This window comes from Notamacropus eugenii, chromosome 2, assembly GCF_028372415.1.
Source record: "Notamacropus eugenii isolate mMacEug1 chromosome 2, mMacEug1.pri_v2, whole genome shotgun sequence".
Classification (NCBI taxonomy): domain Eukaryota; kingdom Metazoa; phylum Chordata; class Mammalia; order Diprotodontia; family Macropodidae; genus Notamacropus; species Notamacropus eugenii.
This window is the reverse complement of record NC_092873.1, coordinates 416046008-416097207: the sequence shown is the minus strand read 5'-3', so window position 1 is coordinate 416097207 and position 51200 is coordinate 416046008. Positions and strand designations below refer to the sequence as shown.

The window sequence follows — 51200 nt, the reverse complement described above, 5'->3', positions numbered from 1 at the left end:
CCTGGCTAATTGTTCCTACTCAGTTTTAAGAATGCCCTTTGAAGATATGTAGTTTTCTCTAATGCTATCAGCTCCATTCTAATGTGTCCTCTCCAATATCAATCACTAGTTACTCTTAGTATCTCTTTTATATTGTTGATTGATCCAGTGATTAGTGCCCCAGGATCATTTAGCCAATTAATATCAATTAGCTTTTTACGAAGGGCTATATCTTCTCTTAATGGAAAGATGTAGCAAGAACAGAAGTACAAACCATTCCCTACTCAATGGAGGCACACTCTCCCCTCCATCACCTCAGTCCCTGGAGACAGTGGGCTCATATGGAAAGTAACTGCTATAAGCATTCACCCTACCAAGATGTTTTCTAAATGTGGCATAGCAAATGTACAAAGCTGATCCAGAAAATGCCATATCTAACAAGTTGCTGTATTGTTCTCGAACCTGCTTGTCAATCAGTGTTGAGGGAGGCATCACCCATTCTGCAGCTTTTGTATTACCTGCTATCCAGCATGTAGCAGGTCAGACTCTACCTGTTTGTTAGCATATACTAGAAACCGAGGAGAAACTGAGACATAATGACTCACCCCTTTTTTGCAGACTTGGAGGTATCCAAATTGTCTACCTCCTGACAAAAGTTATCAACAAGAGTTGATTCCATCTTGAATCCCTTCCTGATCTCTGGTCCATCAGTGTGTTTCTTCCTTGATGCATTTTTAAAAAAATAAATGTTTTAATTCTCCTTTTCCTGAGTTTTGCATCATTAATCAGGGCAAAACCTGAAACAAAGATTTTTCCTTTTAACAGCTCAGTTGAGTATTGTAAGTGTTTCTTTGGGTCTTCAGTGGTGCTTTCACTGGATGTGACCTTTAAAATTTTATGAGATCACAACTTAGTCCATTCTATCTTCGATACTCTATCATCTAAGAGCAGGAGACAATAGACAAGACAGAGTCATAAGCATCAACACGGTCATGTACTCAGGGGTTCCATGGCAGTGTCTTCCCTATGGACATAAAACCTTCAGGTTTCCTTTCCCTTACCTCTTCTGGAAGTTACATGTTAATTTCTTAAGGTCCACTTCCTTCCCCAAACAATCTTGCCTGTGGACTATTATAGATCTTCCACAATGGACTCCCAGTCTAACATTATTTTGGGTTTGATAATTTATGGGAAACTAATATTTTCTTCCCTGAATAAGACCTTTAGTCTTAGACAGCCCATACAAAAGGAGTACCTTTTGAGAATCATCTCAAGATTCATCTTCTGTCTGAAACCTTATCTCCACAGCTGCTAGTGCCCCACACTCCCATTAACTTCTGTTTATTTTTCATGCATTTTGTATGTATTTTTTGTATATTCATGTTATCTTGCCCAGCAAATGTAAGTTCTTTGAGGGTAGGTACAATCTCACTTTTGTCTTTGTATCACCAGCATCTAATGCAATGCCTGGTACAAAGTAGGCATTTAATACAGATGACTCCCACAAATCTATATACACAGCTTCAGAGTCTCCCCCTTGAGTTGGAGTTCAACATCAGAAATTGCTTAGTGAATATTTGAAATTGGCAGTATCAGAGATATCTCAAATTCAACATGTCCAAAAATAGATGCTATCATCTTTCTCCCCAAACTTAATCCTCTTCCAAACTCCTTTCCTATTTCTATCAGAAGGCACCACCATTCTTCTGTCAGGTTTTTCTGACTCCAAGATACATGTGCTCTCTCTCTCTGTCTGTCTGTCTGTCTCTGTCTCTGTCTATCATTATTATATGTTAAAGGACATTGAATTCATAGTCTAAGAATATGAGTTCAGATTCAAACTCTATTACTAATGGCCAGGGAAACAAGGGATTTTAAGAAAGTCACAGATCCTCTAAACTTCAGCTTCCTCATCTCTTAAATGAGAAAGATGCACTAGATCAAGTATTCTTAACCTATGATCACAAACTTTTTAAAAAAAAAACTATTTTGATAACTGTCTTTCAATATAATTGATTTCTTTGTCATCCTATGTTTTGTTTTCTACATATTAAAATACCATTATAAATAAAAGAAAAGAAAAAAAAGAAAACATCAAAAGGAGGAAATAAGCTTCATTAGACTGCCAAAGCAGTCCATGACAAAAACAATAAGAATCCATATTCACTCAAGGGGCGTTACCTCCTTCTAAGTGAGTACCTGAAAAGATCAAGGTCTCCCCTTGCATCCTGGGTCATCTCTAGTCATCCTGATGAATATCTGGTCACTGGATCCAGATGGCTCAGGAGGAGAAGTGAGGCTGGTGACCTTGCACAGCTCTCCCTCACTCAAAACAAAGTCATGCCATCATTTCTCTGTTGTCATGGTCTTCTTCAAAAACGAAGGACAAACACAACACAATAAGAACCTCTCAACTTTTTTTCCCAGTCATGTTTGACTGTTCATGACACCATTTTGGGTTGTTGTTGTTGTTGTTTTGTCAAAGATATTGGCATAGTTTGTTATTTCCTTCTCTAGTTCATTTGACAGATGAGGAAACTGAGGCAAACAGGGTTAAGTAACCTGTCCATGGTCACACAGATTGTGTCTGAGGCCAGATTTGAACTCATGAAGATGAATTATCCTGACCTCAGCCCTGGTGCTCTATTTATTATGGTGCCACCTCACTTCCCACCTCTCAACCAGGTAATCTCTTTTCTCTAAGTTTTCAAGTTTCTAAATCTTTTGAACTTATGATTAGAATTTTATTTCCAAAAAATTTTTGGTTAGTCAAGTCCTTCTACTCCACCATTTTTCTAGTCTTCTAAGGTCATAATTTTGCTCCTCTCTTCAACTCTTTCCTCTCTTTCACCCCATATATCCAATAACTTTCCAAATCTTGCTATTTCTACTTCCACAATATCTCTCAAATCTAACTTCATTTCTATATAGATAGAGGAGGAAACAAGCATTTATATATCGCTACTGTGTGCCAGATAGTGTCACAACAACACTGAGAAGTAGGTGCTGTCATTAGCCTCATTTTACAGTTGAGAAAACTGAGGCAAACAGAGATTGAGTGACTTACCCAGGGTCACATGGCTAGTGTCAGAGGATAGATTTGATAGATTCTGACTCTAGGATCAGCACTCTATCCAACACAACTAGCTGCCTCCATACTACCACTTTAGTTCAGGTATTTGTCTTGGCTTACCTGAAGTATTACAATAGCCTCCTAATTGTTCTTCAAATCTCTCCTCTTTCTAGTTTATCTAGTTTATCTTTCACACTGCTACCAAGGTGATTTTCCCTAAGTGCAGATCTGACCATGTCACTGCCCTGTGCAATAAACCATAGAAATGCTTTGATATTAGTGCCATCAGCATCAAATATAAGGTCCTTTCTTACTTTTAAAGTCCTTCACATGACTCCAACTAATTTTTTTCAATCTCAGTACATATTATCTCCTCCTCTGCCCTCCTGCCTCTTGCACACACACGCGTGCACACACACACACACACACACACACGAGTCCAAACTGGCTTTCTCTCTGTTCCTTACAAATACTATTCCATCTCTTATCTGCATGCTTTTATACTGACTTTCCCCCATGTGTGAAATGCACTCTCTCCTCGCATCAGTCTCAAAAAATTCCCATCTTCCTTCAAGATACAGCTCAACAACCACCTGTTGGGGACCCTTCAGCCTCAAGGCCAAATGTGGCCCTGTAGGTCCTCACATGTGTCCCTTTGTCTGAATCCAAACTTCACAGAACAAATCCCCTTAAAAAAAGGATTTGTTCTGTAAAACCTGGACTCACTCAAAAGGCTGCACTTGAGGACCACACATAGCCTTGAGACTATGAGTTCCCCATCTCTTCCCTTAAATACTGTCCATCTAAAGAATATCATCAAATTTGAGCTAAATTTTAATCACTTTGTCCTTTCTTTGAGGGGGAAGAGGAAGGCCAAGTTCCAAATCCATTGCTTGACCTTTTCTCCTCACCAAATACCTGTTCCACAATTAACACACATAGCAAAGAGTAAAGACACCAATTTATCCAAATTATAGCAAAACAGAAATCAGAAAAGATATGAATAGGGGAACATATACCAGATAATACAGTATGAAGGAGCTCTCTCATGGGGAGCTAGGTCACTCAGTTCAACCAAGAAAGAGTGCTCTGGATCTCACCCAAGGGTAAGACTCCCCAAAGTCTCTAAAGTAGGAGACTAGGAATAAGAACATGAGGGAGACTACCTGCTCCTCTCCTGTCTTCCCAGAGTCTCTTGAAGGAATGTTGGCCTTTCCTGTCTTCTCTCTCAAATCTGGAAGACTCTTGAAGAAAACTCTGACTTGAAGAGTCCCCAAAGGAGACTCAGAAGGAAAGGACTCAAAAGGGACTCTCACTGGGTGACTCCAGAAAGGGAAGTACCTGAGAAGTGAAGCTCTAGCCTTTCATGAACTCTGCTCCATCCTTTGCTAAGGGCTAGGCCTTCATCTCTACCAAAAAGGAAAGAGTTGGGATGGGGTTGCAATTATATAGTAAATACATGTTTAATTCATGTATCCAATAAAAATAAAAATTTTGTTTCAAATTTACTTTTATTTTTAAAAAGTGATCAAGAGGTGACTCCGAGTTCTCCAAAGCTACGCCAGGTGTGTACAATCTCTGGAAAGTGCTACCAAGGAAAGATTTCAAGCATGAAGCCTGATAGCTAGGGTTTCTTTAGGTGGTGGCAAAGTTTCTCTTTGCTCCCTACTTCCCAGCTCCATGATCTTCTGTGTCTACAAATGCCTCTCAGTTTTAGTGGATTCCTTTGCTCTCTGTTCTTCATCCCTCCTTTTTTCTCACTTCAATAAGGTGATGACAAAGTTCTTAGGGGTTTTTTGAAATATGGTATCTAGGCTCCTTTTTGTAGTTGTTCTTGGCTCTCAGATATTCTAAGTATTGTTAAATTATCTCTTCTTAATCTCTTTTCCAACTCAACTGGTTTTCCTATTATTTAACATTTTCTCCCCTTTTCCCAGTTTTTTTGACTTTGTTTGATTGTTTCTTGCTGAGTCACAGAGACATTTGCTTCTTCTTGACCTATTTTAACATTTAAGGAGTTTTTTCTTCAGTGAAGTTTTGTATTTTTTTTTACTATTTAGTCAATTCTGATTTTTAAGGAATTATCTTCAGCATTTTTTATGCCTCTTTCACCATTTGGCCAATTTTAATTTTAAGGATTTTTTCAATAGTTTTTAAAATTAATTTTATTTATTTTCAGTGTTCTACAATCACTACCATATAACTTAGATTATTATAGTCTGTATATAGTCTATATAATATTGGAATTAACTGTTCTTTTAATGTTTGATAGAATTCACTTGTAAATCCATCTGGTCCTGGAGATTTTTTCCTAGGGAGTTCATCGATGGCTTGTTCAATTTCTTTTTCTAAGATGGGGTTGCTTAAGTATTCACCTTTCTCTTTTGTTAATCTGGGCTATTTATATTTTTTAAAATACTTGTCCATCTCATTTAGATTGTCAAGTTTATGGGCATAAAATTGAGCAAAGTAATTTCTAACTATTGTTTCAATTTCCTCCTCATTGGAGGTAAGTTCATCCCTTTCATTTTTGATACTGGTAATTTGTTTTTTTCAATATTTTTGAAGCCTCTTTTTATTAAGTTGTTACTTTTCTTTTCATGTTTTTTATAGCTCTCATTTCTTTCCTAATTTCTTTTCTCTACCATTTGTGTGTTTTTTTAAAAAATTATCTTGTTGCCTTTTAAAAATGCTTTCTTTAGGTCTTTTAGAATTCTTATTGGGCTTGTGTCAAATATAATTTTCTTTGAGACTTTTCTGTTAAATATTTTTAAGTAATTGTCTTCATCTGAGTCTGTATCTTGAGCTTCCTTGTCAGCATAGATTTTATTGTTAGGTTCTTCTTTTGCTTATTTGCTCACTTTTTCCAGCCTAATTCTTGACTTTGGATTTTATGATAGAGTTGGGCTCTGTTCACCTCTGGGGAAAGAGGAATGACTGGCATGGGTTTCTGTCTTTATATACTTTTTCTGTTTTCACAGATCAGTCTGGGGTCCTATAAGCTTTCATTGCTGGTGGGGGATCTGGAAAGATGTCTGGCTACTGACCTCCTCATCTCTGCTCTGTTCTTTACATAGGTAGGGTCCCTGCTCCCTCATGACCACAACCACTTTTCTATCCCCTAGAACCATGATCTGGAACATGATAATGGGCTACAGAGTTGCTAGGTGGCATGCATTTCTGCTCCCAGTGCCAGTACAGAGTCCCCTTGGACCAAGGGTTCATTCCCCTTCCCATCCTTGGGTGCTGGACTGCTCCCTGTTGCTGTTACTGCTGCAAAGTCCAGTGCCTCTTGCGCTGATGTACTGTACTGCTGGTCAGCCTCCACCTCTGTGTCCGTAGATCTCTTTCTCTCTCTTTCTAAGCTGCCCTAGGCTGGAAAAAAAATGACTCACTGTGACTTTTCTTGGTTCTGCCACTCAGAATTCAGGTTGATCTTTTTTCTAGATCATTGTGAAAGAGGTTTTTGGGGAATGAGGTCAAAGTTGCTATTTCTCACTCCACCATCTTAACTCTGTTCTCCCTTTTCCATATTTGTAAGCTTTAAATAGCTTACACACATATTTTACAGTCTTTGCTGACCAACAATTTTTTATAGTATATCTAAATTGAAAGTAACAGATCCAGAACAAAAGCAAGTATGCAGAGCTAATCAGAAAATTGAAAAGTGGCCTTATCAGGAAGTAGAAGAGTTCCTTCAGTTAGTCTAATCCCTTTAGTGAGCTTTCACTACTTTGGAGCTATAGGTCTCTGGCTCTGTTCTTTCAGATCTCACTGCTCGAGGTCAATTCAAGTATTCTGATAGCTTTCTCATAGTTTATCTTTTAGTATATCAATCACTTCCATGTTAGCCATAGAGTTCATTCTTCCTTGTGGTCCCTCCACTTTAGTCTCTTTCCCACTTGCAAGGCAAGATTGTCTCTTCCCCAAATGTCACTATGACCTGGAAAGCAGGCTAAAAAAGTATATATTCTCCCCATCCCAACTAAAGTGTAGCAGATAGTGGGTAAGGACTATAAATCTCTCCCCTTCCTGTCCTCCCTCCACATACACACGTATACCTTCCTATGTACCATCGAAGTTGACATACTGGTATATTAGTGATCCAGGATTTGCCAAGGCTAGACCAGTAATGCTTAAACTCTGTCAGGTCACACCAAGTTGGAAGGATCTCAATATAGGCCTGGCACTGAACTATTTATCTGAGGACCAACCTGGCTAAACTTGGAGGAGTTCTTCAGCAGAGGTTGGCCAGGTGATGAATTTTATTGGACACAGCAATTCATTAAACCATCCACTAATGGATAGAAGGGTTTTTTTGTGGACCGAGATGCACACTGATGATATCACTAATATTTTAAACTATTTAAGGTTTTTTGGAAAGGAGAAAATCAGGTATTATGGAAAAGAAGATATCAATGAAATTTAGTTAGATGTCCAAGATGTCCTTTAGAGAAGAGATTTGGAAACGCCAATATAGATATGCCAAAGTTCCCTTTTTTCAAGATCAAGAAACCTGAAATATTAGTAAAAATTATAAGGGATTGATACTGAGTGAACAATACGCTGGAGGGAGTATAATAGCCTCCTCCCTTCCCTTTATTATTTTCACTGGGGAATATAACATTGTTAAACAAAATCCTGAGATTTCCTTGTGGAAACTTTAAGTGTAGTACATAGTGGTGAGAATGAGGTGGAAAATGGTTAGGCTGAGCTGAATCTAGTATTGACAGAAGTAGGAGAATGTCCTCAGAGCATGCTGGGATCTTCAATCTGATTAGGTTATTCACTCAATCATTGAATTCACCACACTGGATATTAGACTAGTTTTTTTCTCTGACAATACACAGCGAATTATCAGTTTGAAAATGTACAGATCTTTCAACTTCACTTTGAACATGTGTTACTGAACATAGGGATGATTTCACTCGGAGCAAAAACAGTTGAGACTGGAAGATGGTAGTGGTGGCATGGAAGACAGTCCAATCATAGGTGTCTGGTATTGGGTAATAGGGCCTGTGAGTATCAGCCTGGTTAGTAGCTATTCTATATAGTAGCATGAGCTGATGAAGGACCATAAGAAGTCCTGAGACTGATGATCACAGGGAGGAGGCAGGTCCCTTAGATACTGGCTTTCTGGGACAAAGCTCCATTTATCCTGTGCTATTCACAGAATTACTTCTGTTTCACTAGATAAAAGTTTGCCAGAATTACTATATTGTACCATAGGATTATAAACTCCTAGAGAGTATTCTATCTGTTTAAAAAAATTCTCAGTGCCCAGAACAGGGCCTTGCACTTAGTACACTGTTAATACATGTCTTTTGGATTGAATGTAAACTCTTGGATACCCTATCTGGTTTTTAAAAGTATCTAATGAAGAATGATTCTGTACTGGCAGATGAGGAAACAGCTGCTTGTCACAATCAATTTTAGATACTCCTCCTCCCCTCCCTAACCTCTCCCCCACAATTTTCACAAAAGGAAAAGTCAACTTTCAGCACCTTCTAGAAAAGGGTGCTGTTGAAGGATGTTTTAGAAACATCCAGCAGATGTCGCTGGAGAATCAGATTCCATCATAGACATCCTCTTTCTCAGTCTTCAGCTGGATGAAGAGGGACAGATGAGATGGGCAGACCCCTGCTGTCGGTTCCAGAGAAGTGCAAACCTGACCCCATTCCCAGACTTAATGGGGCCAGGGGCCCCTTTGGGAATCTAACAAACTCCCCCTAACAAGCTTCGTTATTGCTAAGCTCTGAGCTGCGTAGGGGGTGCAGCCAGTGTGGCCAGAGGCTAAGCAAGAGGAGAGGATTAGAGGTTTTACAAAGTACATAAAGATTTATTCTGATCTGAAGGCAATGTAACTGCCCACTGCCCCAGGGAGAAGAGGCAGGAACTTAGAAAAACCCCTCTGTCACAGGTTCAGGAGTACCTGGATGTGACCTCACTGCCTCCAGATTCTCCTGGTCTCATATCCCAATGATTCTGGTTTCTTTGCTTTCTGTTGTCTCTGAGTCTTCATTACTTTTCGCTTTCACAAGGTAGCTGCTACCGCTTTCCCTCCACATTGTTTCCTTCCATTTCAACTTTTGCCACTCTGGTTTATCCAGCTCCCTGATCTCTTCCCTTTTTGGCAAATTTTCCTGATCCTCCTCAACCACTAGAATAGATTTCAGGACAACCCAGATCTCATTTTGGGAAACTTGTATGGAAAAAGGAAAGAAGGAAGGAAGAAAAGAAGGGAGAGAGGAGGGAGGGAGGAAGAAAGGAAAGAAGAAAAGGGAGGGGGAAAGAAGGAGGGAGGAAGGAAAAGAAGAGAAGGAAGAGAGAGGAAAAAGGAAGGAAGGAAAGAAGGGAGGAATTTTCTTTCTCCTTATCATTGCTCCTCCTCCCTGGGAATTACTTTTACTTTCCTACTCCTAAACATTGATCTCTCTTTCTAATAGAAAATTTTCAGCAATAATATCCTCGTCTTAACATTCAGCTTGGTGTTTCAACAGGTGACACTTACTAGAGGAAAAACCTCAGACTCTCAAGAAATCAAGCAACATCCAATTTAACCAGGTAAATCCTCTGGATGCTAGGGGAAAACTAGGATTAAGTCATAAGAATGAGACCTCACAGGAATTCAATGGAAATTTTTATAAATGACTTTGGGGATGAAACTAACACCCGCCATGCAACCTGCATCAAAACTACCATTCCCTCTGTTTGTTCCTTTGGAGAATATGATTTGACAGACAATATATCTAAATCTGTGAGATAACAAGCTTTTTGCTATAGTTTTCTATAGTAGTTTCTCTTGATGTCCCAACTTCTTTCTTGGACTCAGAAGGTCTAATTTAAGGGCAAAAAGAGTTTACTTTGCTTTCACTTTTCCACACTCCTAATGACAAGCTGAAGGAGAAAGGAATGAGATCTGATGTCTTCTCACTACGATCCCAGTTTCTGCCTCTGTAGGTTGAATTCCTAGCAATTTTCCAAAGAGTTAGTAAATGGTGGAACAGGTAGTGTCCTGTTCAGAAAGACCTGAGTTCAGATTTGACCTTAGAAGCTTACCAGCTGTGTGACCTTGGGAAAGTCACTGAACCTCTCTATATCTCAGTTTCCTTATATGTAAAATGAGAATAATAATAGCACTTACCTTCCTGGATTGTTGTAAGGATAAAATGAGATAATATTTATAAAATGATTTGCTGTTGTTGTTGTTGAGTTGTGTCTGACTTCGTGATCCCATTTGGAGTTCTCTTGACAAAGACACTGGAGTGGTTTGACATTTCCTTCTCCAGCTCATTTTACAGATGAGGCAAGGGAGGCAAACAGGGTTAAGTGACTTGCCTAGGGTCACTTCACCGCCTAGCTGCTCCTGTAAAATGATTAGCAAACTTTAAAGTGTTAGATAAATGCTAGCTATTATTATTATTAATTAGGCAATTTAAATACTATCTCCTTTATGAAATTTTTCCTGATTGCCGCTAGCCTGTGGCAATCTCCTTCCTTGGATTCCACATTGCATATTATCTTGCACCTCTCTAAACTGCTCACTAGATAATTTTGATTATTATAAAATACCAGTCTAAGTTTTATGAGGGGAGAGTTCGTGTATATCTTATCTAAACCTTGTCCTTTCCCCATAACCTAGCACAGTTCTCTGCAAGCAGTAGGTATTTTATAAATTGTTTGTTGAATGGGTGAATAAATGCATAACACAAGGAATGAAAACTCTGTGTCAGAGGAAAGGGGATGGGATAAATGAAAAAAAAAAAGACAAATCCAAATAGCTATATGAAACTCTGTAACTAGATAGTGTATGCAGAGTTCAAGAGTAAGGACCATGCTTAATGTATGTGAGTTTTTCTACCCTCACCTCAAGGTACATGCACTAGAGTCCCACTTCAAGTTTACAGCAAATGGGACATGTCAAATTAGAGTCCTGTTTTCCTCTCCATACTTTGTCATTCCCCTGAACTCAAACTTCAGTTAGACTTAGAATCCCAGGGGAAAATGTAGTTGATTCTGCATTTTGCTTGTGGCTCCATTTGGTTTTAGAATTTTCCTAGACAGTGGTGGTGTAAGTGTAGTTTGAAGGACCCCAGGGCAACAAAGAAATTGCTACTTTTGTGGTATTTATCTATGTATATGTGGGAGACCCAGGCACATTTAGCAATAAACATTCAGCAATAAAGGCTTCGGGCAGGACGACGTGTAAAGTGCAAGTAGATTACTGACATTTGACATTTCAGCCAATTAGTCAATAAGGTTTAACGGATCCCCTCCCCCCATCTTATTTCTTCTTCTTTCTCTTCTTCTTCTTTCTTCTTCTTCTTCTCCTGGAAAACCTGAGTTTAAATTCTGCCCCTGACACATACTAGATGAATGACTTTGCAAATTACTTAACTTCTCAGCGCTCTAGGCAACTCTCTGAGATTGTGAGTTGCAAAGAATGGATGAACTTACCTTGGTAGACGGAGTTTTTTATCTGAATGAAATCACAGGTCCACTTCCTATGCCTCTCCCTACAGATATAACAATGATTTTATTTCATTATCTACACAAGGGTGTTTTTAGATTGTTTTAATCAGTATTGTTATTTTAAAAGCACAAATGAAACGTGTCCTTTTTAACCCTTGCATGCAATTAAGTAATAAGTACATCGGTGAGTAGAATACTCGATTCACCCTGGGTTCTTTTGGGTCTAACGTATTTTATGGCTCATTTGGTGGACTTGAAAGTCTTGAGAGCCAGAGAAATCTGGGAACCACTGGCAGGGCAGGAGGGGCTGGGGGTGGGAAAATTGCAATAACCTTTCCAAATGCATTATTGCTTTTTGCATGTTAAACATTATGAATGTAGATCTCTTATCCTGATCTGTTCCATTCCTGGATATTATTTTGTTGAGTCTTACAGGCAACTGATGTTGGAAGAAATATATACAATTCATTAGAATAGTACGTCTCTCCCCAATATACGTATTTCTTGTAGTGTGCGGGGACTGGAGCAGGGAGGGCGTTACGCGAATTATCCAAACTATTGTCACTCCTTTCACTTTCAAAGACCTGTGTAGCCAGGCTCTGGAGAAATTGGATTCTGAGACTAAACTCTTTCTATAATAGCCCCCACTCTCTTTGCTTCCGCAATATGGAGCAATTCTGTTTCCCAAGTCTAGAGTCCGCGCCGTCTAGACTGGTCGGGGGTGATTCCGTTAGGTAAGGTTCCCTCGCTCTCAGCTGGCTTCCCAGCACTTGTAGTCTTGGCCTGCACTGGCTCTCTTCCCCCTCCCCCGACGCCCTGGGGGTCTCCTACCCCGTCTAAATAGCTCCCCGCCAGTTCATTTCTCCGCGGCTTGGAGCCGCTCGGAAAGCAAAGATTAAAGGGGAAAGTCGCGGCTGTATATTTATGCTTTCATTACTAGAAGGGAATTGATTTCCGTGCATTTATTTTGGTAGCTGTAATATACAAGGGCGGATTTGCGTCACCCGAGCAACTTGTCGGTGGAGATAAAGTTGCACAAATATTGAAAGGGGAAGTGCTAGGAGTCATTATAAAGTTTTTCTCCGGAAGAAATAAGGATTTCTGCTGTATCCTAAAATACTAAAGCCGCTTCTATTTTGGGGACCAATCTCGCAGGCACATCCGCTCATTTAGTCCGAGTTTGAGGCCATCAAAAAAACAGGAGATGACCTGAACTTCGGCGAGCTCGAAGTTTCCTGCAGCATTCTTGCGCCTAAATAAAGGGAAGGGGCGGGGGGTGGTGGAGAAGGGAGGGAGTGACTGAGAATGGTGAGGGGAAGGGGAGCAAGACTTTTTTCTCTCCACTGTATCCTGGAGTTAAGGCTAGGGGCCAGGAGGGTGGCCTGGGACACGGGGATCCCTGAAACCACTGAAAAAAAAATAAAGGGAAGAGGGGAGAGGTGCACGCAGGCCACACAGCCCCACTGGGAGAGGGGAAGCCAATCTGGCTTTTATCTCTGGGTGAGGGGCGCACTGGGCCCTCAGCTGAGCTTAGGGAAGTTGGTTGGCTTGAATCTAGGGAACCGCGTACGAGAGGAGGGAGCCTGAGGTATATGGGGTGGCGAGCTAGAGCTCGGGAAAGTTAGCATTCTTTCCTCACAGTCTTCTCCAGAAAGTTGAAATCGGGGTGTGGGGAAAATGAATTGATAGGGTGAGGACTGGATATGGAAATCTCGTAGCAGTCCCTGCATGGGCTGCTTGCCTGGTGCTGGGCAGGGAAGTCCTGCTTTGGAATCCTTCTCTCTCTCTCTCTTTGGCCCGCTCAGTTCACAGCGTCCCTGGACCTCCTTCCTCACCCACGTGCTGACTTGTGAACTCCCTTCCTCAGAGAAAACCCTGGCCCTAGAAGTCTGGGAGGTCATCCAGCACCGAGGCAGCGCAGGGACTGGGCTGGGGTGGTGGGGGTGTGGGGGCCTCATACACTGGGTTGCACTGCATCATCTCATAAGTCTGTTCCTACTCCCAAGTCCCCAGAAAGTATAACATAAAGGGGGAGGAGAGTTTTTTTTTTAAACGGAGGGATAATTTCTGTCTTCCCTTCTTCCGGTGTCGGCCCAGGCTATCCAGTTAGTGCGTTGTGGCCTGGGAATATTTCTTCTGTTTAGGATTGGGAGGTCGCCTTTGGAACAGTTTCCAGTCTCGAAGGCGAACAGGGGTAGGCGACTTGGGCCTGGAAGCAACCTGGCCTTAGTCTGGCTGGTTATAGGTAGTCAGTCGGAGCTTGCTGACAGGAGCCAAATTAACAAGGGAATGCAAAATGACTGTGTCCAGTCAGAGGGGAAAAAGAGTGAGCTTTCCCTCAACACTCGACCGCCACACCTCTGTGCGGACTGCAGGCAAATTCACCTTTTCTGGGGAACAAGTGCAAAGATTCTGTTGTTATCTGAGTGGAGCGACCCTAGTGCCTTCCGTGCTAATCGTGAATTTGATTTGCCTGTAAAGACGTGTTGGACCACAGTTCTCCCGCCTGTCAGCTGCTTCTTTCTGCTCGACGTCCAGGTGAAGGCAGCAGCCTAGTTGACTCACGGAGCGAATAAGTCCCGTGTAGCTTTTGGGCTTCGCTAGAATTGGTTTGTTTCCCAACCTGGTGCTTTTTGCTCTGGCTCTGCATTTACAAATCACCTGACAGCCCAACAGAGAACAAAGTCGCCCTCTTCTCCCGACCTCACTAGCTGTCTATATATACTCTATTGTTTCATCATTCCCGTGTATGGAAACAAAAGTCTGGGTCCCTGGATGGAAGAAGAAAGTAAGAAACTCAGTTAAAAAATACAAAGAAATAATTCTGAGGTCTAAGGGAGGAGGTAATAAATGACGGCTGCACGGGCAGATCATCCTGTCAGAAAATAAAACATAGGTTTACTGCATAGGAGGGATTAGTATGACCTGAAATTAACGCACGAAACCCAGACCCTGATCTTCGAGGGATGTATCAGGCTTAACTGCTCTCTTTGTATTCTTTTTTTTTTTTTTTAAAGTCTTTTCTGTCTTTGTGGGGAAAAAATCGTCAAAAAATTCCTGCCGGAAGATGCTGAAAAGTCAATTAGTAGTAACTTAAAAAACCAGGTATGTTCTAGGTTTTTTAAAAAATCTATTTTTATATTTATTACTGAAAAAAGTCTATAATAGATACTTTTGAGTGGCCTATGGTTCATTTGAGGGGCGAGGAATTTTCTCATAATTCAACTTCGGAATGATTTCACAAAACGAATTTGTAGAGAGTCCAGGGAAAGACCCTTCCATCCTACCCTGTACTCTAGAAACATAGATCATAGAAACATATGACATAAACCGTAACTAGATCTTTGCGACTGATTTCCTCAGGTAAGGTAGACATGTATACTGTTTCTTTTGGGAAGTTGTTCGTGAAATGCGACTCAAGCATTAATCAATTCAAAGTATATCTGCTTCGGGGATTATGTGCTGGTGAGAGGCCGCCGATCCTTAAATCTACGGCAGAAGAGAGGAATAACGGTATCTCGTTTGGGCAAATTTGACAGTTTTCAGAGCACAGTTTTTGGTAGTTAGGGTGAAGGATTTGGCTTCATCTCAGCGAGATATTTGTAGACATCCATCTTATTTTGTTTGAAACCTGACTAGTTCAAGTTGTCACTGAGTGAATAGAACCCAATTTACAGCCTCCCCGCCTCCTTGTTCTGGGGATATCCCCGAAAGCATAGAGGAGCGGATAGGTTTAAACTAACTGTCTTGTAGCATCCTAGGAAACAGCTTGGTCAATGGGGAAAAGAGAAGAGAGCTTCCTGGGGAGAAAGGCTAGCTATTTATAAGGCATAGTCTCTGTTTCTTGGGAGAAATTCTGCTGAGAGAAGGGAGAATGGATGAGGGAGGGAAAGAAGACAGGTTAGCGCGCCTAGTGGGAAATTATGCACTCCAGTGGGAAGTCAGGGGCTGTATGTGGCACTCCGAAACAGATCGAGATTCCCCAGGAGATAGCTAGAAGAGGGACCTAGGGGGCAGAATTTGGCCCTATTACCAAACCTTTTCTTCCTTCGGCTGTGTATGAGGGCATGGGGCGCTTCTGGGAGGAGGAGGCCAGTGTTCCCTTTTTAGAAAAAAAAAAAAAAGAAGAAGAGATATGAGCAGCAACAGGAGCAGACTCCAGAGGCTACAGCCACTACTTTGGCGTGGTCTGGGCGTGATCAAGTCCTTTGGTAACTCCCCTTTTTCCTAATACTCCCCTCCGGCCATTTCCCATTGGCTACGATTAACACCAATGAGCATGTAGATTGAGGTCCTACCCCAAGGCTGACTCAGGAGCTGCTGCCAAAACTTTGCTAGTTTTTAGAAAAGTTTTTTTTTTAATTATAATTGTTACTGTTGTTTTAAATTTAGCTGTTAGGATTTAATTGTTTGGGTTTTTCGTTTTCTACATCCCTCTACTCCTTTTCTCTATACTCTTCCCGAGAGCTGTGTGTGTGTTGGAGGTGTGTGTGGGGGGGACAATCCCCCTGCTACCGCCCCCGCCGACCCGCACCTCCCCACCTCCCAGCGGCCCCTCACTCGCTTTCGGTCAGCGAGGAGTGCGGCAGCGCAGAGCTGTCCTTAAAGTGGCGGAGGAGCAGTTGGGGGTAAGGAAAGTGACTAACACTGGAGCCTGGCCCTAGCCTCCGGCTTGTGAAGTTTTCGCGTCTTCCAATCTTCACTCTGGGCTCGGAGGAGAAGCGAAAGCGATTCGGTTTTTGTCCTCCTTCTCCGGCCTCCCGAGGACAGCGCCACCACTGCACCCCACCCCTCCCCACCCCACTCAATCCCCGGCTGCCGGCTCTGTAGCGGAGGCAGCGGCCAGCAAGCGAGGATGTTCGCGACGGGGCTGGCTCCCTTCTACGCCTCCAACTTCAGCCTCTGGTCTGCAGCTTACTGTTCCCCAGCCGGCGCAGCGGGCTGCTCCTTCCCGCTGGATCCAGCCGCCGTCAAGAAACCCTCCTTTTGCATCGCAGACATCCTGCACGCGGGTGTGGGAGAACCGGGGGCAGCGGCGGAGAACCTCTCCGGGGGCTCCTCCACAGCCCTCACTGCTCACTTGGGCTCAGTTCATCCCCACGCTCCATTTCAAGCCTCCTCTGGATCCCCCTTGCGACCTACTCCAGTGGTGGCGCCTCCCGAAGTCCCAGCCGCCTTCCCCCAGAGACTGTCTCCTCTCTCGGCCGCCTATCACCACCACCATCATCACCAGCAGCCACAGCAGCAGCAGCAGCAGCCACAGCAGCAGCAGCCACAGCAGCAGCAGCAGCAGCAGGCGCCGCCGCCGCCACCACCACCACATCGGCCTGGGGCCATCCAGCCCCAAGCCCCGGGAGCGAGGATGCTTGCGAACCCTCACCCCCATAGCGGCTCAACTCCAGCCCCCTCCAGCAAAGACCTCAAGTTTGGGATTGACCGAATATTGTCGGCAGAGTTCGATCCCAAAGTGAAGGAAGGCAACACGTTGAGAGGTAGGTCCCTGATCCAGAAACCACTGTCAGGCTTCTCTTTGACCCCTGATCTTTCTCACTCCCCCTCCCCCCCATCTGATTTCAGGTCTCCTTGTTTGTTTGTGTTTTAAAAGGAAAATTGGGGAAAGAAAGGATGGGGAAGGAAACGGACCAACTTTGCCATGCCATAGTTAAAATTTAGGCTTAAACTTTGCCTTCCCTAAAAAAAGTATTCTCCCATAAACATTTTAAAAAATAATCTCAGTAAGATTGTGTTTTCTATAATATGTTCCGGATATACTCATTCTATGTTCTCTGTTTACTCACCCAACTATCTCTAGCTAGAATTGCCCGTCTTTGAAAGATTTTCTGTTCCCTTTTCTCTGTTCTCGAGTAAAATTCCCCTAGAGAGTATGTAAAAACATGAACGGAGCAGGTAAAAATTCTTAAAACTTGAGAGCCTCTAGTTTAGGGTACAGAACGAAAGAAGAACTTCCCCTGTTTGTATAGACAGACATTTGACAGGTGACTTCGTTATGTAGCTTAAACTAGAATACTTTATAGATACTTGTGTATTGCGTAGGCTTGTACACACCATGGGTTGTTTTTTTGTTTGTTTGTAGATTTGCCTTAAGGAAGGCGGGGAGGGGAGGGATATAAAGGAATGTCACGATTCCCGGATTCCCAAATATACCTCCCGTCGTACTAATAATCTCTTAGAAAAGTAGGAGAAAAGGGAGGATGGGGGTAGAACATAAAGGATCATGTCGATTCGAGAGTGTGGATTTATTGAAGGTGTAACGGGCTCTCCTTGTTCCTGTGCACACAGATCTTACCTCCTTACTAACCACCGGCCGGCAAACTGGGCTTCACCTCCCCGCTTTGCAGCCTTCTGCGGGTCACTTCTTCGCGTCTCTAGATCCTATTAACGAGGCCTCTGGTATCCTGAGTCCCTTAAACTCAAATCCAAGAAGTTCAGTTCAGCACCAGTTTCAAGACACTTTTCCAGGTACAGAAGCCCTGCTTATGGGAACCCTATTCCACGCTAAGAATCCAGGTCTTGTAGTCCCCTGGGGACGAGGTGACAGTTACAAAACCCAATTAATCCAAAGTCTCAAATATGAGGCTCTCTCTCCACTGGACGCGCCCCCCTCTCAACACACACAGGCCATTGAATCCAGGGAGCCCCATCAATGGTTTTTTTTTTTTTAATTCTTTACATTGGTGGATAGATAACGGATTTAAATGATCTAAAGTGAAAGATTTCCCATTGAGTGACTGAAGAGCACTGTCACATTTCAAATGTTCTCTTTGGGAGATGGGATGGGGGAGGGTATGCTGCATGTGGGGCCAGGAAATGAGGGAATTATTCCCACTCTTGGTGTATGAGTGGATCAGGCTGAAGGAAAATATTTTAACCCAACTATATAAAGTTATCGAGAATCTTGTAGTAGAAGACCTAAAAAGGGGGTGAGAGAGAGAGAGAGAGAGAGAGAGAGAGAGAGAGAGAGAGAGAGAGAGAGAGAGAGAGAGATTGAGGCAATTATCTGTATCATTGAGAGCAAAACACATTTTTGCCCATACCATCCAGTGGAGAGGTAAATGCATTTGCTTTGCTTTTTTTCTTTGAGTTTTCCAGATAACTGCCTCAATTCTCCTTTCCGTTTAACTCGCTTTTGTTGAGAGATTTGTAGTATTCAGTGTTTCAGATTTACAAGTGAAAACAGAACAGAGAATCTCTAGGTAGAATTTTCTGTGAAGCCCTACAATCCGTTAGAATAAATATTTTCAAATATATTGAACCTTTGTCCATGCACGAAAACCCCTTCACTACCTGATGTAATAACCTGTCTTCTTTCTTCTTTTCCCTTTCTCCTTTCTTGCTCACTTTCTCCCCATTCCCTTGTCTTCCTCCCAAACCCACAGGTCCCTATGCAGTTCTAACGAAGGACACCATGCCGCAAACATACAAGAGGAAGCGTTCTTGGTCTCGTGCGGTTTTTTCCAACCTGCAGAGGAAAGGTTTGGAGAAAAGGTTTGAGATTCAGAAGTATGTCACGAAGCCGGATAGGAAGCAGCTAGCCGCGATGCTGGGCCTGACAGATGCGCAAGTAAGTTTCCTAAGCTGTTGTTATCTAATTTAGACTGTAGGTCCGAAGCGAGCTTAGATTCTAGTTCTTTCTAGCCCCTGCCTCCCCGGCCTCTTGCCTTTCGAGTCTAGGGGGTCCTTCTTTCCTTTAGTTTTCGCTATTTCAGGGTAGAGTTGTTCTGAAAGGTGTAAACGCATTTTAAACGTACTCCCACTCCCTTTACTGGTGAAAAATAAAATATTGAATTTCATGAGGCTTTATTTAAACTCATATCTTATTGCAAAAGTGCAGAGAGTGGATGAGTGGGGGTGGGGAAGAGAGAGAGAGGCAGGAGAAGGAAAAGGCCTTAGCCCAGCCCTAAAGATTTATGTCAATATACCCTGCCTGTTTATTTTGGCCAATAGAGGAAAGTACAACCGAGAAAGCCAATAGGCCGCAGGAGATAATAATTATGTACTCGGCTGAAGTGCAGTTCTCCGTAGGAGGCAGATTATTTCAAAGGAGATAAAAATTCATAAGTCGAGAGATTTTTTCCCCCTTCCTCCTTCCTCGGCCGCTGTTGCTGCCGGATTGTGAAATCCCTCGTTGTGAGGAAGTGAAAACCTCTTTTCAAACGGAATTATTTACTCCCCCCCCCCTTAGTTCCCCCCCGCAATTGGGCGAGAAGGACTGTGGCTGTGGACACGCCGAAACCAGTCGAATTTTCTAACTCTGCGGTCTCTGAAGAAAGATTCGGTTTCCTGAAGAGAGAGAAAACTGTTTCTTTCTTTTTGTAAAACATGCAAGGGCTTTTCAGCAGGTTTCATGCGTTTTTTTCAACCTCCAACACAAAAGGAAATCTATGAATACACTAGTTAGATTAAAACAGGGTGAGGAACCACGAATTCAGGGGGCTTGAGACTTTAAAGGGGACTATAAAAAGTCACCATAGTTCCCTCTCTTCTTAGATGGGCAAGAGAAGGAGGGAGAGGGAGGAGGAAGATTTTCTCTCTCCTTATCCTTCCTCCCTCCCTTCCCAGCTCAGACAACAGGAACAAACCCAGTCACCTCCTGCTCTTTCCCTGGTTCTTTCTTTCATTCTGTCTATAATTCTGTCTCTCCTCTCCCCCCCCCCCCCCCATACACCCCACTGGCCTGCCTTAGTCGTTTTCCACCAGCTGCGGATGTTATTTTTAAAAGTGAAGCTGGAACTTGTGTGAACGCTGTGTGTCCCCCAGGGGATCATATATATTTATATGGTTTCTCCTCTACCCCCATTCTCTTATTTTTCACGTTTTTTAATTCTAGCATTTTCTGAGCCCCAAGAAAAATTGGTTTATCTCTGAATAATACAAGGTGTGTGTTGGGGGTGAGATGGGCAAGTGTTCTTATCAACCACTTAGCACAAACAGGCCTAGGAACTGCACTAATTCTCAGTGTTTACTCAACTACTGGTACTACGAGTCTCTCTTTCCCCCTACCCTAGTCTCACCCCCCCAACTTGGTCTTTTCTTGGTCTAACTCTTCTCTCTTCTGTCGTCTTCTCTCTGCCCCAAACTTCTTACTAGATTGGTACGTGCTGGGTATATTTATGTCTGTCTGTTAAAATAGGATATAACCTGAGGTGGGGAGAGGTGAACAGAGAGATCTTAAAGTAGCCCAGCAGTCTGGGCCTGTGGGGTGTCTTCCCCTCCATAATGGACTGAAAAACTCAGGAGTTCCTGCTACGGCAGAATCCAAGTACCCGCGATAGAGGGCTTAAATGGGGGAAGGGACTAGAAAGAAAGCTGCTAGGTGGAATAAGACCCAACTTCCCTTACAGGGACCAAGTAGCTAGCTGCACAGACAGCCTGTCTCATCCCTTGTTTTCCCGCAGGTCAAGGTGTGGTTCCAGAACAGGAGGATGAAATGGCGTCACTCCAAGGAAGCACAGGCCCAGAAGGACAAAGAGAAGGACCCGACTGAGAAGCAAACGGGCGTTGCTCCGAACGTCGATGGTGAAAGAGAGGACAGAAGCCCCAGCCGGTCGGAAGGGGAGAGCGAGAGCAGCGATTCTGAGTCCCTGGACATGGTCCCCAGCGATACGGAAAGGACTGATGGCACTGAGCAGCTCTTACACCAGACCAGCGTCATTAAGTCATCTTCTTCCTCTTCCACCTCCTCCTCCACCAGCCCCAACACCACGACCACCACGACCACCACGACCACCACCACTAGCCCCAGCTGCAGCAGCAGCAATAACAGCATGAACCGCAGCTGCAGCCCAGAGCTTCAGACGTCGCTGCCTCTGCACTGCACAGCTAACGAAAACGCGGAGTCCGCGCCCCTTGGCGGCCTATAGGCTGGTCTGGCAGCCAGTCGGCTGGCAGAAGGGAGACGTGCATGTCTGTGGAGGGTGGAGGGATCCTTTTTGTGAACTCTCTGGCGTGTGGGCCTTTTTTGCTAATTTATATCATGGACCAGGTATTACCAACAGGACCACAGTGGCCCAGGTGATGGCAGAGCCCCTGTCTGTACATATACTCTGCCTCCTTTGTGTGACTCTCACTGTCCCGGGGTTTCTACGTATACTAAGAGGGACTCTCAGATACTGACCGATACCCCTCCGTCCAACAGGATCCAACTAAACACAAACTTTTAAATTTTTGGGGGGGAGGGAGGAGGGCGGAGGAGGGAGGCGGGAAGAAACAGTGCGAAGTGTTTGACATAACTGTCTCTCTTCCCCTCCCCCCTAGTGATCTCGTTGCTTTCTGTATTCTGGCCCAGGACTTGCTGCACTGGGAACGACTCAGTCCTGTAAATAAAAATGTTTATTACGGTTTGTAAAGCCAGCCTGGCTTAATGGGGAGCGGCGACTCCCGGAGTCTAGATGGGCTGCAGCTTGAGATCTCGGCCTTCCTTCACAGCCTATCAATCAGAGAGAGGAGCTGAGTTAGGAGTAATAGCCCAAAGATTCTGAAACTTCTGTGTTTTGCGAAAGACCGAGTACCAGATAAACTCTTTTAAAAAGTGTAATGTAGTCAATAGCAACCACAGTGACAGAATAACCATCTCACTTTCTTGTTCGAGGGATCTGGATCATTGGAGTGATGATTCTCAGTGACACTGGTCACATCTAACCTGTCTGAGCACAGTTCCTTGCAGGTGGGTCAGTCCTCTGAGAACCTGGGCAGAGTCGGTGTAGGGAGAGAAAATGGGAACTAGGCATCTCCTAATGAGCTTTTAGTTGAGAAGCATATCTACTTTCACTAAGAACTCTAACGAGTTTGTACCAATTCCCCCTCCGAAAATTCTTTTGCTTGGAGTGTCCGGGGGTGCTTTTAGGGCACTGTTAGTTCAGCTGTTCGAGTGGAGTAGGGTGCTAAGGCCTGGAGGATTCCAGGCACCGGACAGGAGAGTTTATATCTTTGTGGGTGTTTCAGCCCAGGGCACCTTTAGTTCTGGAGAACGGTAGTTGGTTAGTGTCCTTTACTAAGAACAACACTCAGATAAAAAGAACGGTAGAACTAGATGGGGATGTCAGGGAGCTCTATTACAGGAGTTCCTAAGTCAAGGATCCATGAATGCCCGAAGGGGTAAATAAATTTTAGGACTCCCTGAACTGGAATGGGAAAAATTACATCTTTATTGTCATTAACCACTAGCTGAAATTTAGCTTTTCCTTCAATTATTTTTAAACATTATTCTGAGAAGTAGTCCATAGGTTTTACCAAACTATCAAAGGAGTCCATGACATAAAAAGATTAAGAATCCCTCCCTGCTCTAGTCTAATATGTTCATTTTACAGATGGGGAAACTGAGACCCAAGAGGTGAAGCGACTTCCAAAAGGTCACACAGCTCCATAGTGTCAAAGTCTGCACTTAGAACCTATGCTCCCTGACTTCCAATACTGTACTCTTTCCACAACTCCATGAGAGTCTGAGGGCAGTAACACATCCCACCTCTACCCGGAATAAGAAAACTTGACTTTAGTTTCCTTTATTAGCGGGGCCTCTGAGTGATAATACATGCAAGATTTTCTTGAAAGACAAAAAATACCAAGCCATTCCTAGGAGTTATAATAGCCTCCCTCAAGTGGTTCCCTTCTCATTTTCTAGGGTGTAGGCCCATCGACTGGAAGCTTAATCAGACCTAATAGAGAAAATTAATGAAGAAACTGTCAGAAAGAACTAAGGGACAGGCGAGTATGTCTATGTCTGTCTTGCTGTAGTTCTGTCTGTCTCTCACTCTCCTAGGTTAAAAAAGAAAAACACCCCAGTGCAGAACACAGTGTGCCCTCAATGCTCTGATTTACAGAGCCAATTTTTACGAGGGTAGAGAAAGGGAGAGCATGGGTGCCAGTAATTGAGAAACTGAGGCAGTCACCTCAATGCCTCGACGCCACCCACTGTGTTCGGGACTTAGGACTTACTTCTCCAGGTTCTGTGGCTACAGAGCCCTGAGCGAGAGAAGACAAAACACTGGGACTTCTTTTCTGCTCCAAGTAGTTCCGGTTCTTTCGTTCGAAGAAGTCAAGGCTTGTTGTAGCACTGCTCAAACCTTCAGTTTTCTGTCTCTCACGTTTTCCCCCCACGCTTGATAAATTTGCTGAAGTTTAGAAACCCGGATCAATATTGGGTTGGCAACTGTCTCACTCACTCTTTCGAGACTAGTTCTTTTAAATCACAGATTTTTATGTAGGGACCCTCTGAGGAAGAGCTGAGAAAAGGAGACAGAGACCATCGTGGCAGGTTGGGGAAGAGACAGGTAAAAATAAAATGCCCCCAGAGTGCCTTATAGATTATATAGAAATAAAAGTCATTTTAAAATCACCCTCAAGGGTCATAAAGTGCTATTGATCGGGAGTACACGATGCAATGATTCCGATGCAAATAAAATTCATTGCCCTTCGAGTAAAGGCCTCCTACTTATCGGAATACTGGAGGCAAGTCTGGGGTCGTCTGAGTATGGTAATAATTATAGTGATAACCACTGCTATTTTATCCCGCCGAACTGCTTGCTAATAATATCTGAACATTAACAACAGTAGCAGTCCTTTGCACGACGGCACTTTGCAGTTTTGTAAAGCACGTCTACTATCCTCCACTTATGAAAGTCGTCTGTAGAGTCCTAAAAATTTCTCCAAGGTAAAAAAGAGTTTGTGCTTTGTGAAGAAGTTGAGCCAAGCTTGGACCAGACTTCTCCAAACGAAATCTGTGCTCGGGGCAGAGCTGGCACCCCAGAAGATGTAACCCCCAGCCTCAGGTTTCAGCCCTGCCCTCCTCCCCCCTTGAAGAGTGTACGGGCAGGATACCTTGACAATCAAGAGTTCCGGTCGATGTATTTTTCTTTCCGATTGAATCCTGAGGAGACCCAGCTCGGTTCTCTGGGTAGGCCCCCGAGCTCCCTGGAAGTGCAAGGGTGACGTTTTCAAGAGCAGGCTGTTGGCTCCGGCTCCCGGGATCGAGACAGGCGTTCCAACAGCCTCTAGAAAACTAATCTGCCAGGAGATTTACCACCAGGGGCTTAGCCGTCCTTCATGCCCCTTTTTTTCCCATTGGAAACAGAAATAGATTTTTAGGTTTGGGGGGTGCTGAGGGGAGAAGGGGAGGCAGAAAAAGACTCGTCTGAGTCTTTAAAATTTATATATTTAAATTTAGTAACAAAATAAAAAGTCCAGGGTAGTATAGAGAAAAAGTTTCTTGGGTGGGAATGAGGAAACCTGGGTTCTAGTTAAGATTTGTCACCAACTTGCTGTGTGACCTTGGGAAATTCACTTTTCCTTTTCTAGATTCCAGTTTTCCCATCAGCAAGATGAGGGGGTTAGACTAGGTGAGAGCTAAAATCCATTCTAACTCTAAATCATATGATTTTTATGGCTTTAAAGTTTAATTCGAATCATGTAATTTCAAATCAATAGCCACAAGACAAAGATTACCCAAGCCAAAGATCTCAGGTCTAGGAGATGGGCTAATTGGCAGAGACTTGGGATGGAGGAGGATTAGAGGAAAACCTGCCTTTTCATACCTGGACCAGACTCTAATCTTCTCTCTTGCCTGTTCACTGGGAAGGCTCAGTAGGCTAGTGTTAGTAAACACAACACAACTTTTCAGAGATATTTGTTTGATGAGTAATGCTGATTTAGTGATTAACACTGATATTTCTAATAAAAGAAACAGAATAGAGAATGTCTGCAATCAAAAAGACTTCTCCATCAACCAGGAGGAATGCATCCGTGTGGAATGTCTTTCCAACTTTATTCCTAAACCAAAAAAAAAAAAAAAAAGAGGCGAGATGTGTGTCTCTATGTATTAAGCCAGCTCTGGGCTCTGGCTCCCGCAGCCTGAAGCTGCCTAGATATCTCTAGATTAGAATGCTGTAAGTAAAGGATGAAACTCAAAGAATTCCTTTTTCTTTCTCTCTTTTTCTTTCTTTCTCTCTCTTTCTCTTCCTTCCTTCCTTCCTTCCTTCCTTCCTTCCTTCCTTCCTTCCTTCCTTCCTTCCTTCCTTCCTTCCTTCCTTCCTTCCTTCCTTTCTTTCTTTCTTTCTTTCTTTCTTTCTTTCTTTCTTTCTTTCTTTCTTTTTCTCCTCGCCCTCCTTCCTTCTCTTCTCCCTCCCTCACTCTAGTTCTTTCGTTCTTAAAAAGCAACACAAAAAAGTATACATTTATTAGCTAAGATTTCCTCTTCCCCTGTATCTATCTCTTCAGCTGAGCAGAGTCTACAGGAAAAGAAAATAGGAGTTTTGATATACACGAAATGCTGTGGAGAATTTATCCGGGTCTTTAATGAACTTTTCCTTCCCTCAAAATCTTTCTTGCTTTCTTCAACTACCTGACTATTTCAAGCTAAAATACTTTTTTGGTCTGAGTCATTAGAAAGTTATAAAGTCTCTGTATGATAGGTCTCGACTTTGCACTTCATTGTCTACAAACACTCAGTGAATGGAGAGTCTAGACAAAAGATCTAATCCCGTTATGGAGGAAATAAGCTTTTATGATCCCACTGCTCAACTTTATATATTTTACCTACTACACTCGAACTGTTGTTTTGCCCTGACCTTCCCAGTCTCTGTGCCTTTGCCTCACGCCTAGATGGCTTCTTCACCTTCAGCTTCTCCCTTCCATCTATGAAAATTCTTTCAAAGCCCTCTTCTTGTTCCACCTCTTCCACGAAGACTTCCTTGGCTGCCACACCCTGAGTGCAGCTGATAATAGCTTTCCCTCGACAAAATTCTTGTTAGATTTCCTGTATTTCTTCACTCCTATTGGGTGCTTTCTTTCTCTCCAATTAGATTGCAAGCAAGCCTTGAGAGACTCTTTGCATCCCTTCCACTTTGCAGTTAGGGAAAGTAGGCTCAAATCCTTAGGAACTGGGGGCTGTAACATTTTCCAATTTCATTTTCATTATCTATAAAATAGGGTTAACACTTGTAGTACTTGCCTCACAGGGCTGTTGTGAGGCTCAAATAAGATAAAGTGTGAAATATAAATAACATACCGTTTATCTTATTAAGGATCACTGACTGATTTGAATTGATGGGAGCCAAGAAAAAGCATCATGTGCCTTAGTTAAGGTTTTCCTAGTTAAGGACATTTCAGCCTCCTTTTTCTATTATTTTTTTTTCTATTATTGAACTTTAGTTGTAAAAAAAAAAACAGGTGACATAATAATTGTCATGGCAAGCGAACTTTGGGAATTGAAAAGATATGCTTTCACAAAATTTAATATTAAAAGTCCCTCTGTCCCCACCCCCTTTGCTTCCCAGAGAACTGCTTCCCCCAGTCCTGTTTATGGCCTTTATTCACAGGGGTCACTGAGACCTGCTACCCATCATTAGTCAAATGCTCCTCTCTTCACTTCCATTTTGTTTACTTGCAAAGGCGCATCCTCTGATGTGGCTCAGATTCTGTTGTCTTGAGCCCCAGTACCAATTTGCTGGCTCTATCTTCATGGATCATATGTACTAGGACTGCCAGGAGAGCTGGTCTCACTTGGTTCAGTGTGCTTCCTGCAAAGCAAACCATACTTAACCAGTCCTAGGAAAGTGACTGTCTAGTCTATTTATTTACAGACACCATACTCTCTCCTCCTGAGTTCTCTCTATCTCCGCACCCTCCTTCCCCCTCCCCCGCCTCCACAGCAGCCCTGTCCGCAACTGGGAGTACTGAGGAGGATCAGGGCTGAGGAAGAATATATTTTTTTTTTTTGACAGACGGTCTGAGTTCTCATTTGTACCTCTGTGGTACTCGATCTGGACCCAGCCTAAAAGTTCTCTCCCCCCTCTCCAGGTAAAAAAGTATCTATTTAAGCAGGCCATATCACAATCATGGTGATAAAAGAGCAGCATATTTTTCATCATTTGATAAAAGTAAAGGAAATGATCTTGGGGTCCCATATAATTTTCTCAAAGTAGCTCTTGTGGTCCCCAGGGTTTGCAAAGCTGAAACCCAATACTAGTGGAACCTCACATATGCTCGACCTTGAAAGCCTCCACCAGCTCTAGAATCTGGTCTTCTTCCAGACCTCTAACCACAGTCCCGGTTCTTTCATCGCCAGTTCTTTGGCAGCAAAGCTGAAGAAAGGGTTCTCGAGGCAGCGGAATGTTTGCCAGCAGATGGGGCTGGGCCTGAAGATGCTGGTCCACTGGCCAGCTAAGGAGGACCTCCGCGCAGAAGACAGCTCAAGAAATAATGATAGCATTCAAGTCACCACAAAGGACTGCCACATTCATGATTTCATCTAAGCCTCACCACAGCCCTTCGAGGTAAGTAGTGCTTGGATCTTAGCTTTTAGAATAGGACCTGACTTCAGGAATCCTCTAGTCTGACCCTTCCCACCACCTTAATTGAGATGTGAGGATTAGGAGACTTTCTCATTTTACAGATGAAGCAACGGAAGCTGAACGAGATCGAGACTGGATCAAGCTCACAGAGCAAGAAAGCCACGAAACAAGGCTTCAAACTTCATCTCTTGACATGGTCCAGGGCGCTTTCTATTATACCGCTCTTTCTCGTAAGTTGGTGAAGAGATTAAAAAAAGGGGGGGAGGGGAGACAGTACAGGACTTTGTCATTAAAGAAAGCAGAGAGAAGTAGGAAGGCAACTAGCTAGGAGAGACTCTCTCTCTCTCTCTGTCTCTCTGTCTCTGTCTCTGCCTCTCTCTGTCTGTCTCTGTCTCTGTCTCTGTCTCTGTCTCTGTCTCTCTCTCTCTCTCTCTCTCTCTCTCTCTCTCTCTCTCTCTCTCTCGTCTCCCACTTTCCCCCCTCCCCACTCTGTTATGGAATTTCACTTGGGCCTCTGACTTTCTAGGGGGAGGTGGAAGAAGGCTGAGTAACTCAGTAAAGCAGTTTCACCAAGGAATCAAGATAGGCATAGATAGATGGGTGCTTCGAAAGTTCATTGTCCTGAGTAGGTGGGAGTAAGGGAATGGAAGGCACTTTTCCTCTTTGGGGCTCTGCTCCTCAGGCAGCACTCAGACCAGTTAGTCTTCGGAGTCGGTCCAAGTGTTGTCCCCACCTTTCCCCAAGACGAAGTAAAGGACTTCTCTGGAAGATTTAGTGACGTGCTCTTCACTGCTGTACTTTGCTTCGAAGCTTGAGGACAGCGAACTGGTTTCGAGTCATTCCTATATATAGGCTTTGATGTGTGAGGGCGATCTGGCGGATAACAGATCAAGTGGCCGCCAACATTTTCCCAGAGAGCCTATATTCCCACTTCTCCCGGTCTCCCCCCTCTCCCGGTCTGGAGATTTTTTGTCTCGTATTATGTGTAGGCACCTAAATAACTACAGAGTTTCACTCTCCTTTTAAGAAACAAATAAAAACTCTTGGATCTACCTTTGTTTGATATGAATATGTTGGTTTTGCCTTAAAGCCAAGAACAAAAATTATATACACGTTTTTTTCCCATCTCCGTGCCTTTGCGCACTCTGTATCCAGGTTTGAAATCCGTATTCTTCTCCTTCCCATTAGTCTTTTCCTGCTTAAATTTCCTCCCTTTCTTCAAAGGCTAGTTCAGGGGTCATTTCCTCCATAAAGTCTTCCTTGGTTATCCCTTAGTTACAAGTGATCTCTCCCGAATCAAGTCTCGTAGGCACTTATGTCGTAGTAAAATTTAGTTAGCTGTGTCTTACATATAGTCCCTGCTCCCACTTCCCTTAACTCCTCGAGATAGGACTTTTCATCTTTGTACCTCACCAAAGGCTAGTGTAAAGCAGGAGATTAATAAACAGTAAAATCGAATTTAAAGCAAACGTCTATACCCAAGGGACGTGCAAACTAGAGGGTCAGAACACCGAATGTTTGTATACATATACAAACACACTCACTCACTCACTCACACGCTTCTTGCTCACGTCCCTCCACCTTCGAGGTTACGCCCCTGGACTGGCTGGCGTCCATAAGACAAATTGCCTTCCCTTAAGTGCCAGCTTTTGCCACAATCTCTCCTTACATGCATGGATATTAAAAGAGTCAGACTATTCTCCCCACCCCTGTTCATTGCAATTGCACGCTCTTCAGAAATAATGGCTGTTTACACAGAATCTTTATTCACATTCTTAAATAAACACGCACCTATTGAAAGACCTGGGAGCCACAGCTCCGATTCCTGGACTGGCCTTTGGGATGAGAACTTTAGCCTGCCTACCTCTTCCTCTATGTGAAGGGAGCTCTGAAAATGATAAGAGCATCAGAGCTCGACGATGTCTGGAAATTAGCTCTCTTAAAGCATTTTACACATTAGGGAACCGTAACCCAGAGAGTGAAGGGACCTGCCCAAAGTCACACACTAACTAAATAGCTGGCTTGGCAGGAATCCAGCTGCCTCTTCCCCTTCCAGATCTATTGCTTTTTCCTCTACACCGTTTAAAAATCAGACCATTAGCACCCTACCACCTTCTCCCTGCCTTTACTCTTCTCAATGTACTTCGACCTGCCAGGTAACACCCCGTCAACAATTATTACTTAATATTGGGAAAAAGAAAGATGTTCAGGTTGTTGTTCAGTAACGATGGTCAGAAAGAAGTCTCCGGCAGTGCTCCAGTTCCATTTCTTCATCTCTGAGATGGCAATACTAGCAGATAAGATACTCTACCTTCCCCTACAAGCCAAAGATTCCTTTGCCTGTTCACGGGTAAGGCGCTTTTATAAATAGCAGCTATTGTCCTAAGTCTGAGCTAGCCTCTGGCTTTTCAGAGGCAGTCTCTAAGGGAGGATACAGCACCTCTCCGGCTAGTCTTAGTATAGTGTCTTAGTTTTTCAGGAATTTTTCAGGGTCCTTGGTGGAAGGAGAGAAGAAGGGAAAAGTAAAGAGGTTTTGGGGTAGTAAGGTGACCTGAAAGGATCACTGGATACCTTCCCCCTGGCCTAGTGGTGGTAGGAGGAAAACTGCAGTTTGAGGAGGGGAGGAAGAAAAAAGGAGAGATGCAGTGACCCAGTAGTCTGCTCAGACTTTCAGTACCGAATTTGTCTCATCTACTTTCATAGTATGGCTCCAATTTACCTTACTAGGTTGACAACTCCGACTCTCCCTCTCCCAGCCCAACTGGTGTACGTACTGTTTCCACTATCAACTGTCGAATCTCACATCTGACCTCAGTGCCTTTGCACATGCTAACTGCTTTCTCTCTCTCTACTAATGCTTTCCCTACTAATATCAGACCCTAGGAGCCCTGGTTTCACAGCTAGGCTCAGGTCAGTCAATTCCTTTCATGATTTCTTCAGAGTTTATTGAATCTCTGTGGAGATCAACTTGTTTGAACACATATGTGAATGTATATATACATAGATATATATACTATCTGTGTATGTGGTATATAGTTCCCCCTCCCCAAAATAATAGCTACTATTTTTATAGTGTTTGAAGGTATGCAAAGTACTTTGCCAAATTATGTCATTTGCTCCTCACGACAACCTTGGGAGGTTGGTGCTATTATTGTTCCCAGGTTAAAGATGAGGAAACAGATGAACAGAGAGGTTAAATGACTTGCTCAGGGTCACACAGCTGAGGTCAGATTTAAACTCTAATCTTATTGACTCCAGGTCTAATCCTCTAAGCAACTTGATGAAAGGGGAGGCAGCGCTGCTTCATTTTTGACTTTCTATTGCCAATGTCTAGCACAGTACCTAACACACAATAGGTGCTTAATAAATTCTTGTTGAATTGAATTGCTTTGTGACTAGTTATCCACCCACATCTTTCCTCAGTCCCACCTTTCAAGATTCTGGTGAGGTTTTCCAAGCATCTAAGCAGCATCCCACCTCCTATTCACCCTCACATCTCCTTATTCCCAAGTGTTGTAGATGGCTGCTTACTGATTCAACATATCAGTTTTAAATGGCAATGACTGTTGGTTTGGGAGTGATAAATAGGAAAAGGAATCTGCAGGATCAAAAATCAGCCTGAGGAATTTAAACTGGGACTGGACAATCTGATTCCTCCACTGGAGTCCCCTATCTTCCTGGTATCTGTCTCCTGTTAGTGAGGTCATGAATGCCAGATCTAAGGCCATGTAATGCCAGACCAAAGATACTTGTTAAGTGAATCATTTGTTTAACTTAATGCACGTTCAGTCAGGAATTGTCTTAAGAGCTGAGAGATACAAAAATGAGACATCGACGTCAAGAAACTGGCAACCTAACAGGAGAGGTTAGGACTTGCAAAGGAAAGAGGCTTAAAAAAGAGAGACATGTAGGAAGAGAGCTTAAAGAAAATTTGAGGAGAGACACTGGGAAACCTATGTGAGGGGGCCAAAGGTTTGCAATCAATCAATCAACAAACTTTTATTAAGCACTTATAATGTGCAATGCACGGTATCTCACTGGAGATACAAAAAAAAAAAAAAAAGGGCAAAAAGTCCCTGTCTTCAAGGAACTTACAGTCTAGTGGGTGAGACAGTATTCATGTATATCGGGAGAAGACATATACAGAGTAAAATGAAGGTAACCTTAAAAGGAAGGCACAGTGTGATTTAACTGAAGGTTACACTGGGAGGACTGGATATGAGAAAATCTGGGTCTCAATATTATGATATACTCTCTTTGTGATTAGGTATAAGTCACCAAGCCTCTGTTTTATCAACTGTAGATAACATTAATAATAATAATGATGATGATGATGATGGCAATAATAATACAATAACTAGTGTTACATTATATAGCACTTTAGTGCTTGAAGAGTGCTTTACATATGCTATTTTATTTTAACCTCACAGATGAGCTGGAAAATAGGTGCTATTTACTCTCATTTTATAGAAGAGGAAATTGAGGCCAAGAGAAGTTAGGTGACTTGCCCACGGTCACTTAGCTAAGTAACCGTCTGAGGCAACTTCCAACTCAGATCTTCCAGATTTCAAGTCTAGGATTCTATTCATTGCCCCACCTGGCTGTATAATGTATGTGGTTTTTTCCCCCCCTCTCTCACTGCCTACATCACAGAGTCGTGAGAAAAGCGTCTTGTAAAACAGTTTGTGTGCATGTATTGGGACCTGTGATTTCAATTGTTTCGGGAGCTTCTTATAATGAACTTCCACTACCAATTCAAATCTACACGTTCTCTGCAACGTAGTTTTAGAGCTATTGTCTGGGGGGACGTGGAGATTCTTAAGTTCTTTGCTCCGGTCTCGGGTCACACATTCGAGTTGCATGAGAAGGGGATATTGAACCAATATCTTTCTGCCTCTGTGGCCGGTTCTCTAAACACCACACTGTCTCTCCCATAAATATTAGCTGTTATTGCGAACTGTTTTTTGTTTGTTTGTTTTTCCCAGGAAAGGGTCTCGGAGAAACCTGGATTCCTTCTCTGAGAACAAGTTCCCTTAACTGATGCCCGCGTCTATCTAAGTTATCCCTGAAGTCCCTGTGTTTGCGTATCTTCATTCTGCTTTCTCTTCCTCCCCCACACCCGCCTTCGGCTATTCCCCCCTACCCCCCAACCCCAGCCCTTCATTTCCCTTGCAGAACTCGATTGTACAGACAAACCATTCTACTTCCCTTTTCCTCTACCTTGTCTCCCACCCGCAACTCATCGGTTCACCCAAAATCCGGATGTGCAGCCTTGGCTCCGGGGAGGTCCATTAAGTGGTTATTGATGTGAGAAGTTTTCTTGGGAGGACTCTTGGGTTGAAAGGGGGTGGGAAATTCCGGTTACAGAGTTTGGAGGTCTGATTTGCACCACCTGGTTGAAATCAGAGCCCTGGGCTGCTTCATTAATGGGTTTAGCCTTTGCTAATTGGTGTTTTAGGAGATGGGCCAAATTATGCTCTGGGGCTGTCAAGTTATTTAGCTTGGCTTTTCTCTTTTTCCGGTAACACTTGCCATTTGGGAATAGTCAGTGAATCCAGGGTGCAGCCTGAAAAGCACATACCCAGTCTCACACTTCCAACCCTCTTACAGCCTCCTCCCCCCCCCTTTGTATGGCCGAGTTAGCATCTTAACACCTTCCATATAATTCACAAAGCTCATTTATACACTTTAGACTATGATCCACTGAGCCGTAGAACACTGCCACTTGTCTTCTTCTGTGTGACCAGATTTCCTCCCCTGAAGTTCCAGTCTTTAGTAATAGATTAATCTAGATTTCCAACAAGATAGTATGGAAAGAGCATCTGGTACACTTGGATCTGAGCCCCAGCTCCTCCATAGCTGTGTGAGCTGGGCAAGCCATTTAAGCCTCTTTTAGCTTCTCTTTCCTCAGCAGTAAAATGGGGGCATTAAAACATGCCCTAACTCCCTAACATCTCTCTTGTGAGGACCAAATAAGAAAATCTGAATTCCAAAGCTTTGAAGAACTGTGTTGTCATTTTAGTCCAATCTGACTCTTAGTCACCCCATTTGGGGTTTTCTTGTCAAAGATACTGGAGTAGTTTGCCATTTCCTTCACCAGCTCATTTTACAGATGAAGAAACTGAGGCAAATGGGGTTAAGCGATGTGCCCAAGGTCATGCAGCTAGCAAGTGTCTGAGGTCAAATTTGAACTCAAGAAGAGGAGTGTTCCTGACTTTAGGCTGGGTGCTCCATCCATTTTGCCACCCACCTATCCCTCTGAACAACTTTATGTTTGTTATTAATCCCTTGCCCAATATATCCATCCTCTCCATCATTTGTATTCCCCCTCTTCACCTCCAGTAGGGAGAGAGAACCTCAGCCTACTAAATTCTGGGGCACTTAATAAATACCAGTTTCCCAGTGGCCCAAGACAGGCATTCTAGATGAGGCTGAGAGTGAAGGAATTGGCTAGAATTAAACTGTTCTGTATAAAATGCAAGAGAGCCAGATGGATGGAGGGGAACCTTCCATCAGCAGCAGTTTATTGAGTGAGTTCTTTGTACTCATGTTTATATTAAGTGCTGATTAGGTTAGATGAAGAAAAGGGGTAAGAAATGGTCAACGTTACAGTTGAAATTACAGAATTCTAGACTCTTAGAGCTGAAAGGGTCTTTTATTTGGCAGTCATGTATTCCAACCTCCTACCCCATGGAGAAATAGCCTCCTGACAGATGTTCATCTAACCTCTGTTTGACACCTCTAGTGACCAGACTTTCACACCTAACAATTCTGGTTTTGAGTGGTGATAATTCTTAAGAAATTGTTCTTTTTTATCCAACCAGAATCTATTTTCCTGTAACTTCCTCTCCCCATTTCATGTTTTTACATCAACTGCTCCATCTGCCTGGAATATGCTTCAATCCCACTTCTACCTCTTGGAATCCCTAGTTTCTTTCAGCACTCAGAAGAAATGCTACCTTCTATGAGTTCTCTTTCAGTTCTGGGTGACTGTTGTATCTCTTGTGCATGTATTTTTTACATACTTTAAATATACACACAGGTTATCCCCCATTCAAATTCCTTGAGGGAGGGTTGAACCTTTTTGCTTCTTTCTTGCACAAAATCTTGCTCAGTGCCTGGCACATAGTAGGCTCTTAATAAATGCCCCATATACTGCACAGAACAAATCCCTTCTGCATACTCAGAAGTTAGCTATCATGTCTCCCACCAATTCTTTCTCTTTTCCAGGCTAGTCATATTCTGGGTTGCTCATCTCAACCTCCTGCCATTTTCCAGACTTGAACATCCTATATGCCATTCTTCTGGCATTGTTCCAACTTGTCAATATTCGCCTTTAAAAATCATCACCAGCAACAAACATTTATTGTGTAAGGAGATAAATTCTGCTAGTAGTTGTCTTTGTCTTCTACTCTCCTCTGACACTTGGCATGCGCTGTTCTATGTTGCTATTTATGTGTTTAGGAGTGCGTCTTGCCTCCCCAAGTAGAACATGAGTCCTTCCAGGGAGCTTTATACTGCAGTACCCCAGGCATAACAGGTGAATTGAAGGGACATGGTTTTGTTGGTGGTGTTGAATTTCAGTGAATGATGAGTTGCATTTCATAATTTGAAGAAGTTTAGTTTGAGAGGTAAGTATTGGACTTTGGGGATTCAAAGAAGGAGCTTTTGTATTTAGAAGGGATTGAGAAAGGGGGAGAGATGTGAATGAATGTCAGTGTATCACATAGTCACTTTGTGCCCCATTTATGAGAGGCCCTGGTCTGTGTTGGATCTAAGGGGATGTACAAGTTCAGTTGATCTGAGTTTGCTGGAACCTCTCTATACCCTTGCCCTGGAGTCAAGGTATCTATGACTTATAAAGAAGGTCCTTTGTGTACTTCAGCTATAATACTTTCCTAAAGCAGTTCTTTATAAACTTTCATTTTCATTTCAAAGCTTCATATTTTATTCTAATATCCATTCTATGAAAACTAGCTTTACAACGAAGGTCTAGTGAGTTGTGAATGAATTCCACTATCTATGAATTCCAACTACAGATTTACTATATTTCATGAGAACAGGAACACTGAAGAGAATCTTCAAAAATCAGTGTTCCTCTTGGGGAATCAGATTATATGTAGCTATCAGAAAGAGGATGTAAATAGGCACTATCTGTGATTCCGACAGAGTTAGCTGCCCCTTACCTTGGAAAGAACAGCCTTTGAAATCAGAGGACCTTGGTTTAAATCTCACCTCTGACCCTTAATACTTGTGTGACCCCAGGCAAGTTACTTTTCCTCCCTGGACCTTAGTTTCCTCAACTGAGCAGTGAATTCTCTTTCAGCTCTAGATCTGTGATCCTAATTTAAAGCTTAAAAACAAAGCACAGAACATATATTCCTGTCCAGGGGATCATTCAAGCTTTTTCTATCTAGTTCTTCGCAGAAGTAGAGAGGAGCGCAACATACCAAGATCTTTACCTAGTGTCCAAGCCTTGGTTCCTCCATATGCTTCTCTTCAGAGCTCTATATACTCCACTAACCCTGGAGTCCAATATTACATCCCTCATCCCAATTCTTTACTTTCAGAAAAACATGAAGAAAAAGCTTACTCTTTCAATCACCCCATGCAACCCTTATCATGGGATCTAATCAATTCTCTGGTCTGGAAAATGACTAGCAGCAAAGTAAGCTTATCATAGTGCAGCCATACCTAAATCCCCAGGCATAGGACTAAGGAATTACAAATAATACTTGGAATAAACTTGAGATCACATTATTTCAGATCCCTAGTTATCCATATAGTTATTTGTCCTTCATTTCTGAAGAGGATCAATGACATCACAGGGTGTTGTCTTGGTTTGTGCCTGATCAGATTAAAGTGAAGCAGAGTTGCACAGTCATCAACTTCACTCTCTTTTCCAGAGTCATTGGAAGTGCAGTGGCTTAATGTCATGACTCCTGGTCATGATGACCTTGGATGTGGATGACCTTGCCATCTTTGATCTCTGACCAAACTCTATGCACTCTACGATACCTGCTTCAGTTGTCTTTGTGGCTTTTCACATTCTCATTAGTGTTGGATTCCCTTTCCCCATCCCTCCTTTTCTGGAATTTCCAGTTGGTTATAGTAAAGCATTAAGACCATGTCTCCTAGTCCTGTACAGAGATGATAACTGCATTTATCAAAGACAATCATGGGAGGCTTTGGTGGCTGCCAGGGAATAGTCTGCCAGATTGGGGTGTAAGGCAGGAAGAAGAGGAATGGGAATTTCATCTCTGAGGGGAGAGAATTTGCCTCTTTGTTTAATCAATTGCACTGAATACATTAAGAGATCAAAAAGGTTATCTTTTCCACAGAAATTTCTGGATCCCATGTCTCCATTCCTCTTAGGTGGCTTGACTCTGCTAGCTGCTTAGCTGAAGATGGATCTCAGAGATAGAAGCAGAGGGATTCCTTCTGTGTTCCACTCCTTTCAACCCAAGAGGAGCAAAGGGGAGCATTTTCTTCTTCTATTCTTTTCCTTTTGTGTTTCTTCAATCCATATTGTTTTCTAATCTTAGTTCTCAAGTTTCAACCTAGGTTGGAGTATGGATTTTGCCTCTTACCTCCACCTGTGTGACAGTTTCCTCAATTTAACAAATATTTATTAAGTACCTACTATGTGCAAAACACAGTTTTAGACTCTGGGGAATACAAAGGTATAGAAAGAGCGAATAATTCCTGCTCTGCTTACCTCACAGTTTTGCTCTAATTAGTAGAATGTAAACTCCTTGAGGACAGGGACCATTTCTTTTTTGTCTGTGTATTCTGTATCCCAACCTAATTACAGTTATACTGTGTACAGTAAGCCCTTATTTAATATTTGTTTAATTGAATTGCTATGAAGAGCAGATAATACATATGAAAAAGCCTTTGTAAGTAATAAAGAATAATACAAATATTATTACCAGTACTAGGATTTCTATAATTTTACACAGGAAGTTAAGATGTTTTCTTCTGGAAATCTCTGCCACTGGCTGGGGGTAAGTGAAGAAGGTGCACATTATTTGGTACATTGAGAGATCTAGTCTGGGACAGATCATCTGAAAAGCAAAGTGAGAGAACTGAAGACTTAGCAGCAGCATCCAGACAACTTCTTTACTCACTTAAGCATCACTGTCCTGGATATTTACAGAATGTTTTCTTTTTCTACAGGAATTATCCAGGTAATTGCCTCATCTGTACTTCATACTGTTAATACAGACAGTCAGAATTATGTATCAGCAGCCCCCTTTGAACATATGCATTGAATAAATCCCATCAGTTCTATCTTATAAACATCAAGTTAATGCTGTATATGGAGGGAACAGAGAGAGCAGCTAATTCCACACACACACAGATGATGCCTGCTAGTAGTAATCTCTCTTCATCTCCCCCCCCATCTCTCTCTGTCTCTGTCTCTCTCTGTCTGTCTCTCTCTGTCTCTATCTCTCTCTGTCTCTGTCTCTCTTTCTGTCTCTCTCTCTCTCTGTCTCTGTCTGTCTCTTTCTGTCTTTCTCTGTCTCTGTCTCTGTCTCTGTCTCTCTCTCTGTCTCTCTCCCTCTCTCTTTCTCTTTCTGCCTCCCCTCCTTTACCCTTTCTCTTCCCTTCTCACATGTGGACAAGAACCACCCTATTCCCTCCCCAGGGTTCCTCCCCCTTTTCTTCCCTCGAAATGAGCAGTGATGATTTTAAAAGCATGCAGGGATCTACGCTCTAATGCTAATATTATGCATCATGTGGACAGGATAACTATGCCACCTTGTCAAGCGCTGCGCCTGCTAACACAACCCATTTGCCGCCCTCCGGAGTTATAAGGGCTTTGATGAATGGCAGCGAGATATCTCCCTGTTGGCCTGACTCCCGCAACTCTGCCCCCAGCCTCGCCATTCCCCCTCACCCCAGCTTCCCGACTCTGGGAGAAGAATGCAGCGAAGTGGTAGAGAAGACTCCCGCTCTGAGCGTGCCGAGAGCAGAGTCCCGGGAGCACAGGGAAGGGGGAGGGTGGATTTATGGTCTGTGTATACTTTCTGGCTCCAGATACCAGCATGCCAAATGGATGGGGCTATTTTCCGAATCCAGGGCGGAGAGTGGAGGCCTGAGATGCTGCGGCCATGTATGGTGCAGTCTTGTCTCCCTTAATCCAGCAGACAGGCAATAAACATCCCAGTTAAACACAGTGCGATAACAGGAGGTTCCCCCCAACCCGGAAAGCCCCCAGAGCTCCCTAACCCCCGCCCCCACTTCGAACTACGGGATCCCCTGCGGTGACACGGCACTTGGGTTCTGAGTCTGTTATCAACAACTTCCTAGCCACCCCATTCACTACAATGAGCCGGGGCTGCAATCGCGATTTTGAACCTTAACTCAAGCAATTCGAAGATAGGGGCCAGTGGACATGGGGAGCTCAGAGTCCCGGATTCAGGGTTAGGCTAGTGAATCTAGGGAGTGGGCTAAAGACTCTCATGAAAGGAAGTTTGGGAAATAAATCACTAGGAACCACAAGACACTGCTTCATAGATTTGGCCAAATCTGACCCTGATGCTTCTGGACGGATCTTGTTTGAGCCTCCACCACCCTAGTCCCTTTTCCTGGGTGTGTTTCCTGCGTCTGTTTCAACACGGGAATTTGCAGAATTCCTGATCGTCCGCGCGCCACTCTGTTTACACTCCTTCCGGCAAAGATTCAAATCCCGTTAGACATTTTGGGTCAAATCTAAAGGGCTATGACAAGTAAGTTGGACAGATGACCAGGGCAGGTGTTGCCTGAGTTCCTTGGCTGCAGCCCAGTGGTTCTCACCAACCAGCATAATTTCAACGTTTCTCGTCAGTGCTTTTCCCTTGCCTGCGTCCGTCTTCTATCCGGTGGTTCTCCCGCATGTTTGATGGCTTACAGATTTGTCATTAGATGGGGCTCGGGTGACCTCTTTCCCCTGCAGTGAATCGTTGTTCATTACCTGAAGGATCCCCGATTTCCTGGTGGTGGGCACTTTTCTCCAATGACCCTATCCCCACGCCTTAGTAAATGGCTATCTTGTGTTATGGTGGCTGGCAGAGTTGATCACCCGATAGCTAACCTTTTCTGAACTTTCCTTTGCCAGGTGGAACTTGAAGCCCTTGTAGCCCGGTGGGAACTATCAGATTATGCCCTACTCTAGTGGCAGAGACTACAAGAAATCAATGTCACCTTCATGCCAATATAAGGCAGCTGGAAGGAGGACTTCAGGGTTCTGTGTTTTATGTTCAAGGTACCATCCTTGGTTCTGGGAATCCGTGAAGGATCTGGTATTTCTTCAGTGTGGGAGACTCAATCCCTCTGCGCCAGGGAGATGCACTTGAGGCTTACAGAAGTTAACGTCCAAGGAGAGATACGAATGCACGTTTTCCTCAGTCCTAGCCCAATGCTTTAACCACTACCCCAAACCTGTCTTTACATAGCGAGGCCTGAGCAAAGAAACAAAGACTTTTAAAAAAAAGCACACAGTCCTAACTCTGGAGGAACTTCCCATCTAGTAGGGCGAGGAAGCCCACAAATCACTGTAATACAATTAATCCCAAAGTGGCCCAATATTAGGTTCCTGAATTGTTACTGACCGCATCTGTGAACTTCAGTGACGTGCTCATATGTAATTCATAGGCAGAGTAGGGGAGAAAGTCTAGCTTGGTTAACTAGCAAATAATGGAAATTAGCCTTTATTTTCCAGATCATAAATTGAGTACAAAGTATATTTCGCCCTGCAACTCCCCTCCTCCCCCAATATTCATATACCGATTTAAAAACAAACAGAACACAGCCGCTCAGCCCTATAGACTCTCTGAGGGGAACATTAGGCAGATCCTAGAGGGGAAAGAATAATCCAAGCTTTGCAGAGGTTGGTCAACGTCAGCTAAATGGAGGAGAGGAGAGACTTTCCAAAAGCCTCTGGTTGGGCCGAGTCGGGCCGCGTTGGGCAGTTCTCGCCTACTCCATTCAAGCCTGCATTTTCTACATCCTAAGTTCTGCAGCTCCCTCCGGGCTTAGTCAATTGGACAGCTCGGTGGCAACTCTAGGTTTCCCTGACTTCAGCCCTTTGTCTTTCAAGCTTCTAGCTTGGGCCAGCGCTCTGGCACTCTTACGGGAAGGAAGGAACGGGGTATACACGAAACAGAAAAAAGTGCCCTACGTTGGAATTATCAGTCTGATACCTGGACTATCGATCCTCCCTTCCTTGATCACCTTCTTGTTGCTCTTTTGTCTTTGTTGTCGTCGTTGATATAATTACTCTGGATTGGACCTACGCGAAGGACTCGAGTCTGTGTAGAGGTGTGGTCTTCTAGGTCAGTGGGAGTATTTTTGAGAACATATTTATTTCTCTTCTAGACTCAACAAACACAGAATATAAAAGACATTTATATTTTGTTGAATAGAAAAAGAGGGTTGTAATGATACTATCTCCATTATGTACATCTGGCTTTTTTTTTTTTTGAAATATATAATAAATTCAATATCAAAGCTGTCCTGCTTGCCTGTGATTCTTTCTGGTCTTCTCTTCCGTGCATTTCATTTTTAAAGTTTCAATATCCCTTTCCGACATTTTTCTTTTTTTTTTTTTAGGTCCCCATTTCCAGTCCTTTTTTTCCTACCCACTGACCAAATAAAAAAAAGATAAAAAAGAGAGCCTTCGTAACAGATATGCATAGCTAAGTAAAACAAATCTCTAAATTGGCCCTTTAAAATATATATCTTACATAAAGGCTGATCATCAGTGATAAGTAGAAGATATAACATAAAGTAAGATACATGTTTTTAAAGGACCAATTTAGAGATTGTTTATATATCTCGAGTCCATCATTTCTGTGTCAGGAGGTAGGTAGTATGTTCATCATATGCTCTCTGGAATTGTGGTTGGTTTTTTAATTAGTCAGAATTCTTAAATCTTTCAAAGTTGCTTATATTTACAATGCTGTTGTTACTGTAGAAGTTGTGCTGCTTTTCTCACTTTGTTCTGCATCAGTTCAAATAAATCTTCTCAGGCTTCTCTGAAAGTGTCCCTTTCATTATTTTTTATGATGCAATAATATTTCATTACATTCATATACCATAATTTGTTCTGTCATTCCTCAATCGATGGCCATCTCCTTAATTGTAATTTCTTTTCTACATCAAAAATAACTGCAATAAACATTTTTTTACTTGTGGATTTTTTTTTGATGTTTTTGGGGATATAAGGCTTAGTAGTGTTGTTGGTAGGTCAAAAGGTACGTACACTTCAGTGAACTTTGGGCTTATGTACAGATTGCTTTCCACAATGTCTGGACCAATTTACAGTTCCAACAATAGGCAATTAGTATAACTTTTCCTGCAGCACTTCCAACAACTGTCATTCCCCACCCCACCCCCATTTTTCATCTCTGCAAATCTGATGGATATGAAGTAGAATTTCAGTTATTTTAATCTGCATTTTTCTAATTATTAATGAGTTGGAACATTTAAAAATATGCTTGTTGACAACTTGGATTTTCTTCCTTTGAGAACTTATGGCTCTTGTTCTTATGCCTTTGAGTCAATCCTTACATATTTTGGATATATGACTGTGCTGTAAGTCTTTTTGAGAGGGGCAGTAATACATTTTAGCAATTAGAAGAGGAGACAGTGGAAGAGAGAAAAAAAAGGAAAAGGATTCAAGAGGAAGAGAAGAGAAAGCAAGAGGATGAGAAAGCAAGATTAAAAAGGAAGGAATGAAAAATGTGGGTAAAGAAAAAGAAATTAGAAATTAAGGGATATAAATATTTGGCATTTCCAACTTTTTTTTGGGGGTACTAAACTTGGAAATAATTTTGGTGCTGTCATAAATTGTGAGATGATTTATTCTTCAATGAGGAAAAAGCCATTAAGATCTTGGCTTAGTCTGTGGGAAAATAATTTCTTTGATTGAGTTTCCCCTGAAGACCCCCTGAAGTCCTCTCTCCTCTCTCTAGAACAGCCTGCTCTTTCCTGTCTCCCGGAAGGAGGGGAGAAGCTGAGAGACCCTGGGAGAAAAGATGATTTCCATCTTTTTCCAGCTTCTTGAATTTCACTTTGCATATTTTTGCCTACTTGTTGACTTGATTCCACTTTTGGAGATGCTTTGAATGCCAGAGAAAGAAAAATCTTTGGAAGAAATATTCATAATCAATCCAGTGCTCTTATAAGCAGTTATAACCCTATTCCAGGGTTATAACAGGGCCCCCACCCCTTGCCCTCAAAGATCTCTTATCCTAAGAATAAGAGATAACAAAGTAGAGGGTAGAAAGAAACATGAGAAATGGAATGGGAAGAATGAATCCAACAGCAAGTTGTGATGATTTTTTTTCATGGTTGATGCACTTCCCCTTGGTAGATTGAGTCCTTTTGTAGCCTGGGGCCTCCAGCTGTCCTCATTCTGAATGAGGCACCTCTGTCCTGGGTCTCTGAGGCTTTTTTCTTAAGTTTTTTCTCTCTGCCAGTCTTCCTGTCTATCCATACTTCCTCAGACAGATGTTGGATGATAGACAGCTTGAGTTTCAAGCTTCCAGTCAGATCCAATTTAGCTTCTGCAATTGGAAATAGAGCCTCAGACTTTCTGACAAGACAGAGGAAGCACCTTGGGATGGGATGGGACTTTGGGACAAGAGAGCAGTCCCTCATTTCTCTGGGAATATTATACTTCTCCTACAAGGTCATTTTGATTTGAATATAGGATAACACTTCATGCCCCTCTGTTTAAATACAATCAGGCACTTCCTATGATTATGAAAGCTGTCTTTTGATGGGGATGCTACTAGTTATATTATTGTATACTGCTTTTGTGGGTGAAGGCAGTGTTATTGGTCCATGGGTGGAAGGGGAGGTGCTTTGTGTAGTGTTTACAGCAGTAGAGATGGCTTTTGTATGCTCTCTGGTCTGATCTCTCTAGTGAGAAACTATGTACATCTGTGAGAGAGCTAAATGGGATTAGGTGTACTGTCAATGTCAAGACAAGATCAAAGCCTTGTGTTAATCATAAGACATTCCTTGTCTCATTAAGTCATTTCTCTAAGCTAATGTTTCAGTGACAGAATTGAGTATAGTGTTTGGTTATTTTCTTTAGTCAGCACTGGCCCTATCTCTCCAACCAAGTCTTGCTCTGTTGTTTGAGGAGAGATACTGGACAAGTAATAATCATTATAACTAGTGATTAATAAATATCAACCTGGTCATCCCATTCCCATTCCAGCTAGCCTGAACCCTGACCTGTCTATATAGGAACCTCATTCTCTATTATCCACCACCTGTTCTCTTATGCCATCCCCCTACAGCCAACTATTCCACACTGTCAATTTAAAACTACTCACCCTTTCTACTCTGCTCTCTAGAATATTCATTCTATAGATAACAAACTTTCTTTCATCTTAACTCTAGACATATCTAGTTCTGAGAAGGGAAGGTTGAGGTCCCTCACTAGTATAGTATTGCTGTCTGTTTCTTCCTATAATTCCTTTAACTTCTCCTCTAAAAATTTGGATACTGTACCACTTGGTGCATATATATTTAGTGATGGTATTACTTCATTGTTTATGGTACCTTTTAACAGGATGTAGTTTCCTCCCTTATCTCTTTTAATTAGATCTATTTTTACTTTTGCTTTGTCTGAGATCAGGATTGCTACCCCTGCTTTTTTTTGTTAATTCAGCAGAAGCATAATATATTCTACTGCAGCCTTTTACCCTTACTCTGTGTGTATCCCTCTGCTTCTAATGTGTTTCTTGCAATCAACACATTGTAGGATTATGGTTTTTAATTCACTCTGCTCTTTGCTTCCATTTTATGGGAGAGTTCATCCCATTCACATTTATAGTTATGATTACTGTGTCTTTCTCTCCATTAGGGCAGCTAGGTGGTGCAGTGGATAGAATATCAGTGCAGGTGTCAGGAGGACCTGAGTTCAAATCTCACCTCAGACACTTGACATTCACTAGCTGTGTGATCTTGGACAAGTCACTTAATCTCAGTTGCCTCATTCTGGGTCATCTCCAGTCATCCTGATGAATATCTGGTCACTGAATTCAGATGACTCTGGAGGAGAAGTGAGGCTGGTGACCTACACGGCCCTCCCTCACTGAAAGTCAAGTGCAAAGTCATGTCATTATTTCTCCAATGGCATAGTCTTCTTCGGCAACGAAGGACGAACACACACACTTTCTTTTGAGACTATTTTCATCTTTTGGCTATAACTGAGATCTGTCTCCCCTTCCTGATGACACAGTCTCCTTGGCCACAATCTTTAGCACTGGTTGATTCTTTATTCATTCATCCATGTTCACTGTCAAGGTGAGGGAGTTGAAATGCTCCTTGCCCTCCATTACCCATTTATATTGAGGGTTATGATATGCAAACTGAATTACATACAGCATCTCATTTGAATTTTATGACAGTGCTGTAAAACCCTCATTTTAAAGATGCAGAGATACTGAGGTTTAGAAAAGTTAAACTCCACCTCTGTACTGAGGACAATCATATTCCAAATTATCTTAGGTAATTTTCTGGCCCAGGTTCAGTTATATCTTTGTTATTTCTAAAGATTGATTCTAAGACATGATGGAACAAAAAAAACAAGGTCAAAGAACTTGAACGGTAATAGAATGTCTGACATTCATGAGATGATGTGTTGAAATGAATTTTTCAAACCTTGGCTATCTAACTTTCCTTCAGAAAAATGGCCTCATACAGGCATAACCCAGCCCCAGCAAACTAGGCCCGCAGAATTTTCCTTCTGGGGATACATGTTGCTCTAGTGTCTTGGAATGAAACAATGATACCTCAGATACCTCAGATTCTGTCCCTGGGCAGAAATCCAAAACTTTCCACATTGGACCTGCCATCGGCTGAGGTCTGACCTCTTTTGTGGTGAATAGGACCAAAGACCAAAGATCCAGCCTCTTGGGCTGGTAGAACTCAGTGCACATATTACACAATTCCTCTGCCCCTTTCCCATCTCCCAGCAGGCATCATCTCTCCCCACCCCATCCCACTCTCCTCCCTGCAGGCCCCATATTTCAACTGTCATCATTTGTATCCCCAAACTCTTCCCCATATTCCATTCCTTCCACCAGAGTGCAATTGACTCTAGGGATGCCATTTCTTTCAGGCATGCCCAGGGCTTTGCATTAGGCATTAGGCTTTAAATTTTCTTTCTTTCTTTCTTTCTTTCTTTCTTTCTTTCTTTCTTTCTTTCTTTCTTTCTTTCTTTCTTTCTTTCTTTCTTTCTTTCTTTCTTTCTTTCTTTCTTTCTTTCTTTCCTTCTTTCTTCCCTCCTTCCTTCCTTCCTTCCCTCCTTCCTTCCTTTCTTTCTTTCTTTCTTTCTTTCTTTCTTTCTTTCTTTCTTTCTTTCTTTCTTTCTTTCTTTCTTTCTCCTTTCCTTCCTTCCTTCCTTTTTTTGGGGGGAGAGAAGGTTTAAGGGACTACCATCTATTATACATAGACACACTCAAATTTCTGCTCCTTGATGATTGCACTGATTTTTTTAAAATTCACATTTGAAACTAAAGACAAAACCAGCTGCTTCTCTGGGAACATAAACAAAAAAGCAAAACATAAAAACATAAAAGAATCTCCATTATAGCATGCTGTCCCCCACAAAGTCCAAACCAATAAACCAAGATGAGTCAATAATTCAAGCTTTCAGAACCGTGTTCACTATGACTAAGGGAGGCCACACGATCACAGCTTACAGTGCTCATTGGTGAGGAATTTGTCATTGGCAATTTTATTAGCTTTAATTCAGCCAGCAAGGGTTACTGATACTTGCTGGGCTCTTTTCCCTCAGGGAACTTTCCTTTCAAGAAGGCATGTACTCCACAGGTTGGCATTTCACTGGTGTCACTTAGCAGGGCTTGGGAAAATGACAAAAACTTCTTAAACATACTCTAGCCAGGGAAATATTAATCTTCTAGAAAAGAACAGAGTAATGAAATGTATTAATAGTGATTGTTATTTCCAGAGTGAGTCCTAGCCCTAGACTTGGTGTGAGCAAGATCTGGTTTGTAATCCCACCTCAGATGCTTATAAACTGTGTGTTCTTAGGAACGTCACTTAATCTCTATATACCTCAGTTTCCTCATCTATTACATGGGGATAATTACAGCACTTACTTTATAGGATTGTTTATAGTATCAAAAGAAAAAATTATATAAAACACCTGAGCACTATATTAATGAGTATTATTGTAACTGACTAATAGGGTTTCCAAAAGTCTCAAATGAAGTATGTCACTTTGCAAACTTTAAACCAATGTAATCATAAGTTAACATTTACATGCCACCAGGGCATATAAATAGGTAGCACTGTGGACAGAGTGCCAGATCTGGAGTTAGAAAGATTCATCTTTCTGAATTCAAACTTGGCCTCAGACACTTATTAGCTATGTGACCTGGGCAAGTCACTTAACCCTATTTGCCTGTTTCCTCATCTGGCAAATGATCTGGAGAAGGAAGTGGCAAACCACTCCAGTATCTTTGCCAAGAAAACCCCAGATGGGGAGATGGAGAGATGGAGAGATTCAATTGAAATGACCAAACAAAAAACATTTATATAGTGTTTCCTCTGTGACAGGCACAGTTTTAAGTACTTTTTTTTTTTTTTTTACAAACATTGTTCCATTTGATCCTCATACCAGCCCTGAGAGGTAAATGTTATTATTACTCCATTTTGCATTCTAAACACTGAGGTAAACAGAGGTTAAATGACTTACCCAGGGTCACCTAGCTTATAAATGTCTGAGGCCCAAATTGAAGGAAAGTTTTCCTTACCACAGACCCAGTGCTCTGTCCTCTGCACCACCAGCTGCCTCTAATGAATGAGTACTCACATGGATGAAGTCACAGAGTCATCAGAAGGAGGTGATCTTTTTTAATTTTTTAGGGCTAGTGCAGAACTGTAATTATTTTAATTGTTTTTACAAAAGTTAATCTGTTTTAAGAAGTTTTCTCAATTTTTTTAATGATTTGGCCATCCATTATTAGATGATAAAGCACCACATAATAAGCTATAAAAGTGAGTGGTATAAAGTCAGGTGATTGGGTTAATCAGTCTTTGCAAACTGAATGTCACCAGATATGAGCTCACTGTTCCTGAGGAACCCATTAAATCACGTTGGTGCAGAAGGTGGAGGGACTCAATGCACTCCTACTGTTTCAAGAAAATATGATGCACATACAGATTTAGATCCAAGTATGGAAATTAGATGGTGGGCCCCTCAGGCTTTCTGGCAGCCACTGGGTTATTAAGGAAGGAACAACAGCTGCTCCAGCTATCACTGGAAAAGATGACAGGCAGGGATTAGGCCTCCTATTCAGTCCAGCTCCTCTTGGAAGATCGACCCAGGCCCCCGACACTGACTGTACCCCTGGACACATGGAATGTCCCAAACTGAGGCAGATGGAATTCCTGATGAATGAGTTGAAACGGTAGAGGGATAGGAGGGTGGGAGTTGAACGGATTTACTAAGGGGCTTTTCTATGGCAGGCTAATGTGAGGGCAGCCAGGCTGCCTTTAGATGTTAACCAGAGGCATTTCTATGCTCTGTCGTTCACCCTTCAAAGAAAGGTGTCAAATGTCTTGATGAAATTCCTCTCCCACTTATCCAGACACAGAATCAGTCACCCTGTTGACAAATGACAAAGGGTGAAACTGTTGAGTGGGACTCAGGATACAAGAGATTCACAGCCACTGGAAGACAAGTTCACGTTGGCAGGAGTCATGATGTCATAATTAGGGCTGGAAAACCCAAGTATCAGACCATGGTCAAAGTTTAAAGTGAACGTCTGGAATTGGAAGGTTGTAAAGGTAGGAGGGAGAGGGGAAATAAGGAGTGCTAAAGAGGAATGAACTCAGCCACGGCAGCTAGCTCTTGCCAAAACAATTTAATACAACAACCCAAAGAGTTACATATGGGATATCTGGAAATAAGCACCACTAGAATGACCCGATGATCTCACTGGAAAATGAGCTTCCTCCAAAGGGTAAACAATATAACAAGATGGAAGTCATAGTCATTTATTCAACAAGCAATTATTAAATGCCTACTGTGTTCCAGACATTGTGCTAGGAATACAAACAATCCTTGCCTTCAAGAAACCTGCACTTTATTGGGGGAGGGGAGAGAACAGCATGTAAACAGAAAATGACATATACCTCAATCAATCACAGAAAGTTCAAAAAGTTCACTTGAATCAATAAAATGATAAAAAAAGAAGCTAGGCAAAATATGCAAAAGGTAAAAAGAGGAAAGGCTGCTTCAGGACTCTTCAAGGCACTGATTCTCTACCTCCGGAGCCTAGTAGGAAACTTCATTTAAGGGGAATTTCATGAAGACTCAACAAAGGCATAAGAGGTGTTCCAGTACCTAGGGACTGTGAGTTTACCTTTTGGCCACATGCGCTCTCTAAATTTGAATCCACTCTCTCCAGTGATCTCTTGTATGCAAGAAGTAAGTGTATCCTTAGTTTGTGGGAATGTTCTATAATGACAATGATATACACACATTTGTGTATGTATGTGTGTGTGTACATATATAATATATATATACACATATGACGTTTGTGTATATATGTATATTTACTTAGTAAATGCCCTCTCTAAAAGTTAATTAACTCTGGCTGATAATCAGTGGGGAGCATACTCATGAGCAATAGTAATAGAAACCTTATTGACCCATAGAGTTACCCTTGGATCCCTGATTAGTAATATCAGGTGCTTTTGGGGTATCCAGCCTGCTAATGTGAGTGGGAGTTGGAGAGGATTAAGCTGGTGACCCATGACACACTTTAAAGCATAATCTGCCTTATTACTACTTTCTTAAGTCAAGAAAAATCCACAAGACCAACATGAAATTCTGATTTGTAGCATTTGCTGATTTCTGAGGTGTAAAGGTTCACACTGAAAATTTAACAATCTTTTCTTGTCATTACGAGCTGGCTCCAGCACACTCCTTGAGTCAGAGTAGTAATTCCAGAGAAGTTATTCCATATACAAGAAGATACAGTCATTTCTGATGGAAAATTGTTAGGTCAATAGTAACTGAAGAGATGTAGATAGGCTTCTTATAGGAGGTTTCATTTGTGCTGAACTTTGATGATGTATTTTGCAAGGTGGAGGTAAGAAAAGAATGCATGCTTAGAATGGGGAACAACGTAAGCAAAGACACAGAAATGTTTGTGAGGAAAAGTAAGTGAATCAGCTGGGCTGGGACATAGCGTATTTGAAGGAGAGAACTCCTGGAAAGATGGGATGTGGTTGGATTGTAAGGGCTTTAAAAGTTAAAGCAAAGAGTTCATATTTTATACTAAAGGAAAAAGGAAGCCATCAGAGCTGATCTGTAGTTTTTAGCTTTGCCCATGTCATTCATTTATTTTTATGCTTTTCCTGTCCATTTTGTCCATGCTTTATAAGGCAAACTATTCATCCTTGTTGAAAAATCAAGTTATCTCTAAAAAGGTTAGGATATTATAGGCAAGTCATACCATCATCACCACCTCTAATACCACCTCCCCTAGATTCTAATGGGAACAGCTCAGAACCCTGCATCAAAGAGCCTTGGGAATAGTAGTTCCATTCAACCCCTCTCCACTCCATACTCTACCACCTGCCATGTTTCTGGTCCAAGCCTTGCAGCCGTCATTGAGGAGAACAATCATTGTGAAGAAGGAGCCTATCTTCCTTGCCCCCACCAATGACTGATGATTACTATTGGATAAGTAAGCCTGGGAATGGAAGCATTCCATATCCCTCACCTGTCAATTCCAGAATGGTCCTGTTTCAATCCAGGTTCCTCCCTCCCTCCAGTCATTATCTCAGAAAACAACTCCTGTGGAGATGAGACCTAGCAGCTGCTTCTATGGATACCATATCTCAGAAAAGAAAGTTTTTGCTACCCAAAACCTTGGCACTCTGAAATGGTTCAACAACAAAAATTGATATGATTTTATTATTGGGAATGACATTAAACGAAAGGTGTTACCTTTCCTTTTTTTTTTTTTTGCTATACCCGGAGGAGCATGGAACTTTTCCATATGACTACCTCTGAAACCTCACACTGAAAATTTAACAGTTTACTTTCTTGAGAGTCGATTTGAGCAGACCTAAGTACATCCCTGGAAGTAGAAGTTATGACCCAAACAGCATCAATAATTGACGGAATGGAAAAACTTGAATCCATAGTGGCAACTCTCACCAAAGAAGGAGAAGAGAGTAAGTGATAGAAAATGAAAACCTCTATATACCATAATTTGCTTAATAATTCTTCAATTGGTGGGTACCCACTTGATTTGCAGTTTTTTTGTCATGACAAAAAGAGCTGCTATAAAAATTTTGTACATATAAATTCCTTTCCTCTT

General features: G+C 42.4%; 1 protein-coding gene across 1 annotated transcript; it reads left to right on the top strand.

Annotated features, from left to right (window-relative positions):
• The first annotated feature begins 15880 nt into the window (after nt 1-15880).
• On the top strand, nt 15881-21891 carry HLX (H2.0 like homeobox). Its single transcript, XM_072647789.1, has 4 exons — nt 15881-17016; nt 17825-18004; nt 18922-19106; nt 20941-21891. Exons 1-4 carry the CDS (start codon nt 16380-16382, stop codon nt 21403-21405), a joined length of 1467 nt encoding a protein of 488 aa, XP_072503890.1. The 5' UTR covers nt 15881-16379; the 3' UTR covers nt 21406-21891.
• The last annotated feature ends 29309 nt before the right edge of the window (nt 21892-51200 follow it).

What these genes read in the sequence shown, in the direction of transcription:
- HLX (XM_072647789.1), top strand. Translation starts at nt 16,380, where the DNA reads ATGTTCGCGACGGGGCTGGCTCCCTTCTACGCCTCCAACTTCAGCCTC. An exon ending in GGAAGGCAACACGTTGAGAG is followed by an intron (nt 17,017 to 17,824) that starts GTAGGTCCCTGA and finishes CTGTGCACACAG; the next exon opens with ATCTTACCTCCTTACTAACC. An exon ending in GTTTCAAGACACTTTTCCAG is followed by an intron (nt 18,005 to 18,921) that starts GTACAGAAGCCC and finishes CCAAACCCACAG; the next exon opens with GTCCCTATGCAGTTCTAACG.